This window comes from Erythrolamprus reginae, chromosome 1 (genome assembly GCF_031021105.1).
Source record: "Erythrolamprus reginae isolate rEryReg1 chromosome 1, rEryReg1.hap1, whole genome shotgun sequence".
In the NCBI taxonomy this organism is placed as follows: Eukaryota; Metazoa; Chordata; class Lepidosauria; order Squamata; family Dipsadidae; genus Erythrolamprus; species Erythrolamprus reginae.
In genome coordinates, this window is record NC_091950.1 from 236,658,417 (window position 1) to 236,730,505 (window position 72,089).

The 72,089-nt window shown below is 39.5% G+C and overlaps 3 protein-coding genes across 6 annotated transcripts; 1 reads left to right on the forward strand and 2 right to left on the reverse strand.

The window, feature by feature from the left end:
* Positions 1 to 7,409: 7,409 nt before the first annotated feature.
* On the reverse strand, positions 7,410 to 25,034 carry C1D (C1D nuclear receptor corepressor). Of its 4 annotated transcripts, none has more exons than XM_070732591.1 (5): positions 24,941 to 25,034; positions 17,984 to 18,132; positions 15,151 to 15,217; positions 13,962 to 14,017; positions 7,410 to 7,661 (listed from the first exon to the last, which is right to left on the reverse strand). In XM_070732591.1, exons 2-5 carry the CDS (start codon positions 18,113 to 18,115, stop codon positions 7,485 to 7,487), a joined length of 432 nt encoding a protein of 143 aa, XP_070588692.1. In that variant the 5' UTR covers positions 18,116 to 18,132; positions 24,941 to 25,034; the 3' UTR covers positions 7,410 to 7,484. The 4 variants fall into 4 exon arrangements, with proteins under 4 accessions (XP_070588692.1, XP_070588690.1, XP_070588693.1 ...); XM_070732589.1 differs by lacking the exon at positions 24,941 to 25,034 and adding an exon at positions 24,461 to 24,909; XM_070732592.1 differs by lacking the exon at positions 24,941 to 25,034 and adding an exon at positions 24,546 to 24,612.
* A 1,036-nt stretch (positions 25,035 to 26,070) lies between these two features.
* DNAAF10 (dynein axonemal assembly factor 10) lies at positions 26,071 to 44,442 on the reverse strand. The gene is made up of 8 exons (XM_070732584.1): positions 44,142 to 44,442; positions 40,029 to 40,129; positions 38,359 to 38,489; positions 32,305 to 32,406; positions 31,475 to 31,590; positions 30,654 to 30,788; positions 29,253 to 29,350; positions 26,071 to 26,791 (listed from the first exon to the last, which is right to left on the reverse strand). The coding sequence occupies exons 1-8, from the start codon at positions 44,331 to 44,333 to the stop codon at positions 26,584 to 26,586; spliced, it is 1,083 nt and encodes a 360-aa protein (XP_070588685.1). The 5' UTR covers positions 44,334 to 44,442; the 3' UTR covers positions 26,071 to 26,583.
* On the forward strand, positions 43,934 to 52,827 carry PNO1 (partner of NOB1 homolog). Its single transcript, XM_070732586.1, has 7 exons — positions 43,934 to 44,951; positions 46,290 to 46,439; positions 47,381 to 47,464; positions 48,931 to 48,991; positions 49,788 to 49,905; positions 51,521 to 51,591; positions 52,163 to 52,827. Exons 1-7 carry the CDS (start codon positions 44,766 to 44,768, stop codon positions 52,228 to 52,230), a joined length of 738 nt encoding a protein of 245 aa, XP_070588687.1. The 5' UTR covers positions 43,934 to 44,765; the 3' UTR covers positions 52,231 to 52,827.
* Positions 52,828 to 72,089: the final 19,262 nt, after the last annotated feature.

A 72,089-nucleotide genomic window follows, 5' to 3' on the forward strand; every position in this document is an offset into this window, starting at 1 on the left:
AGCCTAATCTGATTGGTCTGTGTTTGAAAACAAACTGCTACTAAAATTGTCTGTAACAGCCAGTTATAAATGCCCCTTCTCCTTGAATTCAAAAAATGCAAATGCAAAAAGTAAACAGCACTACCTTCTTCTCCTTCTCTGTGATCTGAAGTGCAAATTAAAATGGCTTTTTCCTGCCTTTTATACTTCCCAGTCTAATCCTGCCCCAGCCTAATCTGATTGGTCTGTGTTTGAAAACAAACTGCTACTAAAATTGTCTGTAACAGCCAGTTATAAATGCCCCTTCTCCTTGAATTCAAAAAATGCAAATGCAAAAAGTAAACAGCACTACCTTCTTCTCCTTCTCTGTGATCTGAAGTGCAAATTAAAATGGCTTTTTCCTGCCTTTTATACTTCCCAGTCTAATCCTGCCCCAGCCTAATCTGATTGGTCTGTGTTTGAAAACAAACTGCTACTAAAATTGTCTGTAACAGCCAGTTATAAATGCCCCTTCTCCTTGAATTCAAAAAATGCAAATGCAAAAAGTAAACAGCACTACCTTCTTCTCCTTCTCTGTGATCTGAAAACAGTGTGTGAAAAACATATCTTAAACAATTTATCTTTTTAAGCATATTTCCTCAAAAGGGTCACCTTCTTAAAATTATTATTGAGCCTGATTGTATTCATTCATTTACCATTTTTAGTTCTTCACCCATGGAGTTCATTATTTCCAGCCATTTCTTAAACAAAACTGGGAAGATTGATTGGGAGTGATTGTCGATTTCTCTGGCAACAATCCCAATCTTCCTTGTGATTCTCTTCCACCACACGTCCTGAAATCACACTGCTAAGCAAACAATTGTGACATTATATTGAAACCCTTTTTCATTTTGAGCAAAACACCATCCAAGCCCTATTATGCAACTGTGGGGATTAAGAAAGCCAGACAAATGCTCAAAAGCACATCTGTATTATTAAGGCCCAGGTATTTGGGGAAAGTCATTTTTCCTTCCTCGGGGGAAATTCAGAAGACTAGACTTGTCATTCCATATCAACTTTCCTAACCTGGCGCCTTCCAGGTATGCTGGTCTCTAATTGTCATCAACTCCAGCCAGCATGCCTTTGGGAAATGTACTGCACCATACCTGGAAGGCGACAGGCTAAGGAAGGCTGATTTACCTCCTGTCCCTCAGAGTCAAACCAGGACTGTTAAAAATATAAGAAGACTCACAAAACCCCAACATATTGGATTTAATAAACTTGGGTTTTTCCTTGTTCCAATCGTTTTCCTTCCTATCTATCAGCTGTTTCCTAGACTCTGAGTCCTGCCCAGTTCAAGATTAGATCCCATATTGCAGCTTGAAACATTTAAGAGTCCTACAATTTCTGCCTGCATCCCTTTCAGCAAGATTGATGCCCTGTCAATAATTCATCATCTTCGTTGTCAAAAGGAAGTGCTATTTCAAATGGCTAATTTTTCTTTGGGAACACACATGCTCTTTTTTAACTTCAGGAACCTGAAAGAAAGAACTGTTGGCAAATTATTGTGATGAGTCATTGGTGCTTTCTGAGTTTATTATTTTATTTTATTTATTTTATTTTTTTTATGCCGCCCTTCTCCTTAGACCCAGGGCAGCTTACAATATGTTAGCAATAGCATTTTTTAACAGAGCCAGCATATTGCCCCCACAATCCAGGTCATTTTACCTACCTTGAACGGATGGAAGGCTGAGTCTCTTGATTTCTTGCAGACGTTTCATTACCCAAACTAGGTAACATCATCAATGCTAGTAAATTATTATGCATGGAACATATAAAGGAAATAACAAAGAAAAAGTCCTCTGAGCCTTGAGGGGAAACACTGTACACAGTGGATAAAGCGTAGCACTGAGTATGAATGAAAAAATAATGCCACATCTGTTATCTTGGCATACACATGTGGCTGGCAGGAACATGTCCACAGGATGATTTATTGTTGCAAAATCCACCTACCTGGTATCTGCATCGAGCTTGGCAATTTGAAGTTAAAAATAACTTGTGTTGCTTCCTGTCCAAACATTGATCAGTCTGCTCATTGTATCTAACAGTGTTTTTGATTATATACCTCTAATCGTTTACAGAAAATCCAACATAGTGGCAAACTTTATAATGTTGTGTGTGTCCAGATTGTAGTGAATGACACTAAATTTGTTCAGATGTCATTTGTATCTACAGAGGGAGGATGTGGTATTGGACACACACACATACACACACACACACACCATAATCCTGGCCTTAACCTCCATGTTACATATTATGGCCCAACACTGCAAGCAATTGTCTACTGCATTTTGGTATAAAAACACATGTGTAGGTGCCAACAAGACATGGAAGATCATGGCAAAGATGTTTAAAGAAAAGTTGGCTAAATGCTGGAAGTGCCATCAGATACCTGGCTCTCTGTATCATCTGTAGTGGACATGTTCAAAGACAAAAAAATAGAAATTCCCTATTTTTAAATTTTAAAATAAGTCCAATCTATGTATTCTACATAATGTTTGCATTTACCTTAGATAGAGAACATTGAAAATATTTTTTTCTGAAAATAAATGATCACATCCTGCTATGCAGGACTAGATTGTAAATATCTAGTCCTAAACACCATTGTGCTGTATAATCCTTTGTGATGGCCTATATATCCTCTGTGGTTCTGGGTGTCATTCATATTAATCCAATTCACAATAACAGTATTTAGTGATCTCTATCACATTTATCAAATTTAAGTAATCCTCATTATATTGTTCAAACATATATAAGCAAGAAATGCCTAACTCATCTTTATCTTTATCTTCATCTATATATTTCTTGTTTAATCTAAACATTTCTCTATTATATATGAACAAATTTAACTAAATATCATTCAAACTGATCCAATTCAGTGACATTGTTAATTTATCAAATTTCTATAATCATCATTATATTATTTAAACATACATAAAAGGAGAATCCCTAACAACTGTAAACTTCTAATCTTTCTTATTCATTCTATAAACAGTTTTTGTTCTAATATTTATTAATAGTTCACGCAACTGCATTTTGGACGTTGCAGTCTCCAAGTGCTTTTTAAGGGTAGCCCCATGTAAAGCACATTGCAATAATCAAGCCACGAGGTGATAAGGGCATGAGTGACTGTGACGAGAGAATCCCAATCCAAATAGGGCTGCAACTGGTGCACCAGGCCGATCATTATTATTATTATTATTATTATTATTATTATTATTAGTAGTAGTAGTAGTAGTAGTAGTAGTATTGTTGTTGTTAATAATAATAATAATAATAATAATAATAATAATAATAATAATAATAATAATAATATTTGTATGCCGCCCCTCTCCGAAGACTCGGGGCAGCTCACAACAATAAAACAGTGTGACAATGTAAACAAATCTAATTTAAAAAGCATCTAAAAACTCATCATTTAAAAACCATGCAACACACGCATACCATACATAAAACTATAAAAGCCTGGGGGAGATGTCTCAATTCCCTCATGCCTGGCGATATAGGTGGGTCTTAAGTAGTTTGCGAAAGACAAGGAGGGTGTGGGCAGCTCTGATCTCTGGGGGGAGTTGATTCCAGAGGGCCGGGGCCGCCACAGAGAAGGCTCTTCCCCTGGGGCCCGCCAGACGACATTGTTTAGTCAACGGGACCCAGAGAAAGCCAACTCTGCTGGGATTCATGCAGCAGAAGACGGTTCTGGAGGTATTCTGGTCCAATCCCATTTAGGGCTCTGTGCAAAAGCCCCCCCCCCAGCCACAGCAGAGAGATGTTGATCTAGCCTCAGCTGTGGATCTAGGACAGACCTGGGTAAGATGCGGCTTGCGGACCAGATGCGGGCTGCCCGCTGTCTGTGACCAGCCAATGGAGGTTGGTCCAACCTGTCTGCGTGCACATGCGCGTGCAGGCAAAAACCAAAAGCCGTGCAACATTTCCAAAAGCCACATGGTGGAGTCGGACTGCCTCGCCACCTGCACACAGAAGCAAAAAGCGAAAAAGCAGCAGTCGCGTTGTGCCTATTGCTCGGCTGACAGCGCTGCCTACACCGGAGCTCTCGCCTCGCCCTCTCCACCTTTCCCATAAATTGACTTAACCTTCTTTGGGAATTCGCGGCGGAACCTCTCCCACCCCCAGTGAGGGGAAATCAGGTTGGGGAGCAGGGAGAGAATTGGAAGACTGAGAATGGAGGGAGGGAGGGAGGGAAGGAAGGAAGGAGAAATGGAGGAAGGAAGGAAGGAAGGAAGGAAGGAAGGAAGGAAGGAAGGAAGGAAGGAAGGAAGGAAGGAAGGAAGGAAGGAAGGAGAAATGGTATTACTCTGGAAATATAAAACTATTAAATATGAAACTCTCCCCTTTTATGGAAAGCAAATAAGTTCCTTGATAGATAAAAATAGAAGTAGAAAGAAACTAGACAACTTTAGGATTTTTTTAAAAAAATGAAATAATCAGGTAGCATTATATGAATTGGATGAATTATTAACTTAAAATTGAATAAAGGAACTTTCCAGGATTATAATGTTTCATAATTTGGAATTATAGGGAAGTGATAATGATCAAATGATTTCATCTTTTTTCATTTAGCATCTGTTACCAGCATATGTATACTATATACCAGGGATAGGCAATTAATTTATAATTGTAATATATAATATAATATAATATAATATATAACTTTTCTAGATAAGAACCAGCTGTTCAAGATATATAATTATATATAATATATATAATATAATATATAATTATAATTTATAATTATAATATAATTAACTCAGTTCTGCCCAATAGTATACAGTATTGGGTATAACTAAGTTTATTATATTAGTCCGGCCCTCTAAAATCATCCCAATTTCTCATGCGGCCTTATGGTAAAATTAATTGCCACCCCTGATCTTGGAGGATCCCTAAATTGTGAACCTACTCCAAGGGGGTTAATGTCGCGCCCCCCTCCAGAGTCAAGGATGGACAGATGGAACAGTCCTTGGGAGGCAATACCCACAGCCACTCAGTCTTGTCAGGGTTGAGTTTGACCCTGTTCACTCTCATCCAGATCCTCACAGCCTCCAGGCACCGGCACATTACATCCACTGCTTCACTGAATTGGCAGAGTGGATATGTAAAGCTGAGTGTCATCATCATACTGTTGGAACCTCACCCCATGCCTTTGGATGATTTCACTCAGCGATTTCATGTAAATGTTAAATAGGAGGGGGAGAGGACCGACCCGAGGCACCCCACAAATAAGGGGCCTAGGGGAGGACTTCTGTCCCCCCCACCATCAACTGTGAACAACCAGAGAGGTAGGAGAACCACCAAAGAATGGTGCATCCCATTCCCAACCCCTCCAGTCGCCGCAGGATACCATCATCAATGGTATCGAAAACTGCTGAGAGGCCAAGGAGCAGCAAGATAGAGGAATATCCCCTATCTTGGGCTCGAGATCATCCATCAGCGTGGCCAAAGCAATTTAAGTACTATAGCTGAGGCTGAAACCAGGCTGGTAAGGATCCAGATAATCGGCTTCATCCAATGACCATAGGAGTTGGAGCACCACCACCTTCTCAACAACCTTCCCAATATAGAGAAGGTTGGACACCGAACATAAGTTTTTTAGATTAGCTGAATCCAGAGATGGCTTCTGGAGGAGGGGTTGCACAACTGCTTCTTTAACGGTTGCAGAAAGGACCCCTCATTCAAGGAGGCGTTGACCAACACCTGAATTCAACTTCATGTTACCTCCTTGTTGGCAGAAACCAGCCAGAGGGGCACCGGTCCAACAAACAGGTGGAGGAGCTCATTGCTCCAATGGTCTTGTCCAGTTCATCAGGAGTAACATGCTCAAACTCATCCCACACAACAGGACTAAGACTTGCCCCTGTCACCTCAGTCAATATTGCCCAATTGGAGTCTAGATCTGTCTGAATTTGAGCAAATTTATCCGCAAGAAAATGTACAAATTCCTCAGCTCTGCCCTGCAAGAGCTGAGGCATATTGATAGAGATAATAAGTAGCAGATATTGTTTACATGTTTTAATCAGGGAGGGATGAAAGCTTGACAATTAGCTCTATTTGGAGATGATTTAATTGACATTTAAATTAATCCAGTAACAGTAACAGAACAGCCATCCAATTCATCTAAGAACAGCAGGAAAACTGAATGGCTAAAACCTTCCTCCCATTAGATTATTTGAATGAACTTGATAAATACAGCTGTTTACACATTGCAATGTTAGTTTCTCCTCCAGAAGGCTCTTCCAACACCTCCTGCCAAGTAAGTGATGTGTTTAAACACTGACAAGCAGCCTGCATGCACTAATGAATTTTCTCTTAACGTACCTCTTTAGTTCATCAGATTTATATCTTGACCTTCCTTCAAGCAAGACAGCATACATATCACTCACTCACTCGTCTAATTTTCCACCACCACTACCCTATGAATTAGAGTTGCTCTGAAGCCAGGCAGCCTTAAATCTAACAAATGAATGAATGAATCAGTTGACATCATGATCAACTCAAAGCTGCTCGGTGAGTTCCATGACTGAAGGTGGACTTTTAACTCTTCCCTGTGCTCACCTAATACTTGAAGAATTACACGGCACTATGTAGATATTCTTTTCAGATCCAAGATGGAAAAAGATAGCTATGTGAAATATTTCTAAAAATGCCCGAAACACAAATATGGGTATCTATGCAGAATCTCAGTCAGCCAGATTGCTAGGATTCTGTCCATAACGGTTGGGTTAGCAAAGTATAAGCCAACAATGTGTTATAACTGAGCTATGTCTATATTTGCTGAGGTGCTGCAGACTGCCACAAGAGGGAGCTAGAGTTTATAGCTTATTTCTCTGAGTCACCTTCTCTGTTTCTCTTTGTCTAAACTACTCACTGTTAATGGCTACTCATTGTTAGGTTAGCTCTGCAATCTCTGTATTGTAGTTATATATATCAGCTAAAATGTGTTTAGGTTTGATATTTTTGTTTACTGATTAAAAAGAACTGGTAAGAAAGATTATGTACTTGGTAATGTTTACATTATTATTTTGACTTATTATGTGTATGACTTTAGACTGTCTATCTGAATACGTTATTTCTCCAAGTAAACTTTAATTCAAGTTAGTATATCTGTGCGTGGCTGAATAGTGATTGCAAAACGTCTTCAAAGAAAAACCAGAAAGTCCAGTTGCCTATTAGAAAAAAAGCACCCTTGGGACAAATATGGGTAGTTTGAAACATGGTACTTAGTGACATAACTGTCTATGAAATAACAAAGATTTTAAATTTAAAAATGCTATTTTACCAGTCATATTGTGAACCACCTTTTCTAGATCTCCATAATTTCTACTGGAAATAAAAAATAAAGATCAGATTTAAAAAAAAAAAAGTATAGCAGGAAAAAATAGAAATATCAAAACCATTTTATTACATATAAAACTTTAGTAAAATAATCCTAATAGATATCAAACAGGGAGATTCTAATGAGTTTTTTTCTTTTTGGATGGAATGGGACTTTTCTTTGCGGGTTTATTTTGAGTTTTTGGTTCGTACAGTGCATGTCGTAAAAATCTTGATGCCGCCTCTTTATCCAGTTTGGCAGCTTTTTTCTTTTCTTCAATCTCTCTTACTTTGTTCATGTATGTTCTTATTCTCTCCTGAAACACATGAAAATATAAAAAGCACATTCCCTATCATATCGAACAGCAAAAATATTTTCAAACTTAAGTCAGCAGAAGGGGCGAGGAGAACAACCGTAAAGTTATTGAGACGTTTGAGCAATATTTCAAAATACAGTGCAGACTTTCGAATGTTGAGCAAGTTTTATCAGGGATATATACAAAATCCAAGTAAAATGCCCTTTTCCTGGAGGAAGTTGCATGAGTGAACAATTCTCTGGATGAGCCCATATCCACAGCAAGCTCTTAAGCTTAGAGTGTCAAACTCACACCATCATGACTTTTCCCCCCATGGGAAACATGTGATACAGTGGTACCTCCACTTACAAACGCCTCTACTTACAAACTTCTAGATAAGAACCGGGTGTTCAAGATTTTTTTGCCTCTTCTCAAGAACCATTTTCCACTTACAAACTCTGAAACTGTAACTGGAAAAGGCAAGGAGAAGCCTCCGTGGGGACCTCTCTGGAAATCTCCTGAGAGGAAACAGGGCCAGAAAAGACAGGGAGAAGCCTCTGGGGGGCCTCTCTGGAAATCTCCTGGAAGGTAACAGGGCCGGAAAAGGTGGGGAGAAGCCTCTGGGGGGGCCTCTCTAGGAATCTCCTGGGAGGAAACAGGGCCGGAAAAGGCAGGGAGAAACCTCTGGGGGGCCTCTCTAGGAATCCCCTGGGAGGAAACAGGTGGGGTGGGGAAGGGAGCACCCGCCGTGGAGGAGGAAGTGCGAAACACCGCTTTGCTAGTCCTGGCAAAGACCTAGTGGTGGTGGTGGCGGCGGGTGGGAGGGCCCTCCACCACCCTCCTCTCTACATAGCCTTTGAAAAGTGTGTGCCAGGCTTAATTTGTTAGTGCACTCCAGTGCATGGTGCACCTTAGAGGGAACACTGCACCAGAGTATAAGACGCACCTTAGTTTTGGGGGACAAAAATAGGGGGGGGGGGGAAATCTGCCTAGCAGGTATTTATCTGGCTAGTGTCCTTCGTCTGGTCAGCTTCAGCACATTGTTTTATCCCCTGGTCAGGGCTTTAAAAAAACCTTATTCAGAGAGAGTAACAATGAAAGAGCCTGCAAACCGGTAAGAGCTAGGAACATGTTAGCAGCTCGTTAGGGCTGGAAAGAAACATATTCGGAGCAAGTAGAGCAATGAAAAAAAAGCCTGCAAAGACTTAGGGGTGGAAAAACATTCTTCAGAGAGAGTAACAAGAAAAAAGCCTACAAGGTAGGAGCTGGAGAAATCATTAGCACCTAGTTAGGGTTGGAAAAAAAGCTTAGCAAAAAGCTACATTCAGAGCATAGGACACAGCAAATTTTCAGCCTCTTTTAGGGAGGAAAAAGGTTTGTTTTATACTCTGAAAAATACAGTAATCAATGGCTCCTTGCTACAGTAATAACTAGTCTGGATAGCATGAGTAAGAATCTTTAGCATCTGAATAGCCATTCCAGAATCAGAATATGCCTTTGGTTACCCACAATGGTTCTTCTTATGATATGCTAGAATGGCTAGAATGTTGCTAAGGATCTTACGATGTAAGTAACAGAAGAAGCAGCCACTTAGGTAAGCTGCTATGTACAGTATGAAGCATTGGGGCACAGACAAAACCTTAGTAAATCCAAGAGAACTCTGCTTCTTTTGACAATTGTATGTCTAGACTAAGCAATCATGTACAAAATAGGAAAACAACTTTGACCTTCATTTTGGTCTCTGTTAATTTCCCCATGCTCTCATCCATCGCTTTTGCCCTAAGGCCAGAGTTCTGAGGTGGCCCTCGGCATCTCTGATAAGGATTGTTTTTGGAATGGGGAAATAAATGGAAGCTTTTTCTTCCACTAGAACAGTAGGGCTAACATCTTATTTGATTCTTACTGTATACTTCTGCTCTACTTTATCTCAATCATTCTGCCAGGATATAAGAAAGAGGATAATAAGAAGTAGAACTGAATCACTAGCTCAACTTTTTTTAAAAACTGATTTTGGGTGGCTCCTTTTCTTCCTTTCCAGCTAACTGTGAAAAGATGACCAAGAACTTCCAGTTGTATAATACTTAGTTATTATAAAATAGATATAAAGTTAGAAACTGCTTCCTGAATGATCTTGCTCTGTGTTCCCTTCCCTTTCAATTCTTCCTTTCGTTTCATTCCTTTTTAGATTTAGGGGAGGGATTCCTGAATTATTAGTAACCTAGTTTGGGAGCCATTCTAACAAAGGAGTGATGTATAAATTATAATTTTAACCCTTTGTTCCAAGTCACCCGCTGTCATCCCCTTAACAGAGGAATTCCTTATTTCTGTAAATCTTTTTAAATATTTTAATAGCAATTAAGAGCGAAGGGTTTTCTTATTTTGAATGTTCCGGGCGGGTGGGCCGGCAGGGAGATTTGGGGAGCGTGCGCCGGCCCGCTCGACCGACATTGTAAATCACTTTCGCCAGCCTCCGGAGAACGAGAGTGAGAGCGACAGAGCAAGATAGAGAGAAAGGGAGAAAGAGAGTGAGAGAGAAAGAGGGGGGGAGAAAGAGATAGCAAGAGAGAGAGAACGAGAGAGAGAAAGAGTGAGAGAGAAAAAACAAGAGAGGGAAAGTGAGAAAAAGAGAGAGAGAGCAAGAGGGGGAGAGATAGAGAAAGAGAGAGAAGGAAAGAAAGAAAGAAAGAGAGAAATGAGAGGAAGGAAGAGAGTGAGAGAGAGGAAGAAAGCAAGAGAGAGAAAGAGAGAGAAAGAGAAAGAAAGATGAGAAAGAAAGGAAGAGAGTGAGAGAGGAAGAAAGCAAGATAGAGAAAGAGAGAGAGAAAGAATGAAAGAGATGAGAGAGGAAGGAAGAGAGTGAGAGAGAGGAAGAAAGCAAGAGAGAGAAAGAAAGAAAGATGAGAAAGGAAGGAAGAGAGTGAGAGAGAGGAAGAAAGAGAGAGAAGAGTGGAAGGAAGAGAGAGAGAGAAATGATAGAAAAAAGGGGAGAAAAAAGAGAAATGAGAAAATGATTGAGGCAGAGAATGACAGGAAAGAGATAGAAACAGAGAGATAAGTGACTCTTGATTTAAAGCATATGGTAAAAGCACTTAAATAATAACAGAGAAAAAAACCCAGCCCTCACCTGTTATTATTAATAGTTTTGCTGGTTGTTTTAGTTTTAATAGTAATGGATTTTGGTTTTTTTAAATTATTAATTTCTTTTAATAAAAAAGAAAATATTTATTTATTTATTTATTTATTTATTTATTTATACATACATACATACATACATACATACATACATACATACATACATACATACTTCTATGCCGCCCAGTCCCAAAGGGACTGTTGCTCAGACACTATACTTTTCCGCCCACACCGAAAAAAAATTAGAGGGAACATTGGTGGTAATTCACAATTAAGATGGTGGTTAAAGTGCCATTTTGCTTAGCAACCACTTCATTTAACAACCACATTCCTTGTCCCAATTGTAAGTCACTAGATGAGGAATACCTGTAGCACTTTTAAAGAATGGATTCTGATTCGGAAGGGACCAGTAAGAAAAGCAATTCACACATTATTCTGGGCACCAAAAGAACAGTGTTTTTTTTCAATTAAGTTGCCCCAAATTAGGAATATACATAGGCACTATATTTCATTGATGGTCTAATCTATCAGTCTTCAGGAAAAAGGTTGGATATCTACATTCTACAATGCCTTCCAAGGTTATGGAAGCCACTGATCAGAAGAGAACACAAGTCTAAGGTGGGTTTCATTCTTCACATTAAGACATGATTTATTTTAGATTAGGTTGTGTGGATCCAGTCCTTGTATCAACAAAGTGTGGTCTAGTACAAACTGCAAACTTAACCAATACATTAGTGACTATATTCATACTTAATACTAAATCACAATTTATTATTATGTGGATAAGCCTCTATAAGCCAGGCCAGATAGTCGGGCCTTGAATTTCTGTATTGACATTATAACCCCAACTCAGCCACTATCCTGTTTCCCCAAAAATAAGACATTCCCTGATAATAAGCCTGATTGGGTTTTTGAGTGCATGGCAATAAGGCCAAACGCTTATTTCCGGGTTCAAAAAATATATAAGGCAGGGTTCCCCAAATATTTTGGGGAAATATTTGGTTTAACTCATTAACTGAATAAATCAGACTCTGATTTATAGCATGGTTCTTATAACCATGCTATAAATAACAAACTAAGATAAGTCTTCTTTCTTGTTGCAAGGGGGAGTACAAATCAAGGCAAGCACAGACTTGTACACATGGTTGTAAATCATGTCTTAGCATAGCAACTAGGTCAAAAAGAGCTAGTAAGAAATAATATGCAAAATGAATTATCAGGCAACATAAAATAACTATTTCACTTAAAATATAGTTTTCTCTCCAGGCAGATGAGAAGTCAGGTCTCACTATCAAGCTAATTTTTTTTAAAGCACAGCTGGTGGGTCTTTTAGATACACAATATGACATGGACATGTTGTGTGCTTTAGAAAGAAATAATAGCCATTTCACACTGCATATGTTATCAAGCCTGCAAGAAATTAGAGAAGGTGAAGAATAACTGCTTTCCACTTGAGAAATTCAAGATAGCAGCAAATATAACAGTGACTGAGCTTTTTGACATTCAGTATATTTATTGTACTGGATATTTACTAGCATGACATACTTTTCATATGGATGTGACCTGGGAAGGAGTTAAAAAAATTGAGTGGCAATTTGGTCAATCTTGAGCAAATGCAGTTTTGCTTAAAAAAATGTACTGCCACAAGCCAATATGTATACAGTATTTGTATATATCTACATTTCCCTATGAATTATGTTTCATACTTGGTTTTATTTTTTACTTGTATTTGTAGTTACCTTTTTATTGTATTAACAGTGCTGCATATTGGGATAGGTGTAATATATAGAACATAACAATTCTGGTAGCCAACTGTAGATTTGATCTGTAGTAGTTTTTCTATCTGCCAAGCTAAATCATTTGATCTGTTTCTTCAAGTCAGCAGAATTTCTAATATATCCAGCCTTATACACTCTGCTCATGCTTCTAAATGGATTATAAGACAAACCTCAAAGATTTATTGTAGGCAGTAAATATGTCACTAACGCAGAATTACTGGACAGAACACATATAACTGGTGCCAAAAAAGCTTTTAGCTTTGTTGCTGCACTGGATTCTTTACTGCTGAGAAAATGAATTAATGGAGGGACTGGAGTAAGGGAGGAGGAAATCTTTCCCGTCTTTGCTAGTAAATCAAACACATGATACTTTTAAAGGCAGGCAGGAGTAAGAAAAGGTAGCCTTAGAGATTAACACAAGTCCAAGTATTTATAGGAAAACATACTGTACTGGAAGTTATAAATAATTATTAGACACGTAACATTTTTCCACTCCGCAAGGAGAGAATCGGTTGGCACAAAATTCAAACTATTTAAAAAAAATGAAAAAGAAGGAAAGGATCATCTTATTTGAGAACTGAACTGAGATCAAAACATCTACTTTGAAAATGACAATATCATCTTGAGTAAAAACTATGCCTTGGTTATTATTCCTCAAGGCTTCGCAAGGTAAGCAAATGAGATGAAGAACAGATTAGCTCCAATGGCAGCTTTACCTCAGGGCCACCATATCTGTTCTGAAAAACTGTGGATAACCGGCTAAAGGGCAACAAAGAAATACTGAACTTCCCGGAACTTACATAATTGGTTACAAGAGGTAGTAGGGTTAACAGTAGAATTTGCCCCAGGACTCATTTTATTAGGAATATTTAAAAGACAATATGACAAAAATATTAAGTATTTGATTTTACATATTATAATGGCTGCTAGGATTGAATATGCATAATGTTGGAGAAATCAAACTACACCCACTGAGAGTCTGATAAATAAAAAAATATTTGAATGTATAGAGATGGACAAATTAACAATAGATTTTAAAGCAAAAAAATATTCAGATGATTATGCAATACGAGAAAACTGGTATGATTGGATTGATAATAGGTTTGTTGTTCTTCAAAGCTGCTCTATTACTTTCACAATTTTTCCAGTCAAAATAATGATTGGCAGTTAAACCAAACAGACTGTTTACAATAATCACTCCCTTTAGGGGGTGATTAACAATATGAGAACTGTATTGCAATGCTTCCTTACAGTGACAATTACAGTCTGGAAAAAGCAGGCTGAAACTGCATTGGTAATATGCAATCAATATTTAACTCAATTATACTTTTTTTGGAATTAACAAAATTTCTGCAAACCATCCTCTCAACATGAGAAGAATTCTGCATGTTAGTGAACGTAAGAAACTTACCAATTCCTGTTTTACTGGATGTTCCTTTGGATTTATTCCTTGTGTAGCAAGATACACTGCAAAGTGAATTTATTGTTATCAGAATTAATTAGAAAGATGTAGCAATATATTCATCACTATGTTTTAAAATAGAAAAATACATTATCACTTGCATGACTGGAAAAGTTCTTTGCCAAATCCTTAACAATCAAAATGTGAAATGTTTAAGACTTGGGGGAAAAGTATGTTTCAGTATTATAAAATTACTCTATTTTTGGGACTATAAGATGCACCGGAGTATAAGACGCAGCTTAGGTTTTGGGGAGGAAAATAAGAAAAAAGATGATTGGCAGGCAGATTAGCCTCCCGGAATACCCCCAATAAGCTGTTCCCAAGGTAAATTTTAGCAACAGGTTCATTGGTTATGAGCTCTGTGTCTTGCTTTTTTTTCTGCCTTTGAAACCTCCATCTTAAAGACTTTTCTTCTGAAGCTTCATTTCAGTTAAAGCCTCTGAAACCTGTTTGAGAGGCTGGGCAGGGCTACATTTGGAGTATAAAATGCACCCCTATTTTTATCCTCTTTTTTTGGGGGGGGGGGAGTTAAATCTTATACTCCGAAAAATACAGTAAGTGCAGGTGTAAGTGCAAGGAGCTACACAAGAAATACTTTGCTTGTTTGTTTATTTGGTAACCTCTCATGCAAAAAGCCACATAAAATAGTTTAACATTTATTTAATTGCTAATCACTCAGATTCAGTCAGCTGACATTCCAAAATGAATAACACAATACCAATGAGCCAGGGTGGAGCAGCAGGTAGAGTGCTGTACTGCAGGCCACTGAAGCTGACTATAGATCTGAAGATCAGCAGTTCAAATCTCATCACCCGCTCAAGGTTGACTCAGCCTTCCATCCTTCCGAGGTAGGTAAAATGAGGACCCAGATTGTGGGGGCAATATGCTGGCTCTGTTAAAAAGTGCTATTGCTAACATGTTGTAAGCCACTCTGAGTCTAAGGAGAAGGGCGGCATAAAAATTGAATGAATGAATGAATGAATGAATGAATGAATGAATGAATGAATAAATAAATAAATATAATGAAAAGGGGAAATTAAAGCTCATCTGAGTACTAAAGATCATTAATATTTAAGTATGGCATTAGATGCTGATTCACCCATTACGTTCTTATACATTTCTTTCTCTGTATACTTACCCCAAAACATTGAATTCAATGTATAAGCAGAGACCAAATCTATTTTGGCTTGTTCAAGAGGATCTAGCTAAAATGAGAAAGATAAAATTATCTTCATAACATTCTATTATGCACTAATCCTCAGATTAGATGACAGGCATGATAAAAATCACACTGTATTCCATTCCTTCCATAACCTGAAGCTACATGGACAATAGCACTTTGGAAGGGAAATCAAACATAACATTTTTAATTTAACAGAATAAAAGAGTTGGAAGGGACCTTGGAGGTCTTGTAATGCAACCCGCTGCACAAGCAGGAAACCCTATTTCTTTGCAGATAAATCATTGTCCAGGCCCTTCTAAAAAACCTCCAGTGATTCTGGAAGCAAGTCGTTCCACTGATTAATTGTTCTCATGGTCAGGAAATTTCTCCTTAATTCTAGGCTGAAAATTTTACCTTCTTATTTCTGGCATCATACTCTCAAATACTGTTGTTTAAGAAAATTGGATATGAACAGAATTTAACATCTAGCTAGGTGACCAAGTTTTGACTTTGAGATGTCTATTGAAATATTCTGTATCTTGTATTCTATAAACATAAACATAGCTATTCAAAATTCAAAGTATATGAGTAAGATTAAGAAACAGAAGTTCTAAAATTAAACAGAAATAAGTTTGGTCACTAGGGGCCTCTTGGATTCCGCACAGTAGTTCTGAAAGCATGCAATGTGACAAAATTGTAATGTTTATAACACATGGCTACAGTAGGCCTCTATACCGCAGGAACAAGACACTGTTTCATCTAGGCCAGTGGTTCTCAACCTGGGGGTCGGAACCCCCTTGGGGGTCAAACGCCCGTTTAACAGAGGTTGCTTAAGACTATGGGAAAAGACAAATTTCCCATGGTGTTAGGAAGTAAAGCTTCTATTCTGGCGTCTTGAAACTTATTTTTACAATCCGACCGATCAGACGTGACAGTGGGGGCGTCCCTCTGACCTTCCTGCCAATCAGCTTAAAGCTCTGTTGGGAGAATTGGCGCTCGACTTTGTTGTGGTTAGCTCTGGCTCAGCTCCTGCCCCAAGGACTGTGGATGTGGGGGAGACATCCACATGCTGCAGGCCTGTTTTGCCCCCGGTAGAATCTGCTGATGAAGGCTCCTCTGACCAAGAAGACATGAGTGACAGGGAGGAGGAGAGTCTGGCAGACAGCTCAGAAGGAGATCAATTATCTAGCTCCTCCTTGGATTCAGAACAGGAGTTAATGATACAGCCACGCATGGGGAGAGCGATGCATAGGCAACAACTGAGAGATTATTAGCAAAGAAAATGAGTCCACCTGTGGTTGGGTGGGGCTGTGGTGATTAGTGAGGCTGCTATAAATAGCAGCCTGTGGGTTTGGCCATTGTGGAGGATTATCTGATCGTTGTTTCTTGACTGCTTTACTGACTTTGACCTTTTGTGTACTGCTTTTTCCCGCTTTGAAACTAAACCAGAGCGAAGTGTGTTTCTCTTTGTGAAAGAAGGAGGACTGTGAATTGCCTCACAGCTTCAAGCTAAGTATCACAAAACTGATAAGGGACTTGTACAAATTACCAGTTTGTTTGGAGACAAGTGCTCTTTGCTATACCAAAAGAGGGCTTAGGTTAAGTGAATTTTTCTTATAAAGAACATTGTTTTGAATTTTCAAACGTGTGTGTATCTGAAATTTGTACCTGTGAATTTTTGGGAGGAGTCTACCAGAGAGCCCGACAAAACAGACTTATGGTTGGGGGTCTCCACAACATGAGGAACTGTATTAAAGGGGTAGCGACATTAGAAAGGTTGAGAACCACTGATCTAGGCTGAATAAATAAGTGTACAAATCCCTACCTGTAGTTTAGTCTTTTATCCATTATTCTGCCCTTGTTCTCATCTAAAACAGAGCATGTGTTCTTTCTTGAAAAATGAGAGAACCATTGTCTGTTTGAGTAGTTTCTCTCCTCCAATGCCTTCTAGTTGTGCTGAACATGACCTCACAAAGCCATCAGCCAGCTAAGGAATTATGGGAATAAAGTCAAGAACCTCTGGTGGGCACTGGTTAAGGGACCCTGCTCTAGACTCCTGCTACTTGTCATTTTTTGCCCAATTCATGACTCTAAAATATCATGACCGCACATTAAAAGGCAAAAACAGTTTTGGCTGCCAATGCCAATCTATCATTTTGTTCCTCTAGGACTTCTAAAAACACAGCCAACAAGTTTGAACAGGGAACCTGTCAAAGGGCTGTACTGTAAAGCTGTTGTGCTCATAATTTATTTTTGACTGAAAGGCTGAAGACTTCAGGGGTGAAATTTCCTGATATATGAGCTCTCATTTTGCCCCAAAGAAACTACAAATTGGATGTACATAGGTACTTGTACAAAGAACTCAGGCAGCATCTTGTGCTGTTGCTGCAGGTTAAAAGGGGGAACAAAGGATGCCTTATATATTCTTTACTTTAAAAAAAAACAACTTTCCTTAATATGTAGCACAAATCCATCTAAATTAAACATTTTTGGACTTTCCATACCAGAACTCCCTTCTAAAGGCAAGGAATCCACTCAAGTGTTAAGAAAGCGCCGAGCCCTGTCATTTTTATTTATTCTTCTAAATCTATGTAACTTTAACTCTGTAATTGGCAGCAACCAGATACATTGTTCTACAGCTCCAGTCCATCCATCAGCCTGGATCACAAAGAATTATAAGAACCATAATCAAACAAATACGCCTCTGTGCAGAAGGTCAAACTGGGATGTCTCCCCAAGCAAGTTCATCAAGCGAGCAAGCAAAAATTAAACAGCAGCGAACTGTTCCGTGCTCTCATTCTCTTCTCACCTTCTGGAGGAGCTCACTTCTGGATATGGACATCATTGTCTTCAACACTGCATCTACTGAGCCAACAGCTGTTTCAAAGGCTGAAAGGTAATCATGAATCTCTGTGGGGTAGTCTTCTTCGGAAGGATCCATTATCAAGATGATGCTCACTACATGAAAAAGTACCAAGAAATAAATAAGAAAACAAAGACTGTTCACAAATAGTAACAAACCATACTGAACAGATCACAAGTACAGTGTTCCGTCGATTTCCGCGTGGGATGTGTTCCGAGACCGCCCGCGAAAGTCTAATTTCCGCGAAGTAGAGATGAGGAAGTAAATACACCATTTTTGGCTATGGACAGTATCACAAGCCATCTCTTAACACTTTAAACCCCTAAATTACCATTTCCCATTCCTTTAACAACCGTTTACTCACCATTATTACTGGTACTCACCATTGAATAAGGCACTTAGTGATCATGATATTTATAAACATAATTATTTATTAACAATAATTATTTTTTTTATCTATTTGCAAAAATTAGTAGTTTGACGATGATGTATGACATCATCGGATGGGAAAAACCATGGTATAGGAAAAAAACCATGAAGTATTTTTTAATTAATATTTTTTTAAAAAACATGATATAGGCTATTCGCGAAGTTCGAACCCGCGAAAATCAAGAGAACACTGTATCTGGATTCACACATGCTATAGAAACCATATAAACCACAAGCTATACTGTTCGTGAAGTCGCAAAACAGTAGGACATTAAGGCTACCACTGCCCTGTAGGATGTAAATCAAAGATACATAAGAGAAGTTTTGGACCCATCAACAAAGGGTAGTAGAGGTAAGTCCTCAACTTATAACAGTTCATTTAATGACCGTTCAGTTACAATGGCCCTGAAAAAGGTGAGTTATGTGCATTTTCACACTACAACCATTCCCATGGTTACATAATCAAAGTTCACATGCTTGGCAACTGACTCATACTTATCACCAATGCTATGCCCCAAGGTCACATTTTGCAACCTTCTGACAAACAAAATCATTGGTGGAAGACAGATTCACTTAACTGTGGCAAGATAGGTCGTAAAATGGACCAAAGATAATTTAACAACTCTCTTGCTTAGCAACAGAAAATTGGAGCTTAGTTGTTGTTGTTGTATGTCGAGCACTGACTGTAGTATTATCAACTGCCATAACATAAACTTGTTCTATTGCCAGGTTTAAGTGCAATACTGTATAGGCAGTGTGATCATGCCTCTTAAATGTAGAAGGTCTGGTAACATTTGAGATGAACATAAAAATGAGGACTCACTTACTTGGTCAAACACCATTCTAGGCACAACTGATTACATAGCAGAACACCTATTATGGAATAGGAAGTACCGTATTTTTCGGACTATAACACCCACCGATGTATAAGATGCACCGAGATTTCAAAGAGGTAAGTATGAAAAAAATGTTTTGGTCCTCCCCGGCCCCCAGGACCACTCTGCAAGCCTCCCAAACTCTGTGTGCGCCCTTTTTTTTTTTTTAATTGGCCCATTTTTCACCTGTTTTTGCAAAAGCAGGGGACACAGACAGTTTGGGAAGCTTGCAGAGTATTCCTGGGGGCTTGAGGAAGGCAAAAACACTTGGGTTTCTTTTTCAAAAAACAGCCAATTTTTTTTGCAAAGAACAGGGGTGGTTTTGCCTTCTCCCAGCTCCCAGGAGCATTCTGCAGGCCTCCCAAACCCTCTGCCCACCCAATTTTTGCAAAAAAACCAGGTCCATTTTCACAAAAATGGGACATAGAGCTAGGCTTCAGGAGGCCAAAAATGGCTATGTATGGAGCGTAAGAAGCACCGACACTTCCACCCTCTTTTAGGGGGAAAAAGGTGTGTCTTATTCTCCAAAAAATATGATACTTTTTTAATGTATAATTTGATAGTACTAATATGTGGCAGAAATAGCAAATACTGAAATTACCATCATAAAAGACAATACTCAGGACCAGACAGGACCAAGTTTAGATCCTAATTAAAAATACTTTTTTAAAATAAAGATTATCTGCTCTGCATCATCTCCATCTGTTTAACAATCATCATTCACAATGGTAGCCTGAGTGATTAGACAGTAATTAGAAACCCCAAAAATATTTAGAGGTTTCTAAATACTCCCAGTCATAAAGTGAAAGACAAACAGATAATTAAGCAGTCACTAGGGAAACAATATCAAATGGAGAAACCAGGTGAATAAATTACTGTTTGAATTTCATACTATTTACTAATTGACACATTTTGCTAAACGAGGAAATATAATTTGGTAATATTTGATTACAAAAAAGACAATATCTACATTTATTGGAAACTTCTTATGGACTTTTTGTGCAGAAATGAATTTGTGATTCACGATTTTATTTATTTTTATTTATTTTATTTATTGGATTTGTATGCCGCCCCTCTCTGTAGACTCGGGTCGGCTAACAACAGTAATAAAAACAGCATGTAACAATCCAATACTAAAACAACTTAAAAAAAAACCCTTATTATAAAACCAAACATACATACATACAAACATACCCTGCATAAAATTGTAAGGGCTAGGGGGAAAGAATATCTCAGTTCCCCCATGCCTGGCGGCAGAGGTGGGTTTTAAGAAGCTTACGAAAGGCAAGGAGAGTAGTGGCAATTCTAATCTCTGGAGGGAGTTGGTTCCAGAGGGCCGGGGCCGCCACAGAGAAGGCTCTTCCCCTGGGTCCCGCCAAATGACATTGTTTAGTTGACAGGACCTGGAGAAGGCCCACTCTGTGGGACCTAACTGGTCGCTGGGATTCATGCAGCAGAAGGCGGTCCTTGAGATAATGATGATTTCATAGATTATAGAATTTTGATGATATAGATTATGTTATAATCTATATCATCAAAATCATAGTTTTGATGATTTCATAGATTATAGAAAGAAGAGAGTCATGATGTAGGTTAGACAAAGAGGAAAATTTATAAAGTACTTATAACTGATGAAAAAAAATAGGAAGCTACTTCTATATTCTTTCTTTGCTATTTTTCAACTTTTTTCTTTTCTTGTCCTTTTTGCCATTTTGTTTCTGTATCTTCCTCACTTTATATTAGTTTGAGTTAGATTTTATTTTTTGTTTATATTTTTTAAAATAAGTTACAGTATATACAATTGTATATGCAACCTATACAATTATATGCAACTAAGGGTGCTATGCTTCCAAATCCCAATTGGAAGGGAGCATTGGAGGAAGTTTCCCTCTGCAGCTTGCAAAAGAGAAACTATGAAAAACCAGTACCCAACCAAAATGGAAGCTGCATTTGAGAAGGCAATTACTTTATTACTGCAACAGGAGCTTTACCATCTAAATATCAGTAGTCATATCTGTGACACCTTGAAAACAATTGAATGAATGTCAATAAGAGAAAGTGCCATCAATGTGGTGCATATCATAAAAATGGTGCACATCAGAGAAATACTACTACTGCTATTTCATAAAATGTGTTGAATGAACTATGAAAGGAACATGAACTTCTACAACCAACAAGCATAATTCAAAATCATGAAACTGCACATAATTACACTAATTTGGATGCACATGAAGACCAAAGAGGTATCTTGGTTTTTAAGACATATAGGAAACATTTTAAAATACATCTTTTTGTTTTCTGAATTCACTGATTCCTTAAAATATTGGGTTTAGAAATATGAATAATGGGTTTTCCTTTGCAAATTGCTATTTACCAAACATCAACTCCTGATAGTTAATATATGGAATATATACTTCGTAGACTTTATGGTATTGTTTCAAATATTCTATATATTTAAATATTAAACCATGGTATTTAACCACCGTATGAATAAGCCACAAACTGAATGTGCATATACCATAAATCATGGTTTACAAACTACAAACGTTAAATTGCATAACTAGTCATGAAACATTCGGAGCCCAATTACAGAAAAATACAACATTGAAATAAGGGAAAGTCATGTTCTATTAGAACTCCTGAATCATGAAGCATAAAAATGTAAACTGCCACTTAATCAACTGGCAATTGACGGGCTCTGTACAATTATGAAGCAGGACAAAAAGTATTTAAAAATGGCTTTTCAAGAAACAAGTCTGTAAATGACATCTGGTAACTTTCACTTGTTGAAATACAGACACACACACACACACACACACACACACACAAACCTTTAACAAACTAGATTTATATATTACACTAAATGATTATTTAAGCTAGGACTACTAGATGTGAGCTGCAAAGTCTACGGAGAGGGGTGGCATACAAATCCAATAAATAATAATAATAATAATAATAATAATAATAATAATAATAATAATAATAATAATAATAATTATTATTATTATTATTATTATTATTATTATTATTATTATTATTAGCAGTAGATAAGAGCAAAAAGCTGCAAACTCTTACCATTTTGTTGCCATTTCGTGGCCATCCAAATTTATATACCTCAAATGTGGTAGCCTCAACTAAGCATGATTTATTCAATGAACCCAACCGATTAGCCTCCCACATTCTGCCATGCCAAAACCAGGTAAACAACACTATGGTATGTAATACCTATGAACCTAGCCAGTTTTATTTTGGAAAATAGTAAGACTGGCCCAATTTCTCCACGTTGAATAATACTGAAAGACCACATTCTGCTTTGGCATCTATTTTCAGCTATACTGTACAGAATAAAGCATCATGTTGGAGACTGGATTTCCTCTAGTGCAGTGATTTTCAACCTTTTTTGAGCGGCGGCACATTTTTTACATTTACGAAACCCTGGGGCACATTGAGCGGGGGGGGGGGGGCGGCTAAAAAAAGTTTGGACAAAAAAATTCTCTCTCTCTTCCTCCCCTTCACACTATTTTTTCTCCCTCCCTTTCTCTCCCTTCCTTACTTTCTCTTCCTTCCTTCCTCTTTTTTGCTCTATTTCTCTCTCCCTCCCTCCCTCTATGTCTTTCTCTCTCTCTTGTTTTCGTTCTCTCTTTCTCTCTCTCTTTCTTTCTCTTGTTCTCTCTCTCTTTCTTTCTTTCTCTCTCTCTTATTCTCTTTCTCTCTCTCTCTTTCTTGCTTTCTCTCTCTCTTGCTTTCTTTCTCTCTGAGCTTCGCGGCACACCTGACCATGTCTCGCGGCACACTAATGTGCCACGGCACACTGGTTGAAAAACACTGCTCTAGTGGACCAATAGGTGCATCAGTTCCACTGATATATGAGGGGTGCTTCTATTTTGCCCATCAGTCTCTCAGAGAGATGTTACAACATGGCCCTTAATACTGGCATAGGCCAAATTGTTCCAAGATAACCTCAAGTCCATAGCAGCATCTTTTCAAAATGATACAGGGTATAAGAAAGGAGGCTAGAAAGTGATTAAAATCAGGCATCCAGTCATTTGCCACAACCAGAGCAGCTAAGTAGAACTTCGAGCTAAAACCCAGCCTTAGCAAGCCATGGTCTTTCTTCTAGCTCAGACAGAGATGATGGCACTAACCCCGCAAGGTGTAATGTCTCCCTCAAAAGTCCCAAAGGTGCTTCCCCCCCCCCCTCCCGACAAGGCAATGGGACTTTGGTTTTCCTTGAAGACATTTCGCTTGTCATTCAAGGAGCTTCTTCCATTCTTTCTGCCAGAACTCATCCAAGGAGCTTCTTCAGTTCTGGCTTCTTGGATGGGAAGCGAAATGTCTTCAAGGAAAAACCAAAGAAGTCCAATTGCCTTTTGAAACAAAGCACCTTTGGGACAGCCAAGACCTGGATCTGCAGTCTCCGACCTTGGCAACTTTATTTATTGATTGATTGATTTTGTCCAATACACAAGGGTATATTGTGTATTAGTGGGTTAGAGGGTTTTAGTGGGTATACACATAGTAAAATACATAATGAAGGTTATAGAGGATATACTCATAGTAAAATATATCTAAGAAAGAAGAGAAGATATAGTAATGGAACATATCAATGAAAGAATAGAAGAAGATATATAGGAATAGAAGAAAGGTATAGGAGATATAGGAGAGCAATAGGACAGGGGACTGAAGGCACTCTAGTGCACTTGTACTCGCCCCTTACTGACCTCTTAGGAATCTGGATAGGTCAACCGTGGATAATCTAAGGGTTAAGATTTGTGGACTTCAACTCCCAGAATTCTTCAGCCCGTTTTGCTGGGTGAGGAATTCTGGGAGTTGAAGTCCACAAGTCTTGAAGTTGCCAAGGTTGGAGACCCCTGATTTGGATGACTGAGAAGCTCCATAGACATTCTCTCTCAAAGGCCTACTCAGCTGGCCCGTCCTTTGCGCAGCTGCAAAAGAATGGCAGGCCAAGGCTGCTCCCAAATCCTTCAGGGCCGCGCACCCCGTTTTTTTGACGACAAGATCGGCGTGGCCAAAGGAAGCACCCACGCCAAGCGCCATCTTCCCTCCACCTACCCAAGCCTCTGCAACGCTTCCGCGCGAAAAGAAGGGCGCAACCTACCCCGCACCGGCCTCGCCTCCCCTTGCCACTCCACGTGACGGAGGCGAAGGCGTGCGAAAGACGGGACGTCAGCAGGCGGAGTTACCGTATTTGTTCCGGACCGTCTAGTGCCGCAATAGCAATGGAAGATTCTTCCCAACGTAAAAAGGTGGTCCTAGCCGATCCCTTTCCTCCCCGCTCCGCCCTTCACCAGCGACGATCCAAAAATTGGGATCGAGTTGCCCTGAGTAATGCGGCGCGCAACCCTCCGGGTTTGGCGCAGTAAGGAACAAGCCCGGCAAAGGAAATAGCCTTGCTTTGAATGGTGATTATTTAGAGCCAAGGTGATTCTGGTTTTCCCGCTGTGGTTCTATGTGGGAGGCGTTTCGGCAGGCGATGCATTGTCAGTGGAGGAGAAGGGAACAAAAAAGGTCGACGGAAGCATATCGGATCATTGCTATTAAAAGAGCTTTCTCGGATTAGCGCCCGCCCTAAAAATACCTTCGGAAGAGGTCGGCGGTGGGTCAGAGGCGGCGGCAACGCTCCTGATTTATTGGGTCTGGTAGGGTGTTTTCCCCACGGATTAAAGGTTTCCCCTCCTCCAAGTGTCCTGGTCTATTTCAAGGTTTGTTTGGTGGTGCGAAAGCGTGTGCAATGACATAATTCAATCCTAACTTATTTCTCAGATGCTAGTGGCACTTTAACTCCAAACCCTAGTAGGGTAGTTAGTTGTGTCTGGAGGATCACCCAGGATTCTTGGGGGCTCAGACTAGAATTGGAAATTGAAAAATACCTCATGGAAGAAGGTAGGGATACAGTGCTTCCATATTAGTGCCTAGAAAACTGCATCTGAGTGTCCCATTACCCATAACCTCATTGGTACTGTTACCAATAAAGGGATTATTAGTAACCATTAGTGACCAATGCCAATTTTATTTTACCACAAGCGTTGTTGTTAACTTGAGACAGAAGTGTGAAAGGTAAAATGTTTCAGAGAAGGAAACTGCACTCCATATAGTGCGCTTTGTCCTGGGAAGGCCTAAAACCAGTCAATTGGTTAAACTACTTAGCCCAGGGACAGAAAAGAACTAGAGAAATTGAGCAGTTGAAAAACAACCCTTACAGGACTACATGTTGAATTTAAGCAGCACATAGAAAGCCTTTTAGATCTCCCTTGGTTCCAGGAATTATTTATCTCTTGGAAGTATTTTCACTGCTCCAAATTATCAGTGGAGTTTCATCAAACTACAATTAGGTAAGCTTCTTTCACTTACAATATTTGTGGAATAGACAATGGCCATGATCAGGAAACTTTTGTGCATCTTCATTTTGTATGCCAATTTCACCCTTTCCTGGGGAGAACAAGCTATACTGGATGAACTACTACAATGGTATTCTACATTAATCTTGAAGAACATAGGGAAGCCGAAGTTTCTACAAAATAATATAATATAATAAACCCTTGGGAATCCTTAGAAATCCTATAGGTAGCTTCTCTGACATACTTGTTTCAACGCTTGTCATACAAACCCTGTTTTATCTTGTTTGATTTTTCTGTAATATGCCCAATCTCCCACTAGAGGACAGGGTGACTATACTCATGGCTATTTCACACAATCTAAAATCTTAAATAATCCAAAAAATACATTTTTTTATTTGACCGTATTTTAACAATTATATAAATACAGTATATCAGGTAAATTACATCCATATATTTAAATGGCATCAATCAATCACACATTTTAAGGACATTTGTTTTTAAAGGCAGAATATTTACTGATCTAAACACATGTTAATGTTTAAACTGCTAGTCAATAACAAAAGAACAAATCTAATCTATTAAAACAGCTGTTCAAATTTTAGTCTGTGTAATCTAAAACATAAGGTACTTAAAGTACTTACAAATTCAAAATAATTAAAATAATTCATTTAAAGAAAATTAATTATACTGCAATAATTCTATTATCAGGTAGACTGTATTTAAAAGCATCTATAACAGTGAACAGGTTTTAATATGTTAAACTATAAGTGCATTTTCTAGAAATATAAAACCCAGTTGATGAAAACTTTTTCACATCTTGTGTCTTCTCAATTTCCCAGTTTGTTCAAGGACACATGGAAGTTATTTACTGTTAGAAATCCAGTCAAATTTTGTTCAATTTTGTGACAATGAGTACTCTCACAGTTTGGTCAAATGAGCTGCAGACACAGAGACCACGTTTGTCAGGACTCCAGTCGAGACTTGAAATTGGCTGGGTTGATAATGTCACATTCTGTAAAAGGCTAACTGAACCCGCTACTCCCATTTCTGTTCCTTCCGAATCCTTCTTAGAGCGCTGTGCAGGATACTCACTAAAGTAGGGAAAATAAAATAAGTAAAACCACTTTATCAATACGTACAATGAAAATTGTTTTATTCTAGCTTCTTACATTCTCTCCCAAAGCCTCATGTGACATTGCATTTTATATTCTGAATAACTTTCTGACCATGTGTTAGATCAAAAGAAAGAGATGTGCCTGGAGTAAATCTTTCACTGGTAACTTACCATATTTTTCAGAGTATAAGGCACACTGGAGTATAAGGTGCACCCTAGTTTTGGGAGAGGAAAACAAGGAAAAAAGGCCTCTGCCTCCCGGTAATTTGCCTCCTTACAGTAAACAGCACAGAGGATATAAACTGTTTGCTGTGTATTTCAGTGCATGTGTGCCTGACTCATATAAATAGCAAAGAATTGGAGAAATGTACATTATGGCACATACTAATGCCAGAAAGTTTTCTTAAATGTAATCTCACTAACTCCTCCCAATTATTTAAATAGATATAGTCAGTGAAGGGCTACCAAAATTTTTACTACCACACTGTGGGCGTGGCTTATGCAGGATGCCCTACATTTTCTTTCAATATCTTTCAGTGCAAATTGGGTGCTCTGGGGTGGAGCTCCATTTTGGCTATCCCACTGCGTTCCACCCTGTCCGTGCAGCAGCCCACCCCTGGATATAATCCAAACATGACAAAGTCAGGGCTTAACTTCAGCTACTTTATATTAATACTAAACAGGACACTGTTACATGTTAAACTATACTTGTACAGACAATGTTAAAACTGATGTGGCTTTCTGGAAGTATAGTTATTCTCTGCTATTTAAAAGAAGATACAATAGCACTGAGCCTCTTCAGATCAAGCATTTATTTTAAAAAGTTTCTTCATTTTGTTAAGTTGTCTAGAACAATAATAAAATAGCTTTAAAAATAAGTCTAATAATTTGAACATTCTACACACATTTATAGTTATTGACTTACCTCCTTGCATCCAATTTCAGCAACTGATTAAGCACAAGAAAATAAAATTCTGCCTTTCCCTCTCAGCAATTTGCCTCCTTGCAGCTTTAGTTTCACTTTCATTTTAGCACATGGGCCTGCCTGCAGCTTCAATCAGCTGAGGATCGGGAAGTTTGGCTTAATATACTCTGTGCTATCTGCAAGGAGGTAAATTGCTAGAAGGCAGAGGCCAAAGGGTGGGAGTGGCTGGGTGGGTGGGGTAACATTCAGTGTATAAGAAATTTTCACCTTCTTTGGGGGGGGGGTATCCCAAAATTAATGTCTACCTGCTTTTTCCTGTTCTTATTTTTTTTAGAGGTAGGGGAGGGATTGGCACTATACTACTTTGTACAATTTTTATTTTCTGTGGAGTTTATATAATTTTAATCAATGTTTTGATTTATAACTTGTTGCTGTAGGAAATACTTCATCCAAACTTACTTTTTTTGTCTTTTAATTACTGAATTGCGTTCTTCTACAATTTTGTTCTATCATAAGTCTGTAAATATATAGTACAGTGGTATTTCTACTTGAGAACGCCTCTATCTACGAACTTTTTGAGATACAAACAGTGTATTCAAGAATTTTTTGCCTCTACTCATGAACCATTTTCTACTTACAAACCCTCGCTTCTCTCTCGGCTGCTGCTGCTCCTCTAGGCAGCATCCAAAACGGCACATCCAAGGAGCTCCCCACAGCCGCCCCATTTCGCTGCCACTTTCCCCTCTCGCCCTCTGCAGCCATCCCATCCTGCTGCCAAAATCCCCACTCACCTACTGCTTCCTTTGCCCTATCTCGCTGCCAAAATCACCCCTCCAGACGCTTCCTACGTCGTCCCAAATCACTCCCCAAATCACCCCTCCAAACGTTTCCTTCGCTGCCCCAAATCACTTCAAAATTCACTCTTCCAGATGCTTACTTCGCTGCCCCAAATCGCTTCAAAATTCACCCCTCCAAATGCTTCAATTTTGAAGCGATTTGGGGCAATAAAGGAAGCGTCTGGAGAGGTGAATTTTGAAGCAATTTGGGGCAGCGAAGGAAGCATTTGGAGGGGTGAATTTTGAACCAATTTGGGGCAGCAAAGGAAGCGTCTGGAGGGGTGATTTTGGAAGCAATTTGGGGCAGACACTTCCTTTGCTGCCCGTCTCCACTCTTTTGCCTTTGTTAGGACCTCCATTCCTCGCTTCATCTCGCTGCCTGTTTCCACTCCGTTTGCCTTCACTTGTCTGCCTGCCGGTGTTTTTTTTAAGCCTTAAAGTTTTGGATTTTCCTAATGGGTTTGCACGCATTATTCGCTTTTACATTGATTCCTATGGGAAAAATTGCTTCTTCTTACGAACGTTTCTACTTAAGAACCTGGTCACGGAACGAATTAAGTTCACAGATAGAGGTATCACTGTACTTGCAATGTAATATTGTAAGTCTGTACTTCTGCAATAAGTACAACATTTGCATCACTCAAAAACAAAACATTGATGGAAAGTAAAATACTTACTATTTCCAGAGATGAAGGTTTCCAGCTCCTCCACTTGTCACAAAGACATCTCTGTTCTGTGGTAAGTGCCGAACTTGCCACACAGTGGACTTATGAGCCTGACAATAAAATTATGTAATAAAAAGAAAGAGAAAATAAAGAGATTTCTTTTGTAATTTTCTACAACAGACTGAAATCAAGATTCAAGAAAATCAGTGAGTGATTAGAAATACCTAAAAAGTTGTGTTCATGCCCCAGATTTAATATGGAATAAAGAATGAGCACATGTTTATCTAATCACTAAGTAGTATGAGCCCTTGAGTTTAAAAGTTGTTGTAATTCTGACAGTCACATGCCTGTACCTAATTCTGTAAAATGTACGAGACTTTCTCTTATGTTTTTCTGCTTTCTTGTTACAGAGAAGATAGAAGTTGGGGGAGTTTCATTTCATGCTTGGTGAAGGAGACAGATTTTAATACTTGTTCAGTTCTTTAATACAAAAAGGAATGAAACAGTTATGGAGAGGCAGCCGGAGCATGCAAACAAGGAGTTGATTTCTTGTCTGGGCAAGCTGCGAAAAAAATGGAAGCATCAAGTCTCTCTTCCAATGCATAAAAACCAGGGTGAATAATAGAACATTTTTCTCTCTACAGTTCTTCCAAAAATATAGGACAGGATTCATCACAGCCACAATTAATTGCTTAATAGCAAGAGTTATCTAGCTCAATATGTAAATTTGGCTCTTCTAGGTGGCTAGTTCAGTTGTAGCACTCCATCTGGGAGATATTCAGTGTACATTTTCCAGAGAAGACTAGGTACAAATGCAAACATAACCTCCATTTTCTAGATTAAATGTGCATCTTGAAATAAAGTGTTCTCCACATCTCAAAGGGCTTCTAACCAGTGGTTGGTTTCAATTTCTTTTTACTACTGCCTTGGTGGGCATGGCAGGGGAAGGCTACTGAAAAATCTCCATGTCCATTCCAGGGGAAGGTTACTGCAAAATCCACATTGCCTTCCAATCAGCTGGGACTCGGGAGACAAGAGAATAGATGGGGACAGGGGCAGTCAGAGGTAGTATTTACCAGTTCTCTGAACTACTCAGAGTTTCCGCTACCAATTCTCTGAACTACTCAAAATTTTCCTTGCTGGTTCTCCAAACTACTTGAAATTTATGCTACCAGATATCCAGAACTGGTCACAACCTGCTGAAACCCACCTCTGCTTCTAACCTTCTTTGCTAAAAGAATAATATTCTAATCCATTCTGAATTTAGCTTTGCATGAGACAACTATTTTTGGGTTTAGGGAATGAGTGCTTTTGAACAACCTCCTCTACCTTCACTTCCTTCTTCAATGACATGTGGCAACAGCACACCTCCCATTATAAATTAGCAACCTGTTTTTACACAAAATAATTTACCTTTTCTGAAACAGAGGCAAAACCTTTGGTTGGATGCTGGGTTCTCATATCAAAAACATGAAATTTTCCTTCAAGTGATGTAGCTACCAATTTGTTCATATTTATATCTTTCCTGTCAAATTCAACACTGCAGACCTAGAAATTTAAAGCATGCAACCAATAAATTACAACTGAATAATACATTACAAGGAAGAACTGTAATGCAGTTTATTTAGAAGTACATTCTATCAAGGATGCAAAATTTAAACCAGGGTGTCAAATTCAATTTCATTGAGGGCCACATCAGGGTTGTGTTTTATCTCAGAGGGCTAGGGTGGCAATGGTGGGCATTTGACACAGGCCCAAGATTCATTTTTTACCCCTTTGCATTCAAAACAGCTATTTCAGACAAACGTTTTGGCACAAATAGTCTCAATTCCATAATGTAGAGATTAAAGATATGTAGAGTCCCCAGCTGCTATGGGGTTTGACTCTTGTATAGAAGCAGATCTGAATATGTGCATAATTTTGTCAGAACAGAGATATTCAAAAGCCAAATGTGCACTGGAGGAGAAGGAGGCCGTGGGGGCCAAAAGCAGCCTGCAACCAGGCCACCATGGCCCATTTTGGCCAACAGAGATACAGCAGGATGATCCTTTGTTACTTTCAGGCTGGCATATTTATTTTAAAGAATATTTGGTCTGGCATAATGTTCCATTACAGATTGATCACATTGCTTGCCTAATACTCAGATAAAACAAACTGATTAACTAATAAAAACTCTAAAATGTTACCCATCCCCAAAGAACTATTAAGATTTGTGAAGAAAAAAAAAGTCTAACCCCATTCTTAATGTTGGTCTCCCATCGTAATGTCATATTCCTAAGGTCAAACAATTTGATGTCCCCGTTGTCATAACCAGCACATACAACCCGTTCTTCTTGATTATATGCATTGCCTAATTAAAATAAGATGACAGTATTCAGATAAAGAATCTAAAGTAACCAAACATTATTTTAACAATCTGTATTTGTCCATTAAGGACATATATTTCTAGAAAAACAGTTTTGTAATGAGACAGACAAATCATTTCATTTCATAAAAGCATTAAAGCAAAAGTAGCAGCAATTGCAGAATTTATATGTTGTTTTAAACAAGACACGAATGCATATATTTTTTGCCTCTGAATAACAGGATTTGGAGTATTTAAACTGTCCATTTGATTCAAACTGTCTGTTTGATATTGGAGAGGATTAAAGGTAATAGCTTGAAAATTGATTTCTAGAGGAATAATTTTATAATTTGTATCTGCTTTTTGTGTTAGAGCATCTGAAAAAAGGAATACTGTGATATTCAGTAATACTGTGGATGGTTTGAAAATTATTCTGAAGAAATTCTTTGGACCATGCACAGTTTATTATTTCAATAAAGCACAAATTCTGCATACAATTGTATGCATCTCAACACAGCTCAACAGTATTCTCAGGCTTTGAAGCCTGAAAACAGGCTGTTTTAATGAATATTAGAGAAATATTACATTTGTGTAAGAACCTAAATACTTTTTTCATTTTTTTAAAAAGTGCAAACAGCCATTAAGAGAACAAAGTAATGTGAAGCAAGATAAATTCCATTATCAATTTCTATATGAAATTAATGGGTAACTCAGACCTACCAAATGCAACTGTCCAGCAATCTCTTGTACTCTCTCCTTGTGCTGGTTCCATATTGGCAACCGGAAAATCTTTTTGTCTTGGGTCCCAGACTTTCACTGTCCCTGCAATCATCAAATGAATTTGTATTTATTCTTCTATATCACACTTTTATTTTGCTTTTGAGAAAAACTTATGCATATGCATTCAGAGTTATCTGTCTGTGTATAAAAATGTCTGAGTTTAGTCTTGTCCAGTAATGGCTAACCTTTTTTTCCTCGGGTGCCAAAAGCACGTGCAAATATGCTATTGCACACGTGAGTGCCCACACCCATAATTCAGTGCCCCCCCCATCCCCTGTGCATTCCCCTGCGATTGCCCATGCTGCCCCGCACCCGTGCATATATGCATGATCCCCTTTGGTTCTAGACTTTGGGTGGACCCAGTAGGCCTGTTTTTCACCCTCCCCATGATCCAGAGATTTTGTTGAAACCCGTGGAGGGCAAAAGCGGCTTCCACTGCCCTGGAGGTCAAAACGCCCTCCCTGAACCTCCACACAAACTGAAAATCAACTGGGCAGTGCATATGGCTTGTGTGCCAATAGATATGGCTTCGTGTGCTACATGTGCCACACATGCCATAAGTTCCCCATCACTGGTCCGGCCTCTGATGACTTCACAAATAAATCCATGTAGTTTTCTTGGTAACAGTATAAAAGCAAATTACTATTTTGCTTTCTATAACCTCTTCTGTATGCCTCTTCAATTCCAAATGTCTTTTTTGGCGAGCCATGTTTCTATAATTTCTTCTGATTAAAGAGAGGTCAGAGGTCCTCTCTTCTTCCTGCAGAGGTTTATGCCACCATGGAAACCAGAGTGTGATCTGACTATCACAAAGAACTAATGCAATGTTCTGTCTTCTGATTACATTTTAGCTGGTTAAAGGCACAAATTAAATCTATTGTGAGGCTGCCTACATGAATTGGGTTTATGTTCACCTAGAACAAGTTCATAGTTATTCTGGTGGCTCTGAACCCTATCTTCCCACCCCAGGAAGGGTATGTTGGTGCCCCAAGGCAAAAGCTTTTACTTGGGGATCATATATGAAATTGAACTGGGCACATCTCTGAGTAAATATTTTCCTGCCTCACCCATTTGGTTTTGATAATATATGTCATAACCTACTTTTTCAGCTTCACAGGCTAATCTATAGCTCTTGTATTTTCCAGAGTTTCCCATTCAAGGATTAAACAGATATGAATGCTTCTATTCCCAGACAAAGTCAGCCAAATACTACCAGCTTACACACATAAATAAATCAGACTTTCATAACTGTCTTATTTTGTGTTCCTCTTTTTTTCATGTCATACATGTAGCTATCAGTTTGTTCCAGCTCTCTAATGACTTATGCGAAAATCCTGTTCAATGTAGACTCAAAATAGAACATACAGCATATGTAGATCTTATTGCAGAATCTTGTAACCATATCATATGGCAACTGAGGACTCTCACATGGAAAAAGGCTGGCCTATAATGCTGTTACCAATTTTATGCGAGTGAAAAATGTCTATGGAATGCCAGGCATAAACTGCAATGATCAGCAAATTTAATCTGCTTAGCTGGAGTTGTAACATTGTTTTCTTTCAATCCTTCAGAATCTGCTGGATTAAAAATAGGTTTGTAGCTTGTTATCATTGATATTCCCAAAAAATATTTGCTTGTTTAATAAATGTGATAATAGTGATAACACAATTTCACAGGGGGGAAAAACTTTATAAGGTAATGTCATACTTTTAAAATTCTCTAAATACAGGTATTCCTTGATTTACAACCATTTGTTTAATGAGTGAAGTTACAACAGTGATGAAAAAGTGACATGACCAGTCCTCAAACTTACAACTATTGCAATATTCCCACAGTTCCTTGATCAAAATTTGGGTGCTTGGCAATCAGCCATAGTTCCCTCTAAGCTGAGCAGTGAGCAATCGCTCACTTAAAAATCATCATCAACTCAGAGTTTTCCAAACCTGCCCAGAAGCCGAGAGGGAAAGAGTGAGGGGGAAGGAGAGAGAGAGGAAGAGAGAGAAACAGATAGAAAAAAGAGAGGAAGGAAAAGAGAAAAAAAAAGAATGGGAGTAAGGAAGAGAGAAAGAAAATCAAAATCTAGTTTGAAACTAGCTCAACTATTTAAGTGGCATTTTGATATTGATAGAGTTGCCCTATTATGAGCTCACTGTTATAGACACACAGTACAGTATTTTATTTTGAAATTCTCTGAGGCAAAACAGGGTGGGTTTGTTTGTTTGTTTGTTTGTTTATTATTTCTGTGCTGCCCATGCCGCTCAGACACTATACTTTTCCGCCCACCCCCCCAAAAAATTAGAGGGAACACTGCAATCAGCATATATTTACAACAGTTGCAGAATCCCAGGGTAATGTGATCATCAATTACAACTTTCTCAAGTGTTTCCAACAAGCAAAGTCAATGATGGAAGCTGGATTCATTTAACAATCCTGTGTGATATAATCACCACAACCATAAAAAAGTTGTAAAATTGGACACAACTCATTTAACCCTGCTGTTCTGCTCAAAAACACACCCTAAAGTTCTGTTCCCGGGTCTTTGACCTGGACCGCAAATTGTTCATTTTAGGTACTTATATTTGGTCTTTTTGAAAGCTTTTTTCACTTGGAAACAAGTTTGAACATTTTTGCACGCAATGAAATGAAAATTGAAATGAAAAAATTAATGCTTATTGGTTTATTTTGATCATAAAATGACACCCCTCCCCCCGTTTTTGTAAATTTTGTTTCAATTTATAGATAGTTTTGCCTGAAAAATGTGTTCTATTTTACTAAGGTTGATGTGGGATTGGTAGCTTGAACATTTCTGAACATAATGATATGAAAATTGAACTGAAAAAAATGATGCTTATTGGTTTAGTTTGCTCATAAAAGGGCCCCCATGCTTATACTCAAATAGGCTTATACTCAAGTAGGCTTATACTCGAGTATAAGACCATATGATCTTATATTCGAAAATAAACTGATAAGCATCAATTTTTACAGTTCATTTATATTTTTCTTATGATCAGGAATGTTCAATTTTGTATATCAAACCTTTTGGGGGAAAGTCCCTTGGAGAGTTGTAGCTAAACAAATATATAAACTGACACGAAATGCAAAAAGAATTTGGGGGGCTTTTTGATCAAAATAAACCAACAAGCATCAATTTTTTAGTTCAATTTTCATATCATTTTGTTCAGAAATGTTCAACTAGTTTCCCAGCAAAACAGTTTTCAAAAAGACCAAATTTAAGTACCTAAAAGAATTTTTTTGTTTCGGGTCAAATAGACCCGGGAACAGTACAAGTGTAGGTAAAATTTTGCCCAGAAATATATTAGCCCCCACCCTCAAAAAAATATTTTTATGATGATCAGCAATATTAAATTTAGTAAATCAATGTCTAAGATATTAAAAATATTTCTGATTTGGAGCCTAAAAACATTTAAAGTGAAAATGGTTGCAAGTATTTTTTTGGCGGGTGGGGGCGGGGTGAGGCCTTATTTCTGATTTTAAAAACCCAATAAGCATCATTTTTTTCAGTTCATTTATACTTTTCTTATGTTCAGAAATGTTCAAACTACCAATCCCACACCAACCTTAGTAAAATTGAACGCATTTGCAGGCTAAACTATCTATAAATTGAAAAAAAGTTCACAAAAAGGGGGGACTGCCTTTTATGATCAAAATAAACCAATAAGCATTATTTTTTTCAGTTCAATTTTCATATCATTGTGTGCAAAAATGTTCAGACTACTTTCCAAGTGAAAAAAAGTTTTCAAATAGACCAAACATAAGCACCTCAAATGAAGAATTTTCGGGCCAGGTCAGGGTGACTCGGGAACAGAACTTTAGGCCTATTTTTTTTTCAGCAAGAAAGAAGCCCCCCACCCCACAAAAATTATCATAGAGAGAACCCCTGAAATGATGCAGAGTCATGAAATTTCAAGTTTCAGATATGCAGGAAATTTTTTTTACAGGGTCTCAAACTTTGATTTCGGATCTCACAGACCTGAACAGAACACCCAGGTTAACAACCACATTGCTTAGCAATGGAAATTCTGCTCCCAATTGTGATCATACATCAAATATTGCCAGTTTAATGGCTTCCAAACAAGCAGCACTATCATTCCCAAGAATCCCGGCTAACTTGCCTGTGGCTGGGAATAGTGGGAAATTAGTCCATTACATTTGGAGGTTGCAGAATTGGAGAAAGCTGACCAAACTAACTTGCTTGCTCTAATACTTGGATGCAATCCAGATTTATTATGTCATAATTTCAATGAAGAGTGAAATGTTCAGAAAAAAATTGTCTTTTCTTTAAACTATATGCAACTGATTTCTTCATTGGCTGACATATGAACATCTGTATTAATATCTTACGGAAGGCATGAACATTGAACCTCAGTGATCTTCTGCTTATAGCATTACCGAGCCCAGCCCTGTGACATTCGCTTTCCTGCTGCCTGCAGCCGAGTGATCCTGGGCTCCTTCGCAACCTCGGAGAGCTTCCTGGGCATGAAAGCTCACGAAAACCAGGAAGCTCTCTGAGGTTGCGAAGGAGCCCACGATCACTCGGCTGCAGGCGGGAGGAAGGCGAATGCCACGGGGCTGGACTCGGTTCCGTCCTCGGCTCCCCTCCTACCAGCCCCGCCGCGGAAGGCTCCATTCTGTTCCCTGAATGGAGACCGCCGGCCGCTCAATCGGGCCGGCAGGGAACAGAATGGAGCGTTCCGCGGCGGGGCTGGGGGAGCCGAGCCCAGCCCCGTGACATTCGCTTTCCTGCCACCCGCAGCCGAGTGATCCTGGGCTCCTTCGCAACCTCGGAGAGCTTCCTGGGCATGAAAGCTCACGAAAACCAGGAAGCTCTCTGAGGTTGCGAAGGAGCCCACGATCACTCGGCTGCAGGCGGGAGGAAGGCGAATGCCACGGGGCTGGGCTCGGTTATCCCCTCGGCTCCCCTCCTACCAGCCCCGCCGCGGAAGGCTCCATTCTGTTCCCTGAATCACTTTGAATCCAGCAGCTTCTGCTGGATACGGGCGGTGGGTGGGACGAGCGGTGAGGAAGCCAGGGGCTGTGGCAGCTCGCCCCCCCCATCGCCCATATCCAACAGAAGCGGCGGGATTCAAAGTGCTGGGGGGTGTGTGTCCCGACAGCCCCCCACCCCAGCACTTTGAATCCAGCAGCTTCTGCTGGATACGGGCGGTGGGTGGGACGAGCGGTGCGGAAGCCAGGGGTGTGGCAGCTCGCCCCCCCATCGCCCGTATCCAGCAGAAGCGGCGGGATTCAAAGGGATTCAAGGCTAACTTCTGCGCTTGGCTTGAGGACTCAGCTGGGAAGCGGCACAGGTGTTTTAAAAGGTCTCCGCCGGCATGGGGGGCTTCCTACCACCCCCCCGAACCCCCAACCCGGGTGTGGCCGGGCGAGCAGCGAGCAAATGGCGGGTGGCCGGGCGAACGGCGGGCGAACGGCGGGCGAACGGCGGCGCGAACGGCGGGCGAGCGGGTGCTTGGGGGGGGCTTCTCGCCCTCCCACCAGCAAGAGGGGGAAGACCCAGGGAAGCCGCCCAGCAGCTGATCTGCCCAGCGGGGAACACCATCTACGCATGCGTAGCCATAGGAAAAGGGCGTGCATGCGCAGATGGTGTTTTTACTTCCGGGTTGAAAAATCGCGATGTAGCCCGTTCGCAATGGCCGGGGACGCAATAACCGGGGGATCACTGTAATCATCTCTTAAATGGGCAGTGAATTCCATACAGTACATGTTATCTTAAAAACAAATATTTAATATTGAATGCAAACCAAATATATTATTCATTGAAACTACCTATTTATAGCATGCGAATGCAGATTTCAAGAACAATCTGTAATCAATATGTATTTTCCATTCATTTAAAACTAAGAAAATCTTAAATTTAAAATCAAAGTTAATTCATAACATTGCTGATTTTTACAGAATTAAATTATCTTCCCTTGTTCTCCCCTTTGAGGGCATTGCAAAAGGACTGTAACTTACCATCACGACTTCCTGTCACAATTTCTGGGGCTCCTTCTCCAATTCCCAGACCACCAACTCCATCAATGCTATTTATGATTTCTTTATGCCCTTTCACAGAATATATTGGTATTTCTGGAGCTTCCAAATTCCTAAACAGCAGAAATGGAACTTTTACTTTGTGTTTGCTCATAAACATCTCATTCATCTAGAGTTCATCTCTTGACGACTACATGGATACTACAATTTTCTTGATGCCAATATGGAAGGTGTTTGTCATTCTCATTTTTAAAAAATATTTTACAATTTCCTAATTTGACTTATTGCTCACGACACTTCCTGGTAATCCATAAAATCTACTTAATACCCAACACAAGATCAGAAACTTGTATTTATATTTCTCAGTAAATCTTCAATACTCTAAATATAATTAGTATAGTATGCATTAGAAAATAATTCTGGAGAAATGTTTCTGTGTTCCTGAGGTCACAGCATCTATCTATTATTAATTAAAATAATCTGGAGGTTTTCCAGAATTTCACATAAGCTCAAAGAAAAGATGCAGCTCCTTTAAGGAATCAATTTATTAATTTATTTATGATTCTTGAAATAACCCAATTTTAAAGAATCATATAGAAACTTTCAAACAGACAAATTGCTTTTATTAAGTAGCAGAGATACATGTTTGCAAAAGATTCAAAGTACTTCTGAACTATTTTGATGTGTAAGTCTAAAAACTAGACATATCTGTTCATAAGTGGCACACCAGTCACCAAATTGATACTAAGTTCCAATTATAAATTTTCTGATGAGAGACCTAATGGCAAAACAGTATCAGTTGCAGAATACAGTATACTCATTTGTCCTTACTGCACAGTAAACTGAATACTAACATGAAGCTTTTTCTTCTTTACAACATGACACAAAAGAAAATATGTGTTAGTACCCTGACGTAAAATTGAAAGATACAAAATTATGATTTAATTACAGTAAAAAGTTTTATAAAATGTATTTATAAAATTTATTATACAGATAATATCTTATATATGACATAATGGAGCCTGCCCATTGCAATCATATGTTGCAAGTCATAAATCATAAATTGCCCATTACAATCACATGTTCCAACAGTGCAAACACAACAAACATAATAGGAACACTACAGGGTTAGTCTTCGGAAAGGGGCGGCATACAAATCTAATTATATATAATAATAATAATAATAATAATAATAATAATAATAATAATAATAATAATAATAATAATTAAAAAAAATATAATGAACACTGTGTTCATTAAGCAAAGTCATTATTTGCTATGGCAGAGTTTTGCTAGAAACTGGTTTTTAGCAAAACCATTGTAAAATGCATGTATGTGACCCCAAGTAATAGGCAAATGGGTGTAAATGCAGCCATGCTGTGAAGTCCTCATAGTGTGGACATATAATGGGGAAGAGCAAGAGGCAGCTGTCAGAATTTCAGAACACAGTCATAGCCCCCTTTTGCAGGTAGGTTGCAATTCTGAATGATCACTAAGTGATCAACCATAAATCAGAACTACCTGTAATCGGTCTCAAAATTAACCTGGACCTTAAAATATATTTTATAACTGAAGCAGTTAACAATGCTGATTTTACAGTGACCTTAACTTGTCCAATAAAAGATAAAAATTGAAAAAAGAACATTTCTTACCATATATTTAAATTTCCACCAAAATCTCCAGTAGCTAAGTATCTTTGTTGCAAAGACGCAGCCCCAAAGGTTGCACATTTAATAGGTCGTGATTTCTCAATCTGGAAGTAGAGATAAATGTTTACATTGAATGATTATTATTTTCAATTTGTCTTGTTCTACCTGTTAGATTATATTAGAGTCAAACACTGACTGAACACATTTTTTTAGTTCCATTAAGTTCAAATGAATGAACAAATGAATTAGAAGCTGCATCCAAGTTCCCATAGTTGAAAAAATAATCAGGATACACTTCAAATTTAATTTCTTGAGAAATAAAGTATACTGTTTGCTTTTACAGATTAAACCTCTTTAATTTGTAAATTTGTAAAAAAAAAAAAAAAGGGTAAATCACACCTTTTAGTGTCAAGCCATTTCTTAATTGCAATTCCTATCTCAAGCTTCTAAATATAGGTAAGTCTTCAACTTACAACAATTCATTTAGTGATGGTTCGAAGTTATGTCACTGACAAAAATGACTTCGGATGAGTTTTCACTTATGACCATTGATGGTCATGATCAAAATTGGGATACTGTACTTGGCAACTGGCATGTATTTATAATGGATTGCAATGTACCAGAGTCATGTGATCACATTTTGCAACTTTGAAAACAACCAATGGGAAAACCTGATTCATTTAACAACCATGTTACTAATAACGGCAACAGGTCATTTAACAACTGGGGCAAGGAGTTATAAAATGGAGCAAATCTCACTTAACTGTCTTGCTTAGCAATAGAAATTTTGGGTTTGTACTTGTAAGTCGAGAACTACCTGTATATCCCTTACAAATCATACATGTGTTTAACAGGTCTAATCTATGTAAATTTATACATAGAAAAATACCATAAAATTCTTAATGAAAAACATTCAAGTTTGCCAGATCTATACAACCCAATTTTTTAACAGAAAATCAAGTTAAGATGCAACTCTTTTCTATAATTTTTGAAACAAGACGATCTGCTTCTGTTAAAACATGCAATTATATTCTCAGTTGCCTGTCTTTACAATTCTACTTCATATGGGCAACTTCATCTATTTCTTTTTTCTCCACTCTTACATTTATTACATTTTTATAAATGATTTTTTTCAAAAAATGTCCACAAAAACTAGATAATAGATCCCTGTCCCCATGTTTCCTATAAGGTATATACTAATATACTGTGCTTTTACACATATCTTTCTTCACAGCCAGTATATTTTGCATACACTTCAGTTGCAAACAGAACTTTGCATTAAAATACTAATATACTGTATTTTTCAGAGTATAAGATGCTCCAGACTATAAGACGCACCTACCTCTTTTGGAGAGGAAAACAAGGGGGGGAATCTGCCTTTGCCTTTCAACATCCATGCAGTATTCATCTCACCCATTTGCCGTGGCCCATTCAGCGCTGCCGCGGCCCATTCACTTCCACCCATTCACCACCGCTATGGCCCATTTGCTGCTGTCATTGGCCCATTTGCCACCACTATGGCCATCTGCGCAGCCCATTCATCACTGATCTCCACTGACTGGAACCAGCCAAAAATGCAACATATGGAGGCAAAAAATGGAGTGTGTGGAGGCCGAAAATGCAATGAGCGGAGGCTGAAAATGGCTGAAGGGTGGGGGCCAGCAGGTGGGGGGGGGGGTTCCACAACATTCGGTGTATAAGACACACTATAATTTTCACCCAATTTTTTTTTTGGGGGGGGGGGAGTGTTTTATACTCCAAAAAGTACAGTACCTAATTGTTTTAGTCCATCCAACTAGTTTAGGAAAAGGATACAGTATGTTGTAGAAAGCTTCATTTCAAAGTAGATATAGCCCATTTCAATTCTCTGCGAACAGTTAATCAATGCCCTTCATGCTGAACCATTTATATTTTTTAAAAGCTCTTATAAATATGCTTCTCTTTGGAAAGTAATACTAAAACCTAATTTTATTTTCCTTAAAGTAGCGAAAAGTGATGTTTGCCACTTATGAGGATTTAATTATTGTATTTTGTACTCTGCAAGGTCAATCTGTGCTATAGAAAAGGATTTTATTTCTCCTTAACGCTTTTAAAGACCAATAGGTGTTGCACCTCTTGCACTGCTATGGCTACAGTAATTAACTGCACTGTGTTTGGTAAAGTGTTATGTATACAAGAACAGTTAATGCCTATTTCCATGGTGAGCACTGGCGGCATTCTTTATTACTCATTTCTTAACATGTATGATTCTTGAATATACTGCTTTGCCAAATACTGGGTGCTAACATAGCTAAAAGATACTAATGCCAATACAGATAATCCTTGTGGACTTATGACCACAAATGACCCCAACATTTTTGTTGCTAAATAAAATGCAGCAAAACTCACTTAAGTAAGACAGTTGTTGAGTGAGTTTGCTGCATTTTACCAGCTTTCCTGCCAGTTATTTAGTGAATCTGTTGTTCAATCTGCTGTTATTAAATTAGGAACACGGTTGTTAAATGAATCTGGATTCCCCTAGAATTTGTCCACCAGGTTGCAAAAGGGGATCATATGACATGACATCACATGCAACTGTCATAACTATGAATCGGTTGTCACACTTAGGAAGTTTGATCACATGACCATGGGGATGCTTCAATGGTCATAAGTCTGAAAAAAGGTCAGAAGTCACTTTTTCAATGCCATTATAACTTTGAACGATCACTAAATGAATGCTTTTAAGTTGAGAACTACCTATATAAATATTTTGGCTGTTGTATGTATTGTTAATTGGCATTGAGCCTTCCAGTATTAAAAGGTTAATGCTGAAATGATCAATAATCTTTAAGCCATTTTCTATTTCTCCTTGTGCATGCATTTGCATCCTACTTCTGACTCTGTACGAACACTATGTTACAATTAAATGCCAGTGGAGGCAAACTCTAGGCATCCTATTTGTAAGAAAATGAACGTGGGTGCAGCCAACATAGGACAATCTTTACTAAATATACAAAGGGTGATAGAGGCCAATTCCTGATGTTAGTACTGGATGGCCAGTGGTCCACGCTTCCAAACCAGTCCTTCGGATGCTGTGGCTTGCGCAAAAGTTTCTGGAAAGAGTCATTTCCACAAAACGCACACTTCAGTCGCGATGCAAGCAGGTAGGGAAGGTAAGTGGAACCCACTAGTGGTGGGTTCCAACTGATGCGGTCCGGTGCACTGCTTCAATTGCGGCCTGCACATTGTGCAATTATGGTGCAATATCTCCTTTCTGTCTTTACCAGTCTGTACGCGCCATTTAAAAATAATAATTTTCCATGATTTTCAGCTCTCAAAGCATGCGCAGAAGGAAAATTGTCCTTGCGCATGTGCACGAGCGTGGATGTGAAACATTGTGATGCACACACAGTGTAACGGTAGGAAAAGGTAAGCAAGCCGCCCCTGGAACCTGCCCTTGAAACATATATAATTCATACAAGATCTCAATCCCAAGATATTGTTTGGTAAATGTTAAAAAAACCCTCATTAAAGGACTCTCTATCAGACACATACAGAAAAATAGACAAAGATGCATTTAGATACCATTCAAGAGACAATTTAAAAAGGAAACAAAAATACCAGAATGCGTTTCCTCCAGTAACCCACATCTAGATATGCAGGGATTAAACACTAGATGGACAATAAAGAAAAAAAACCCTTCCAATCAAGGAACTACCAAAGACAAAACCACATCCCACCAACCCTAACAGGGCATGCTATTGTACATGAAGAGGGAGCAAACCCCACATACATTAGGACTGATAATGTTACCTAGTTTGCACCTACGTGCAATCAAGCCCAGAGGGCACAAGGACTTGGTAGTTGAACCCTGAGCTACGCATATCCTCTACTATTGGAATTAATATATCAGCTCTCGATCTCAGCCAGGGAGGGGAGGGGGGAAGCACATAAGGAAATCCATGGTTGAGCTTCCACTTCTAAGGCCAGGAAAGTATTCCGAGGCCAGGGCAAGGAAGCAAAAATAACACCGTGGTTGGCAAGTATGAACGAGAGGCTGGTATTCATGGGCTTCTTGCTGTTCCTGTGGGAGACCCGAGGCTGCAGCCCGGGGCTTTGTTCTCTCTCTTTCCTTACTTCGCGGAGGAGGATGAGGCGGCCGCCTTGCAGCTCGTAGAGCTGAATGACGCCGGTGCCACGCGGGAAATTGCCCAAGCAAAGGAGGCGAGCGCTGCAGGGCACCCATTTGCAATCGAAGACAGTATAATTCAAGCTGTGTTGTGTATGCGCGATGATCTGCGGCTTCTCCAGCAAGCCTCCCGTCGACATGACAGCAAGAATCCCGCCCCTGAGCCCAACGGCACTGGACGGGGCCGGAATCTTCGCCCCCACGCCGCTCCCGCCCCCACCGCCTCAGCGTCTCCGCGCATGCGTAGGCTACGGAAGGGCCCCACACATCCGGAATACAAAATCATAGAGATTCCGATAGTTGCTTTGCGTGCTCCTTTTTCTGCGCAGCAGCACCATCTTTTCATCTGAAATTCTCAGGCAAGGGCGCCAGAGGAGCAAGGTTAGGCCATCGTTTTTTTAAAAAATCTCTCTCTACAGTATAGGGCGGAAAAAGCACGGGGAAAGAGAGTGCGACCTCCAACCATAGAGTTGCGAACTAGAGGAAAAAGAAGGCTTCTATAAGCAGCTGTCTTGCGTGGTTCCGCCTCTTCCTGTCTATATCGTGCTAGAGAGGTCCGGCGAAGCGTGGCAATGGAAAACGCCGGCCAAGAGCGGATGACGGTCCCTCCGACGGAGATGGAAACGCAAACTCACCAAGAAGGCTTCACGGAGGTTCTCAAGCGGAAGAGGCGCCGGGAACCCCAGATGGACACGAACGAGAGCCCGGTGCCTCGGAAGCGGCCGGATTTCCCCCCTCTTAGCGGAGAAGCCCTCGCCGTAAGTGACTCCTGGTGTGGCTTGCTGGGCTGACCGAAGTAGGAAAGGGTCGCCGGGAATCTCTTCTCAATGCCTGGGAGCAAGTTACCTTGCCCCCTCCCGTTTCTCGAGGAAATGTGAATGGCAAGCATTTACAAATGGTTTAAGCTGCGGGCTTTTCAATACCACGCTAATACAGTACAGTATTACATTCCGGTAGTAACCCGAATGTGGCTTGCTATGGTTTGAAGCGCAGATTTAATCCTCAGTTTGATTTATTATGATTATATTGTGGGTGGACACGTGTGAATCTAAGCATCCCTACCTTCCCATTCCTCGCGTTGGTGTTCATTTCGGGGGGAAAGCTATTTTATTGGAAATTAAAAGCAGATTTCGGGCAAGGATTTAGTACTGAGATAAGTCTCGGTCTCTCCCTTGTCAATGACCTGTGGCAGAGCCAAGGATGACAGTGGTGCATCCATCCTTGTGGTCCTGTAGAGCAGTGTTTCCCAACCTTGGCAACTTGAAGATATTTGGACTTCAACTCCCAGAATTCCCCAGCCAGCGAATGCTGGCTGGGGAATTCTGGGAGTTGAAGTCGAAATATCTTCAAGTTGCCAAGGTTGGGAAACACTGCTGAAGAGTTCTCCCTTGGATCAGGGTGAGATGGATGTTCAGATGATCATTCATGTTCTGGGCACCTTGCTTTAGGTACTGCAATGCACCCATGTTCTAGACACAGTTGCTTTAGGTACTTGCAATGCACTCTACCTCTGGCTGCCCTTGAAAACTTCTTGGAAGCTTTCAACTCATCCAAAATGCAATGGCACAACCAGTGATGGGCCTGCTCAGTATGCCCAGGTAACACCTCAGCTTTGTGAGTTGCACTGGTTGTTAATTTGTTTCCTGGTGCAAGATAATATGCTGGTTGTTGCCTACAACCCCGTTATTGAAAGCGAAGGAGTTTTATTATTTTACACTATAAATTTCTATTTCATCCTTAGTGTACCATTACAGGGTTGACTGAGTTCATCATGCATATTGTATATGGAAATCAGGGTTTTAATTAGATCTGTATAAGATGGACATCAGTTTTTAATAAAAATCAGAAGGAATCTCATGCAGTCAGAATAATAGGGACTAACACTAGCATAATCTAACACAGCTCTCTAATTTTGAATAGAGTAGAAATTTAAAGGCAAGAATCTCTGATATATGTAATATTAGGGGGGGAAAACCTATTATTTACATCTCTTATATTTTCTGTAGTTTATTATGTATAAACTGACATAAACTGAAAACATGGAATAATTTTATTTGCTGAACATTTTACTTTGTGATGGTTACTATATTTTCTAGTGTGGAAAAGATGAATTGAGAAAAATTCCTGTACCAGCAAACAGATATACTCCTTTGAAAGAGAACTGGATGAAAATTTTTACACCAATTGTAGAACATTTGCAGCTTCAAATTAGATTTAACTTAAAAACAAGGAATGTTGAGATAAAGGTAAGTTGTAAGTCTACTGTTTCTGAAAAGTTAATATTGTCTAATATTTGTGTCTGCTGTTGGATAAATTTCATTCCTGAATTACTTTTTGGCATTAGAAATAATATTTTCCTTAAACAAGTTATCAGCTTAATGTTTGGGCAGTAAACATTAATAAGATTACTTATTTTGATCAATAATTTTTTTTAATAATTCAATGCTACATTATCTGGGAAGGCATTCCAATGCAATAAATATTCCTTCAAATATAACTAGATAAGCAAATGTGCATTGCTTAAATAGCTTATAGGCCCTATACCTTTCTGCAGATCTTTCACAAAGAGAATTTTTATTTGGTTGCCACCCAGAACATTTTTCAGATTTGATAGTAGCAAATTATGGTATATTGCAATTATACTTGGATGCTACTGGCATGGGTAAACAGAAATGTCCCCCCTCTGGTTTTGTCCTTGGTAAATGAGGTAGAGTATATCAATAAGTTGACTCACAACTTTATTCACTAGATATTTTGGCCCAGTGATACTTGACAGCTATGTTTGAATCTGCAAAGAATGGTTCAATAATTAATTTGTTCCATTAATCTCAGAAAATGGACATAACTTGTTGGTTTGTTAAAATAGCATTTTAGATCTGAGTTATTAGAGTTGGAAAACTCAGTTCTAAATGGTTGGAAATTAATGTATTAATTCATTTTAGGCAAACAATAGAATATGTTTATAATAATTCTTCCCATACAGAGTTAGAGGTTTTATTTAATTAGTGTCAAAATAGTCTTACATAGTAGAAGCAATACAATATTGTGTTCATGGAAGTTTATAAATTAATATTTAGAATTAATTGAATTAAATATTTAGGAGGGTTGATTGTGGTGCTTCATGTAATATTTTACAAATCTCCCCAAGGATCACTTCTTAAATTTAAAAACTTATTTTATTTTCTAGACTTGTAAAGAAACAAAAGACATAGGTGCTTTGACAAAAGCAGCTGATTTTGTAAAAGCTTTTATACTAGGATTTCAAGTTGAGGTAAGTTCTCTTCTATTGTAGTTCATTTAATTGTATGAATATTGAAGAAATGAATATTGCTGGTACGTGAGTTGTGGGAAGAATTTTTTTGGGATGATTAGCTGAAGGCATAGTTCCCTCTAAGCTGAGCAGTGAGCAATCGCTCACTTAAAAATCATCATCAACTCAAGAGTTTTCCAAACCTGCCCAGAAGCCGAGAGGGAAAGAGTGAGAGGGAAGGAGAGAGAGAGGAAGAGAAACAGATAGAAAAAAGAGAGGAAGGAAAAGAGAAAGAAAAATAATGGGAGTAAGGAAGAGAGAAAGAAAATCAAAATCTAGTTTGAAACTAGCTCAACTATTTAAGTGGCATTTTGATATTGATAGAGTTGCCTTATTATGAGCTCACTGTTATAGACACACAGTACAGTATTTTATTTTGAAATTCTCTGAGGCCAAACAGGGTGGATTTTTTATTTGTTTGTTTATTTGTTTGTTTATTTATTTATTTATTATTTCTGTGCCGCCCAGTCCCAAAGGGACTGCTGCTCAGACACTATACTTTTCCGCCCACCCCCCAAAAAAATTAGAGGGAACACTGGCTGAAGGGTTTAATATTTTATGATCCAAGTTGCTGAAACTGTACAGATCATTTATTTGTACTTTGTGTTATTTTTTCTTGTTTTTATCCTTTTGTACATTACCTAAGTCAATGATGATGAACCTTTTCAGTACTACAACTCAGAAGAGAAGCTGCCCAGGGGGCATGCGCCCACCAAAAACGATCTTCCAGTTTCCGGTGCGCACATGTGCTGGGCAGCTAGTATTCCAGTTACTAGCACACACAATGATCAGCTGCCTTATGTGCATGCTCACACCAGAAAATGGACGACAATTTTCCGGCACTGCCGCACGCATGAAGTCCAGCTGATCATCATGTTCCATGCGTGCCAGAAACCCGAAAGAATAAACAATGCTGCGCATGCCAGGTCACTTGGGACATGCATGACATAGGTTAACCATCATGGCCTAAGTGATATTGTCAGTTATATAAATTATATATTATCTAAATAAATAAACGTTTCAATGGATGAAGTTTCATGTGCAATATAGATGAAGTGTCAAAACTTGCTTTTACATTGCCTGCATAAGTGTACCATAAGCATTTTCAAATAAATTGGGAATCAGTCTGGAAAGTATTTTGAGATGGTAAAAACATTTTAATTGGCAGGTAATTTCCTGCCAATTGATGACTTGCAGAGTGGCATATAATGATGGTAGTATGTAGTGGCATGTATTCATTAGAGTGTTTGTATAAGTGTGCATATTAGGAAACTCAGTACTATTGTCCATTATTTCATATTTCTAGCCTATTTTATTGTGTAAAGAGAATCCATATTCTATGATGACTTAAGTGATTGTTCTTGATCCTGTTCTTTAAAAGTCATAGTTATCATTGTTTTAAAAATGTTTGCTATGTTCTCTTTCAGGATGCACTTGCATTAATCAGATTAGATGAGCTTTTTTTAGAATCATTTGAAGTAACAGATGGTAAGTATGAAAATCAGTATATCAAAAGATCAGAACAATAATGGGCATTAGGGAATGTGAGTTGCATGTAGTTGAGAACTGTTCATTGATAGGAATACATCTGAAATCTCTGAAAATAATTTTGAAACAAGTTATTCACATTGTTTGGTCTGAAATATCATTTCCCATTGTTTTTTTCTCAGTTAAAACTGCCAACCTTAGTTTTAACTGTTAACTTGTCTTATGAATTTCAAAAGATACATTAAAATTTTAAATTTTAAGGATCAATAATTGTGTGTTGTCACTGTGAAGCCTTCTGCAGTTAGCATGAGAATCTTAAATACACATTGAACAGCAAAAGCATTGTTAGAGGTATAAAATAATGATTTGAGATTACAGTTGTAGAATTTATTCTAGTTTCAACAGTCTCTCAAAAATATACTTGTTGTTTCTCTATGTGTAAACATATATATTTCTAAATGTTATTTGTTAGACTTTTATCAACAAAGATTTGAGTTTCATTTCTGTAGATTACCTTCATTTTTGTACCTGAGACAAGTGTTAAGATAATGGTAGAATCCTGTCATCTTAATTCTTGTATTATTTATCAGCGTAGCCCATTAAAATGTGAGGGAAATAAGGGGTAGAACTTTGTGAATCTTTTTGAAAAACATGTTTTTTTAAAAACTGTCTCACGTGATAGTTAAGTGAACTAACTCACATTTACTCAGACTTAGAATTACAATTCATTGGATTCCAATAAGCAAGTGGCCCAGGGTAATGGCAAATAAATAATTAAAAAGTGTTTTCTCTTTAGTAAAACCTTTAAAAGGAGATCATCTTTCAAGAGCAATAGGAAGAATTGCTGGAAAAGGGGGAAAAACCAAATTTACTATTGAAAATGTAACAAGAACGAGAATAGTTCTTGCAGATTCGTAAGTGTTATACAGTTCCCAATTTTTTTAATTTTGAATCTTGGCTAATAAATTTCCAGGTTTTAGTGTAATGGCCCTCTATATTTTTTAAATAATTGCAGAACCTCATTTATAATCTTGCCATGCTTATTATACATGCTCAATATATTAAAACTAAATTCTCAGTTTATGGGGTCCTACTGATAAATTCCAGGGAATAAGATACTCCTAAAATGATCTTTTTAATACTGCCTTGAAAACGCAAAACATTTCTATTGTCTCCTTAAGGACTTTACACTGTATCTTCTGGCTGAATGTAGCATATATACAAATTGAAATGGTTTCATGCCTCACTTGTGGCAGATGAATCCTCTATGTATGCTGCATTGTTGTTATTCATATAATGATTAAGCCTGGATTTGATTGACTCAGAGATTCCTAAAATATTCCATCTTTCTAGCCTTCATCAGTCAGCATATTACAAAAAAATATGTAGCAATATAGAAAAGATTTATGAGCATTATTTCAAATTGTTTAATATCACAAAGGTGGGTGTGCCTTAGTGTCTATAGCAGCTATATATATACAATGGTATCTATATACAGTGGTACTTAATTCGTTCCGTGACCAGGTTCTTAAGTAGAAAAATTTGTAAGAAGTAATTTTTCCCTTAGGAATCAATGTAAAAGCAAAATGCATGCAAATGCATTAGGAAAAAAATAAAAGCTTGGAATTTGGGTGAGAGGAGGAGGACAGTCACTGCCCAGAGCAAAGGGAGTGTTTCTTTTCTCTGGGTGCTGACAGAGATTTATTCCCTCTCCAAGAGAAAGAAAAATGCTACGTTCGCTCTGGACTGCCAAAGCCTCCTTAAGCACCACCAAAAGGCTCTCTGGCAGCCCAGAAAAGCCAAAGATGGCCGGGATTAAAGGGGAAATGGCAGGAAACTGGCCGGGCCTTCATGCCACTCTCAAATTTTCGGGGAAATTTTTCCGGGTTCAAGTTCTTAAATAGAAAATGGCTCTTAAGAAGAGGCTAAAAAATCTTGAACATCCGGTTCTTATCTAGAAAAGTTCTTAAGTAGAGGCGTTCTTAAGTAAAGGTACCACTGTACTACTAAAGCTTTCTAACTGGATGAAACATCATAGGGCAATGATATTTGAGCCAAGGTACCTCAAATTAACTGAGTTTTACAGAATACATCCAAAATCCGGACCCATGACTCCCATGGAATTGAAATTTGGCAAATTTTATAAAACATGAGATAAAAATAATCCTAAAGCATTCTATAATACAAAATGTCATAAAATATTTCCCATGAGTAACCTTTGAGGTTTTTATGATACAGAGTTCAACATGAGTTGCTTTGAAGGCAGATGTATTTCTGAATATATTCTAAAAGTTCAGAAAAGTAGATCTGAAATGAAATAAATGATGATGGCATTATGTTATTAACATTTCTAAAGATTTTTAAAGGCAAAGCATATCTTGTTGCTGAAACTTGTCATGAAAATAAATTTATCTTGGAGGTGCTTTTATATAAAAATAAAGTGCTATATAAGATTGTGTAGTGAATAATTTTCGGATGTTCAGTATCTTAAACTTTATATGTGAAGAGATATTTTAATTTTAATTACAGGAAAGTTCATATTTTAGGATCTTTCCAGAACATTAAAATGGCACGGACAGCCATTTGCAATCTCATTCTAGGTAAAATTTCTACTTCTTTTGTTAACATTATATTTTGAATATGACCAAAGATTTGCAAATAGGAAATGTTTTTGGTTAGAGAAATGTAACTTGACATTTCTATGAGGGGAAAGGATAATGTAAAGGACTATAAAGAGTGATCAGTGGATCAGGAGCTATAACTTCATGTCACACATGAAGGCATTTTGGGAGCAAGAAATGAAAAGAATTTTTTTTCCATATCAGCTCATAACTGGCTTCATTGTTACCCTTGTTCTGCATCTGATGTCTAAATTCTAACCAAAATATATAGCATTTTGCATTTAATGTAAACAACATTTAGGAGTATTGTAGTTAGAAAAAGGCCTAAGGTGTAACACACACACACAGTTTTTAGAATGCCCATCTCCCTCATAATGACACAGCAGCCTTTTAAGAGCTTGCATTGAAAACTAAAATTCTATTTTTAAATCAATAGTTTATTAAGTTTTTATTATACTAATTATAACTGTAGCTCTTTGCTATATTTTTAGATATATATTTATAAATGTTATATTGTATCATTACATGCACTGTTTTTTTTTTCCTACAGGAAGTCCTCCATCTAAAGTTTATGGCAATATTAGAGCAGTAGCAAGCAGAGTAGCAGAAAGATTTTAAGACCATGCTTCTACACAAGATACTGGGAAACACTTGAAGGAAGCAATGTCCAAATACTGATTACAAAAAAGTGTGCTTTTCTTTAAAACCCAAAACAAACACATTGTGTTTCAGAAGCTCTGGTAAACCATTTCAAGTGGGTGGCATTTCAGTCACACCAAAATTTGGAATATTTTTTTTGGCCAGAATTTCGTCTGAAACAAAATTCAGAAGGATTTTACAGATGAGTTGGGCAAGGCCGACATGCTGAGCCTCTTTTTTTCTCCTGGCTTGTGGCACTAGCTACTGCCACATCTTTAGCTTCCAATGGAAATACCCACCTGAACTGCTCATTCCTGATATTTGCACTTCCTTTGTTTCCAGTTGCCACCAATATCCCTGGGTTTTGGATTTTCTCCCATGCCCCAAAATACTTCTTTCTGAATTAATTCATGCCTAGACCACTCAAAACTAGCAGTTCTGTGCATGGAATATTTTTCACATACCTGATAAATTTCAGCTCCAACATGACTGGTATATGATCGAACTGCCACAGCAATGTTCTCAAGTATATATGAAATTCTGTCCAATAAAAACTGGTATTTGAATTTCCTTCTAGCTAATATATATTGTCAGTTTTTGAATTGAACGGATTAAAGGTCTTTATGTGGAACCGTATCAAAGGCTTTGCTGAAGTCCATGTAGCCAATATCCACAGCACCACCTTCATCCAATACCTTTGTGACATAGTCAAAGAAATCAATGAGATTAGTCTGACATGATTTGCCTTCAGTAAAGCCATGCTGATTTGGGTCCAATAAGTTATTGTTTTTTAGGTGCTGATTTATCCTCTTTTTGAGTAGAGTCTCCATCATTTAAACTACAGCTGATGTCAAGCTAACTGGCCTGTAGTTACCAGCTTCTTCTCTACTGCCCTTCTTGTGGATAGGCACAACACTGGCCATTCTCCAATCCTCAGGAACTTCTCCTGTTAACAGGTATTGGTTAAACAAATCAGTCGGGGGGGTAGCAATGACAGATCTGAGTTCTTTAAGAACTCTGGGGTGGATGCCATCTGGACCCATTGCCTTATTTATCTTTAATCGTTCAAGTTCTTCTAAGACATCGGCTTCTAAGATTACTGGAGCTGAATCCATACAGCTGGCAGCAATGCTATATCCCTCTATAGTATTATTTTGTAAGGTGTCTTTTGAGAAAACTGAACAGAAGTAGCTATTGAAATGGTCAGCGATCTCCTTATTCCCATGAATGCATGTATTAGTCCCGGTACTAAGCTTCGTGATGCCGCAGTTTTTCTTCTTCCTATCACTAATATATCTGAAGAAGGTTTTATCCCCCTTCTTTACAGATTTTGCAATTTCTTCCTCTTTTGAGGCTTTCGCAGCATATATTATCTGTTTCGCCTCCTTCTGTCTCATTTTATACAACTCTCTATCAGCTATACTTCCAGACTCTTTATACCTCCTATAGGCAGCCTTTTTTTCATTGACTATAGCCCTTACATCATTGCTAAACCATAATGGTTTCTTTTTCCTTTTACCTTTAGTTATTTGTCTTACATACAGTCCAGTGGCTTTTAAGATGGCCTTTTTTAATACAGTCCACTGGTACTCACTCCTGCCATTTTATCCCTCCCCTTTAATTCATTATCTAAATATTCCCCCATTGCATTAAAATTTGTTTTTCTGAAATCCAATACAGTACTTTGGTTGCATTATAGGATTGCTCACAATGAGTTTTTACATCAAACCACAAACATAGATGGTCACTGCAACCTAAATTTTCTCCCACCTTCACCTCTGAAACCCAATGCCCATTCGTAGAAACTAAATCTAGAATATTCTCCCCTCTAGTTGGTGTCTTAACCAGCTGTGCCAGAGCTGCTCCTGTAAAGGCCTCTACTATATTCTTACTTTTGCATGTAAGGGCACTGGGGATATTCCAGTCAACATCAGGCATGTTGAAATCACCCATAAGCACAATATCTCCCTTTACTGCCATTTGGGTAATTTCATCCACTATCTTGTTGTCATATTCCTCAGATTGCCCTGGAGGCCTATAGATCACCCCAATTCTAATGACAGAACCTTCTTTATTTTGCACGCAAATCCAGAGAGTCTCCAGATCTTGACATGTATTTTGAATTAGTGTTGTTTTTAGACTTTCTTTAACATAAATGGCTACTCCACCTCCCCTTCTCTCTATTCTATCCTTCCTATATAGTGTATATCCTGGTATGGATATTTCCCATTCATTAGAATCCTTAAACCATGTCTCAGTTATGGCAACCAGATCCAAATTATCTCTAGATATTATGGCCATTAACTCACAGCTTGTTGCTCAAGCTTCGAGCATTTGTGCAAATTACCCGAAGAACATTATTTTCATTATTAGTTTGCCCCTTATCATCAACAACCACATCTATTTTATTTGCAGCTCCCTTTTCATAAGCTTCCAAAAACTGATTTATCCTCATTGGTCGGGGACAGAAATCACCCACATCAGTTACATCTCTGTCCCCTTTACCTAGTTTAAATGCCTGTCCAAAAGAGTTCTGAATTCCTCACCGAGCACCTGGGTACCTCTGTATGATGGATGCAAACCATCCCTCTTAAACAACTCCCTATTAGACAAACCGGTAACACCTCTGAGAAAGTCACTGAATCAGTTATTTTACCCAGCTCCACACTTAGACATCGAAAATCTCTTTTTACTACATTAACATTTCTCTGGGATAAATCATCTGTGCCAAGATGCACCACCACATCAACGTTATTACCTTTACTCACAGCCTTGACAATGTTTGTAATCCGCCTCCTGTCCCTGCTGGCAGTGGCCCCTGAGAGACACCTCATCACCTTCACCACATCCTTACTCTATCCCAAATCAACACCTCTAACAGTCGAATCACCCACAAGAAAATGTGTCCTCTTTTTATTTCTACTAACTGCACTTGAACCTCCCCCTGGAACCAATTAGGTTCGTAAGATTCTGGTCCAGACTGTGTATACAGTAGAACCCCGACTTACGAGACTAATTGGTTCCGGAAGGAGGCTCGTAAGTCAGAACGCTCGTATGACGAAACATTGTTTCCCATAGGAAACAATGTAAAGTCAATTAATCCGTGCAACAAAAAAAAAAAACGCGGAAGTTAGCGTTCAGAGACAGCTGCGAAGCGGCGCGCGTGTTTTAAAACGTCAGAGCCGGCCTGGGGGGGTCGGGGGCTTCCCCCCGAGCCCCCCAGGCTGGCTCTGACATTTTAAAACATGTCAGGGGAGAGGCAGGTATGGCGGAAGCCATGGAGCTAGCCGTTCCAGGGGAAGGAGGAATCGCTGCTTAGTAGCGATCCCTTCTTCAGGCTCCATGAGCTTAACTCAAAGCACTGGTGATGAGTGTAATTCTGGCCCTGGGCTCAAGTTGTTGCTACTCAATGCCAGGTCGGTGGTAAATAAAGCTCTCCTCATCCGGGATCTGATCCTGGATGAGGAGGCCGACCTGGCTTGTGTGACCGAAACCTGGCTGGGCCCGGAGGGAGGAGTCCCTCTCTCTGAAATTTGCCCAGCTGGGTTTCGGGTATGGCACCAACCTCGACCCCAGGGAAGGGGGGGAGGAGTGGCTATTATAGCCAGGGAGAGTCTTGGCCTGCGTAGGCTCATTGCTCCAGAGGTTGCGGGTTGCGAGTCCCTCCTGGTGAAGTTGGACTTAGGGGTTCAGGTGGGCTTGTTACTCACGTACCTGCCTCCCAGCTGCGTGTCAACAGCCCTGCCTGTGCTGCTCGAGGAGGTGGCCGGGCTGGCGGTGGAGTTCCCCGGACTTATCGTCCTGGGGGACTTCAATCTGCCGTCGCTCGGCGGTTCCTCTGGACTGGCACAGGAGTTCATGGCCACCATGACAGCCATGGACCTGACTCAAGTAGTTCAGGGTCCGACTCACGAGGGTGGGCACGCACCCGATATGATATTCCTCTCTGAGCAACTGAGTAATGATCTGAGATTAAGGGGCTTAGAAGTGCTGCCTTTGTCGTGGTCAGATCATTTCCTACTGCGGCTTAACTTCCTGGCTCCAATCCTTCCCCGCAGGGAGGCGGAACCAATTAGGAGGTTCCGCCCCAGACGCCTGATGGATCCAGAAGGCTTCCAGATGGCGCTTGGGGTTATTCCAGATACACTTGTCCACAGTTCGGCAGAGTCTCTTGCTGAGGCCTGGAACAAGGCTGCAGGGGAGGCTCTTGACCGGATTGCGCCGTTGCGACCTCTCCGCGGCACTAGACCCCGTAGAGCTCCATGGTTCAACGAGGAGCTCCGGGTGTTGAAGCGCCAGAAGAGACGTCTGGAGAAGCGATGGAGGAAGAGTAAGTCCGAATCCGATCGAACACTTGTAAGAGCTCATATTAAGACTTACAAAGTGGCGCTCAAGGCGGCAAGATGCGCGTATCATGCCGCCTTGATTGCATCAGCGGAATCCCGCCCGGCCGCTCTGTTTAGGGTAACCCGCTCCCTTCTTAATCAGAGGGGAGTTGGGGAGCCCTTGCAGAGTAGTGCCGAGGATTTTAACACGTTTTTCGCTGATAAAATCGCCCGGATCCGAGCAGACCTCGACTCCAATTGTGAAACAGAGTCGACTGACAATGAGTCAGTCGAGGTGACTGGGGCTAAACGTCTTTGTCCATCTGTCTGGGAGGAGTTTGACTTGGTGACACCTGATGAAGTGGACAAGGCCATTGGAGCTGTGAGTTCCGCCACCTGTTTACTGGATCCGTGTCCCTCTTGGCTGGTTTCGGCCAGTCGAGGGGTGACACGGAGCTGGGTCCAGGAGATTGTCAACGCCTCCTTGGGGAGGGGGTCCTTTCCGCCACTTTATAAGGAGGCGGTTGTGCGCCCCCTCCTCAAGAAGCCTTCCCTGGACCCAGCCGTGCTTAATAACTACCGTCCAGTCTCCAACCTTCCCTTCATGGGGAAGGTTGTCGAGAAGGTGGTGGCACTTCAACTCCAGCGGTCCTTGGATGAAGCCGATTATCTAGGTCCTCAGCAGTCTGGATTCAGGCCTGGCTACAGCACGGAAACTGCTTTGGTCGCGTTGATGGATGATCTCTGGCGGGCCCGGGACAGGGGCTTGTCCTCTGTCCTGGTGCTCCTTGACCTCTCAGCGGCTTTCGATACCATCGACCATGGTATCCTTCTGCGCCGGCTGGAGGGGTTGGGAGTGGGAGGCACTGTTCTTCAGTGGTTCTCCTCCTACCTCTCCGGTCGGTCGCAGTCGGTGTTAGTGGGGGGTCAGAGGTCGACCCCGAGGTTTCTCCCTTGTGGGGTGCCTCAGGGGTCGGTCCTCTCCCCCCTGCTATTTAATATCTACATGAAACCGCTGGGTGAGATCATCCAAGGGCATGGGGTGAGGTATCATCAATATGCCGATGATACCCAGTTGTACATCTCCACCCCATGTCCAGTCAACGAAGCAGTGGAAGTGATGTGCCGGTGCCTGGAGGCTGTTGGGGCCTGGATGGGTGTCAACAAACTCAAACTCAACCCAGACAAGACGGAGTGGCTGTGGGTCTTGCCTCCCAAGGACAATTCTATCTGTCCGTCCATTACCCTGGGGGGGGAATTATTGACCCCCTCAGAGAGGGTCCGCAACTTGGGCGTCCTCCTCGATCCACAGCTCACATTAGAAAAACACCTTTCAGCTGTGGCGAGGGGGGCGTTTGCCCAGGTTCGCCTGGTGCGCCAGTTGCGGCCCTATTTGGACCGGGAGTCATTGCTCACAGTCACTCATGCCCTCATCACCTCGAGGCTCGACTACTGTAACGCTCTCTACATGGGGCTACCTTTGAAAAGTGTTCGGAAACTTCAGATCGTGCAGAATGCAGCTGCGAGAGCAATTATGGGCTTCTCCAAGTATGCCCATATCACTCCAACACTCCGCAGTCTGCATTGGCTGCCGATCAGTTTCCGGTCACAATTCAAAGTGTTGGTTATGACCTATAAAGCCCTTCATGGCACCGGACCAGAATATCTTCGGGACCGCCTCCTGCCGCACGAATCCCAGCGACCGGTTAGGTCCCACAGAGTTGGCCTTCTCCGGGTCCCGTCGACTAAACAATGTCGTCTGGCGGGACCCAGGGGAAGAGCCTTCTCTGTGGGGGCCCCGACCCTCTGGAACCAGCTCCCCCCTGAGATTAGGATTGCCCCCACCCTCCCTGCCTTTCGTAAACTCCTTAAGACCCACCTTTGCCGTCAGGCATGGGGGAACTAAAACACCTCCCCCTTGCCCATGTTGTTTGTTGATTGATTGACTGTGTGCCTGTTTTTTATATATACTGTTTTTTTATGAGATTATTAATTTCAATTGGAACTGGATGGGTGGGCATTGGATTTGGTATTGTGTACTGTACTGTTTTTTTATTATTGTTGTGAGCCGCCCCGAGTTTGCGGAGAGGGGCGGCATATAAATCCAATAAACCTAAACCTAAACCTAAACCTTCTGAAGCCGGAACGCTAACTTCCGCGTTCGGTTTCAGAAGACAGCTGCAAAGCGGCGCGCGTGTTTTAAAACGTCAGAGCCGGCCTGGGGGGGTCGGGGGCTTCCCCCCGAGCCCCCCAGGCTGGCTCTGATGTTTTAAAACACGCGCGCCGCTTCGCAGCTGTCTTCTGAAGCCGGAACGCTAACTTCCGCGTTCGGTTTCAGAAGACAGCTGCAAAGCGGCGCGCGTGTTTTAAAACGTCAGAGCCGGCCTGGGGGGGTCGGGGGCTTCCCCCCGAGCCCCCTAGGCCGGCTCTGACGTTTTAAAACACGCGCGCCACTTCGCAGCTGTCTTCTGAAGCCGGAACGCTAACTTCCGCGTTCGGTTTCAGAAGACAGCTGCAAAGCGGCGCGCGTTTTTTAAAACGTCAGAGCCGGCCTGGGGGGGTCGGGGGCTTCCCCCCGAGCCCCCTAGGCCGGCTCTGACATTTTAAAACACGCGCGCCACTTCGCAGCTGTCTTCTGAAGCCAGAACGCTAACTTCCGCGTTCGGTTTCAGAAGACAGCTGCAAAGCGGCGCGCGTGTTTTAAAACGTCAGAGCCAGCCTGGGGGGGTCGGGGGCTTCCCCCCGAGCCCCCTAGGCCGGCTCTGACGTTTTAAAACACGCGCGCCACTTCGCAGCTGTCTTCTGAAGCCAGAACGCGGAAGTTAGCGTTCCGGCTTCAGGAGACAGCTGCGAAGTGGCGCGCGTGTTTTAAAAGGTTGCAGCCGGCCTGGGGGGCTTGCCAGCATCCCCCCACAGCACCCCAGGCCGGCTGCAACCTTTTAAAACACGCGGGATACGAGCGCCAAGGAGCTGTCTCCTGAAGCCGAGACAGCTCCTTGGCGCTCGTATCCCGAATGTGAGCTCGGGAGGCGAACAAAAATGTCGCTCCCCTCCCAGCTCTTATCTCGAGTAGCTCGTAAGTAGAGCTGCTCGTATGTCGAGGTTCCACTGTATTGAGTTCCTGATTACATGTTGCCTAAAATATTTTTGTATTTTTTATTATCCCATATCTGGACTGAAGATCCTGCATGTTCGAATATCCCGCAGGGGTATTTGTAAAGCTCTCTTCATAGCCTTCACAGTCCTTCACAAATTTTCTTTCTGTAACATCCGAAGGATAAAGGTCCTGGCTGTGGACTGTACGGGTGTCAAAAGCAGCGCTTTTCTGGACGCCATGTCTTCACTGGCATTTTCTCCATTTAAGGATTGTAGGCTCATTCTCGCTCGCCTTTGTTAAGCGTCCGTGCAGCGCAGAAACTCACTCTAGAAGAGGCCGGTGGGTCCTCTGCCTAATGTTTTTAACCACTACACCAAACTGGCTCTCAGGACATGAATATCTATCCCTTATTGTGACCTCTTCACGTTAATGTGTAATTTTTCGTCTTACGAACCTCCCCCTGGAACCAATTCGGTTCGTAAGACGAGGTATGACTGCATTTATAAATTTTTGAGATCATCTTCTTATCTTGACTTACAATTATTTTATCCAATTCTGTTTCTTTTATTTGCATCTCATTTCTTTTCCCTTCTTGGTATTTTGATTTTATGAAATTATACGTCCACCAATCCATTTTTGTTCCAGTTTTTTCTAATTGTTCTCTTGTTTTCAACTCCCCATTTCTCTCTAATATTTGGTAGTAATTAACCATTTTATTTAACTCTCTCTAATTAGGATATATTATCGCCTCCATGCTGGAGTACCACTTCGGGATTTGTGGATAGTACATTTTTTTGATTCTGGTCCAGACTGTGTACATTGAGTTCCTGATTACATGTTGCCTAAAATATTTTTGTATTTTTTATTATCCCATATCTGGACTGAAGATCCTGCAAGTTCGAATATCCCGCAGGGGTATTTGTAAAGCACTCTTCATAGCCTTCACAGTCCTTCACAAATTTTCTTTCTGTAACATCCGAAGGATAAAGGTCCTGGCTGTGGACTGTACGGGTGTCAAAAGCAGCGCTCTTCACTGGCATTTTCTCCATTTAAGGATTGTAGGCTTATTCTCGCTCGCCTTTGCGCCGGGGCTAAGCGTCCGTGCGGCGCAGAAACTCACTCTAGGAGAAGAGGCCGGTGGGTCCTCTGCCTAATGTTTTTAACCACTACACCAAACTGGCTCTCAGGACATGAATATCATAGAAACATAGAAGTCTGACGGCAGAAAAAGACCTCATGGTCCATCTAGTCTGCCCTTATACTATATCCTGTATTTTATCTTACAATGGATATATGTTTATCCCAAGCATGTTTAAATTCAGTTACTGTGGATTTACCAACCACGTCTGCTGGAATTTTGTTCCAAGGATCTACTACTCTTTCAGTAAAATAATATTTTCTCATGTTGCCTCTGATCTTTCCCCCAACTAACTTCAGATTGTGTTCCCTTGTTCTTGTGTTCACTTTCCTATTAAAAACACTTCTGAACCCTATTTAACCCTTTAACATATTTAAATGTTTCGATCATGTCCCCCCTTTTCCTTCTGTCTTCCAGACTATACAGATTGAGTTCATTAAGTCTTTCCTGATACGTTTTATACTTAAGACCTTCCACCATTCTTGTAGCCCGTCTTTGGCCCCGTTCAATTTTGTCAATGTCTTTTTGTAGGTGAGGTCTCCAGAACTGAACACAGTACTCCAAATGTGGTCTCACCAGCGCTCTATATAAGGGGATCACAATCTCCCTCTTCCTGCTTGTTATACCTCTAGCTATGCAGCCAAGCATCCTACTTGCTTTTCCTTCCGCCCGACCACACTGCTCACCCATTTTGAGACTGTCAGAAATCACTACCCCTAAATCCTTCTCTTCTGAAGTTTTTGCTAACACAGAACTGCCAATACAATACTCAGATTGAGGATTCCTTTTCCCCAAGTGCATTATTTTACATTTGGAAACATTAAACTGCAGTTTCCATTGCTTTGACCATTTATCTAGTAAAGCTAAATCATTTACCATATTACAGACCCCTCCAAGAATATCAACCCTATTGCACACTTTAGAGTCATCGGCAAACAGGCAAACCTTCCCTACCTTCCCCTATGTCACTCACAAACATATTAAAAAGAATAGGACCCAGAACAGACCCTTGTGGCACACCGCTTGTAACCTGTCTCTGCTCAGAATACTTGCCATTAACAATAACTCTCTGATGTCTATGATTCAGCCAGCTTGAAATCCACTGAACTATCCAGGGATTAAGTCCAATCTTCACTAATTTATCTATCAGCTCTTTATGTGGAACTGTATCAAAGGCTTTGCTGAAGTCCAGATAGGCAATATCCACGGCACCACCTTGATCCAACACCTTTGTGACATAGTCAAAGAAATCATTGAGATTAGTCTGAAATGATTTGCCTTCAGTAAAGCCATGCTGATTTGGGTCCAATAAGTTATTGTTTTTTAGGTGCTGGTTTATCCTCTTTTTGAGTAGAGTCTCCATCATTTTAACTACAACTGATGTCAAGCTAACTGGCCTGTAGTTACCAGCTTCTTCTCTACTGCCCTTCTTGTGGATAGGCACAACACTGGCCATTTTCCAATCCTCAGGAACATCTGTTAACAGGGATTGGCGCCAGCTCAGGAAGCTCAAACTGCCCAAGGAGCTGCTGATTCAGTTCTACAGAGGAATCATTGAGTCTCTCATCTGCACCTCTATAACTGTGTGGTTTGGTGCTGCAACCCAACAGGATCGACACAGACTTCAGAGGATAATCAGAACTGCAGAAAAAACAATTGCTGCCAACCTGCCTTCCATTGAGGACCTGTATAGACCTGCAGTTCTGTGATAGCAAAAACTTCAGAAGAGAAGGATTTAGGGGTAGTGATTTCTTGACAGTCTCAAAATGGGTGAGCAGTGTGGTCGGGCGGTAGGAAAGGCAAGCAGGATGCTTGGCTGCATAGCTAGAGGTATAACAAGCAGGAAGAGGGAGATTGTGATCCCCTTATATAGAGCGCTGGTGAGACCACATTTGGAGTACTGTGTTCAGTTCTGGAGACCTCACCTACAAAAAGATATAGACAAAATTGAACAGGTCCAAAGACGGGCTACAAGAATGGTGGAAGGTCTTAAGTATAAAACGTATTAGGAAAGACTTAATGAACTCAATCTGTATAGTCTGGAAGACAGAAGGAAAAGGGGGGACATGATCGAAACATTTAAATATGTTAAAGGGTTAAATAGGGTTCAGAAGTGTTTTTAATAGGAAAGTGAACACAAGAACAAGGGAACACAATCTGAAGTTAGTTGGGGGAAAGATCAGAGGCAACATGAGAAAATATTATTTTACTGAAAGAGTAGTAGATCCTTGGAACAAACTTCCAGCAGACGTGGTTGGTAAATCCACAGTAACCGAATTTAAACATGCCTGGGATAAACATATATCCATTGTAAGATAAAATACAGGAAATAGTAAAAGGGCAGACTAGATGGACCATGGGGTCTTTTTCTGCCGTCAGTCTTCTATGTTTCTATGTATACTGCACGAGTCAAAAAGAGGGCGGGGAAAATATTTACTGACCCCTCACATCCTGGACACAAATTGTTTCAACTCCTACCCTCAAAACGTCGCTACAGAGCACTGCACACCAAGACAACTAGACACAAGAACAGTTTTTTTCTGAACACCATCACACAAATTGTTTCAACACTGTCAGACATTCTACTAAATCTGCACTTCCATTCTACTAGTTTTTCTCATAATTCCTTTCACCCATTTCCTCCCATGTTGACTGTATAACTGTAACTTGTTGCTTATATCCTAAGATTTTTATTAATATTGCTTCTTCATTGCTTATTTGACCCCTATGATAATCATTAAGTGTTGTACCATATGATTCTTGACAAATGTATATTTTATTTTATGTACGCTGAGAGCATATGCACCAAGACAAATTCGTTGTGTGTCCAATCACACTTGGCCAATAAAAATTCTATTCTATTCTATTCTAAAGCATTTCTAGATTACAGCCCATTTCGTATTATTTCATGGCCCAAATCTGTAGACAATTTACAGTAGCTTTTGGAATAATTGATTTTATTTATTGATTTTATTTATTTAATTGGATTTGTATGCCGCCCCTCTCCTTGGGGAGGGGGGGGCTGAAAGATACTGTAAAAAGCTAACAAGATGTCCTCCCCATGAGTGGAGATGCTAATAGCAAACTAAAGATCCTTTTGCAGTAAAATTTATGATTAGTACCACAAATCAGCCCTTAAACTACACTGTAAATTCCCAGTAACATAAATTCAAGATTAATGCCAATTTGAAAATCAGATTATTGAGTATCTGACTTACATATTGTATGTATGGTGTCAGTTCTTAGTCACAGTCCCTCATGTTTTTGTAATAAGGTTCAGAAATAGAACAGGAAAAACGCAATTTTTAGATTTTTAAAATTATACAGAGGGCTCTTTTGATCTAAGATACTATTGTTTTTAAAAAATTATAAGATTCTGTGTTGAAGTAGGCATGGATAAGTACATGTACTCAATCCTGAAATCATCATTCCGATGTTTACAGTAGATATCTTTCATATGGAACTTTCCCTTACAATGGGGGGGAAAGTATTTAGTCAGACACCAACTGTACAGGTTCTCCCATTTAAAAAGATGAAGAGGCCTGTAATTGATATCATAGGTAGACTGAGAAAACACATCCAGAAAACCAATTGTCTGATTTTTAGCGAATTTATTTCCAAATTATGGTGGAAAACAGGTATTTGGCCAATAATAAAAGTTCATCTCAATACTTTGTGATATATCCTTTGTTGGCAATGATAGAGGTCAAACGTTTTCTGTAAGTACTCACAAGGTTGGCAGTGTTTTGGAACTGTCGATGAGCAACAGGGACTTTCAACTCCTTCCAAAGGTTTTCTACAGGGTTGAGATCTGAAAACTGGCTAGGCCACTCCAGGACCTTGAAATGCTTCTTACAAAGCCACTCATTTGTCGCCCTGGCAATGTGCTTGGGATCATTGTCATGCTGAAAGACCCAGCCCTTGCTGATGGAAGGAGCTTATCTCAAGATAAATGGCCCCATTCATTCTTTCATGTACACGGATCAGTTGTCCCTTTGCATAGAAACAGCCCCAAAGCATGATGTTGCCACCCCTATGCTTTTCAGTAGGTATGGCATTCTTTCTCCTCCAATCAGTTGTGTTTCTACCAGTTCTACTTTGGTTTCATCTGACCATATGACATTCTCCCAATACTCTTCTGGATCATCCAAATGCTCTCTAGCAAACCTCAGACAAGCCTGGACATGTATTGACTTAAGCATGTATGTATGGCACTGCTGGATCCGAGTCCCTGGCAGCAGTGTGTTACTGATGGTAGCCTTTGTTACATTGGTCCCAGCTCTGCAGGTCATTCACTAGGTCCCCCCGTGTGGTTCTGGGATTTTTGTTCTTGTGATCATTTTGACCCCACGGGGTGAGATCTTGCATGGAGCCCCAGATTGAAGGAGATTATCAGTGGTCGTCTATGTCTTCCATTATCTAATTATTGTTCCCACAAGTTGATTTCTTCACACCAAGCTGCTTGCCCATAGCAGATTCAGTCTTCCCAATCTGATGCAGGGCTACAGTTTTGTTTCCGGTGTCCTTTGATAGCTCTTTGATTTTCACCATAGTGGAGTTTGGAGTGTGACTGTTTGAGGTTGTGGAGGTGTCTTTTTACGGATAACAAGTTCAAACAGGTGTCATTACTACACGTAATGAGTGGAGGACAGAAGTCAAAGAAGTTACAGGTGTGTGAGACCCAGAAATCATGCTTGTTTGTAGGTGACCAAATACTTATTTTCCACCATAGTTTGCAAATAAATTCATTAAAAGTCAGACAACGTAATTTTCTGGATGTGTTTTCTCATGTTGTCTCTCATAGTTGAGGTCTACCTACGATGTCAATTACAGGCCTCTCATCTTTTTAAGTGGGAGTACTTGCATTTGGTGTCTGACTAAATACTTTTTCCCTCCACTGTATATGTGCAACGAGTCAAGACTGCAAATTTAGAAAAAATGCAATGCTTAAAATAAAATTGATGTTACTATGGAACTAAGAATAAAACTGCCCAAATAAAGTTGTCCCCACAAATGTGCCAAAAACTTCCATAAAATTACAGTTTAATGTGTCTTAATCCTTCTGTTCCTATTCAATAATAGAGGGTAGTTAACATATCTACAAAAGAAGTTAATTTGGTAACTGGTTATCCCTATAAACATTGACTGATGTCACCTGATGTTAAATGAACTGTTACTGAGAAAAATGGGCAAATATTGTTATATGTATTTAATTATACATAAAAGCATCAAATAATTTTAGTACAATCAGATCTGAAATTCAGAATATTCTCTTTTTTTTAACTGAAGCTTTAACACCATGCAGTAAAGTTCAAATAGTTTATTTTTATTCATACATTATGAAGGTTCCTATAGTTCCAACAATGTATGGTAGAGCATGCAGAGGAAAAATCTAAACATTCAACATAAACCCTTTTTGTTTTGCACACAACCTAAAAAAGCTCATTCCCCCAGTACGAAAGTAACATCAGCACTATTTTCTATTATGCCAGGAAGGATATGCACAAGCAATTAAGAAATAGAAAGCAATTGCTAAAATATTTGTAACAAATATTTATGTACAAAAAAATTCACAAAAGACTAGTTCCCCCTGAAGCAGAGCACATGGCAGTTGACAATGGAACAAATACAACCACTGGCTGGGATTATAATCCACATACTGATCCAGAGGAAGAAAGATACATGTAGTGGAGTTTTTCTGTTTTAACATTTACCAAAATTTTGGCAACATCTTTTTTAAATTATGCAAATCATGTAAACAAGAGGAACATTTCAAATCGATCTACATGCAAAACTTCATGTCATGCAAGGACACCAAGCACCTGGATTTCTCTCTCACAGACAGAGCCCATGATGTGCAGCACTCAATTGAAGGAACAGCTATGGCTGGCTGGGAGGCAATTGATTTAAGTTTGAACAACTTGCCTTTCCACTGCGGATTATAAAACATTTCAAATAGAAAAACTGCTAGAGGAAAGGGCGTACTATCCTAAAAATCTAACAATTTTCTTCTAGCCAATAGTACCATTGCAGAAAAAGAATGATATAAAGTTATATAACATGCCTTGCTACTTTTATATCACACATATAAAGTTACTGACAATTACAAGTCATGATAAAAACAAATTTAGAAAAAAGAATTATCCAACTGAAGATCAGGAGGTTTAAAAAAAAGAATGTGAACCTTACCTCTTCCCCTAGGGCAGAGGTTAATGTTTCTCCTGTAATAAACCTATATACACATATATAAAATATGACCAGGTTTTATGCAACTTAAATTAGTATATTAAATGGTTTAGAGAAACTATATAGTTGGAAGCTATTTTAATGGCATGAGAGGTTTTGTAATCTCACTGCAGAAGATATCCTAGGAAATGAATCCTAAATTATTTTGTATTAGTATTAGTACTAAAAAAACAAGTGTGTTTACAACTGTTTTATCTAAATGGAAAGAGCCAATGTTTACTAGGTTTATTTTATGCAATTGTGTTAAGTGAAAAAATGAAATGATCATAAGCATTTTTTGCACATATAACCTAGTTCTAGGCAATTAATTTTTTATAACATGCCTCGCTATTATAATACCAATAAATAGTATGTGTACGTAGATATACATGCACATACTATTAAATAGTGTACATATATACACAAACTAATCTACATTCCTGTCATACAAAATGTAATTAAGATAAATTAACAGGAAATGATGCTATTTCAGTCAGTCAATATATAAACATCTGAAACAGTCACAGGAAAAGGTTGACCTAACATCCATTAAAACATTACATTCTTCTAAAGTATATCTGCCTGCATGTGTGTATCTGTGTGACATAAAAGTAAAGATGTATATCTATATGTATTGTACTATATAATAATCTGCTTGGCACATTTGTACTCTAGTTTTATGCCTAAATCAAGTATATTAAATTAAAGCTTGCCTAACTACTAAATAGAAAGCACAACATATATATATCTATATATAAATACACGCACACATATATATATAGATAGATATTTTCTTGTTATAAAAGTTGAGAAAAATAAATTAAAAAGCCAACCCCCTTCCCTTTCTCCACCACACTGATATGCTCTTTCCATTTTGCTGTCCTTCAGATTTTTAAAGTGCTACACTTGCGTTATTGAGAGAATGAAAGTTCAACAACACTTAGTTGGCTTCATGAGGCTCATGTTGGAAAATGTGGTTTCACAGAGAAAAATACTTCCATTTAAATACACAGAGAGCATTGCTGGACGTCTTGAGCAGATCTTCAGAGATGGAGAAGAAAGCAAAAGTGTTGGGTAGTATCATAAAAGGTCACACATCTACCACCATCTTTTTGTGAATATCTAGGCCTCCTACAACCTGAAATATTGATAAAGAATACTATAAGAATTAAAAAGAAAAATGAAACAACAATAGGTAGAACAGAAATAATCAGATTTAAAATATTAATAATAAATGATGAGTAGCATAAGTTAATACATTAGATAAAATTGATGTAATTGGCCTAGAATCCAATTATATAACAGGGAGAAAGGAACTATAGTTCTGGGTTTTAAAATGACTGTTAAGAAACACACCACCTTATAATGACACATGTAAGTGAAGAAAACTGCCAAACGAAGGTAAAATAGCAGAAATTGAATAAATTTTTGGATATCTGAAAATACTAACTGCAATGATAGGGAAAAATACACTTACAGCACAGAACTCTTCAAACGATATTCTTCCATCACCATCTTTATCTGCATTTATTATGGTTTTGTCTACAATTTGCTGCAACTGGGTATCTTTGAGATTGTTCCCAACCATCATTTTCAAAACCTGGAAAAGCTCCCCATTGGAAATATAACCATCTTTGTCCATGTCATAGATGCGAAAGGCAACTACCAAGAGAAAAAAATGTTCTGAGTAAGACTATCTGAGAGACTGGGAAACCTAAGGATGAGGCTTTTGAATGTTTATTTTAACAGAAACAGTTCAATACAGCTGTTAAGAGAACTTGGAAAAAGAGATTTTGCCTTAGTGAACCAGTGTAACTCAGGCTTGGAAATTCTTACAATATTCAAAATTCCATATTTATCATAACATGAAAGAAATCTTACTGAAATCTGGGTCATTTTTTGGTTTCTTGGTCCTATTTGCTATTTGTGACGAACTTGGTGGTGAAGGTTTTTCTATTTATAACACCTCCTTGTCTAGCCAGTTTTCTCATTCATTCATGCTCAACTCTTCATCCATTTTAATACCAGTGATAGAACTACTGGCTCAAGGTTGACTCAGCCTTCCATCCTTCAGAGGTGAGTAAAATGAGAACCCAAATTGTTGGGGCAATATGCTGCCTGTAAACTGCTTAGAAAGGCCTGTAAAGCACTGTAAAGTGGTATATATAAGCCTAAGTACTATTCTATTACTACTGTGATAGAACTGCCTGCACACATAGAATGTCATGTGTGGTCATGCTACGTGATTCAGGAGCTCTTCAAAAGGTATGTGAGGAGGGTATGGGGTCTGGTTGGGTGGGAATCAAACCTAAGGTCTGTGGGGACCCAATAGAGCAGGAAAAGGCCTAAAAAGATCCAGTGTGGGAGGGGAGAACTGGGACCTGGTGAGGGATGAAAGGCCTGTGAGGATATAGAGGTAGAAATACCTGCAGGGACCTGGTAGGGAAAGGAAAGGCCTGTGGGGGCTAGGGTAGGGAAAATAGCAGGGAGGCTTCTAGTAAAGATGAACTGCAGTAGCCATAACTTTGGGACTGGGTTGTAAATAGCATTTGAGAGGCTGGCTGTGACACTGAACAGCCGTTAAACATCAATTTTAAGTCGAGGATTCCTGCTTTTTTCTACCAACTTAAAAGCAACTTAAATATTCCTAGGTATTTCTTATCTTAGTAGTCAAAGTCAGCAAATGAGGCCATTAACTGAATAATTTGTATGTTCCAAAGCTGAAGTATGATTTTGATTTTATCAAACATTTCAGCCAGAATAACAGTTGGAAGGGATCTTAGAGATTTAGTCCAACTTCTTACACAAGCAAAAGACCCTATACCAGTAATTGCAAACCTATGGCACAGGTGCCAAAGGTGGCATGCGGAGCTTTATCTGCTGGCACACGAGTCGTTGCCCTAGCTTAGTTCCAACATGCACATGTGTGCTGGCCAGCTGATTTTTGGCTCGCACAGAGGCTCTGGGAGGACGTTTTTGGCTTTCACAAAGTGTTTTTACCCGCCTCAGGCTCCAGGGAAGCCTTTGGAGCCTGGGAAGGGTGAAACATGAACATACTGGGGCCATCAGAAGTTGGGAAACAGGCCATTTCCGGCCTCCAGGGGGTGGGGGAAGCTGTTTTCGTCCTCCCCAGGCATTGAATCATGGATGTGGGCACTCACGCATGGGTGATAGCACGTGTACATGCTCTTTCAGCACCTGAGGGAAAAAAGGTTCACCATCACTGCCCTATACTTGGACAAATGGCTATCCAATATCTCCAGTCATCGAGCACCCCCAACTCTGAAGGCAACCTGCTCCACTAGTTATTTCTTCTCACTGTCAAGAAATTTCTCTTAGTTCTAGTTTACTAAAACAAAGTCAGTAATAGTAATCTCATTTAACCTTCTAAGGACTTGTTATGAAAAGTCTGATATCACTATGCAAATAACCAATAGCTACTTTTATTTTATATTTTATTTTATATAAATCCCTACTTCCATGAGATTTGTATAAACTATGATGTAATTTGCACAATCTAAAACATACTTTATATATCTTGTCAAATTCTCATTGCTAAAACTCAGCAAGAATAGTTACATCTATGGAACTGTATAATTTCCTCCTATATGTTATTGCTAAGGAAGAGTTAAAAACAATTATATGGCCTATTTCTTAGCAAATACCCCACTGTTTGAATCAAAAGGAAAAAAGAGATAGAGAAGTACTAGCATAGCTATTTTTATGTAAAAGCTGTTTGCTTCACCTCAGAGGAAAACCATGTTGATGAATCTTCCAATTGTTATATAGTACAAGGTATATTAAAATTTACAATGGCTTACAAAGTAAATTAAATGAGTGAAGAACAGGAAAAAACAACTTTCTAATAAAGCATGGTAGCTTGTAGTAAACAAAATATAATATACTTACACCTCAACTTCTGCTCCTTGTCACCTTTGACACTGAACTGGGAGACTCCTTCTATAAATTCTACAGGTATATAAAGAATTTAGAAAAAAATTATACTTCCCAAACTTTGGAAAATATCCTCAACTTTTCTTCCATAGCAATCTTAAAAGCAATTAAGTTTTATTTATTGTTTTTATGAATCTGAGTTAGGTATTATGTACTTACATTTTCATATTTTACAAGATCTTAAGACTCTCAGAAGACACTTGAAAATGTAGCTTTTAAAGATAATTGTTGACTTATAACCATTCTTTCAGCAACTGTTTGAAACTATAATGGTGGTAAACCAAGAGACTTAATGACCCATGTGCAAAGTTACAATCATTGCAGCCCCATCAATTGTTATCATATGGTAAAAATTCAGATCCTTGGCAGCTGCCTCCAAATTAAATTATTTAACTATACTCCTAAACTATTAATTTAAAAAAATATAACCTGGAGACTTTCGTTTTTTACTTTTTCATACTTTTTAACTTTTCAAATTCTGAAGTATTATAACTATCTTCCACATCATTTCTTTTCACACTAACCCAATTAAGCATGAAGACATTTCATGGCTTTTTTTGCAATTTCTGTGCCATTTGAAATATCAGGGTAGGGTTTTCATCTGTAGCACAACTGTCCAAGAAACTAATTCCTAATCCATGGTGATTAGAACTTTTAAAAACTAAATCAAATGAAGTGTTTCCAACTGAGGGAATTGTACTCACGTATAAGACAAACCATTTTTCCTTGCTCCAGATATATAATTACCAAACTGTTAAATGCTTTCCAACATTTCAGAGAAACTATTTATTAAGCATTATGAATTCTTTCTAACTAATACAGTGGAACCCCGACATAAGAGCTGCTCTACTTAAGAGCAACTCGAGATAAGAGCTGGGAGGGGAGAGATATTTTTGTTCTACTTACAAGCCCAAATTCGAGATACAAGCGCCAAGGAGCTGTCTCCTGAAGCCAAACGCTAACTTCCGCGTTCGGCTTCAGGAGACAGCTGCGAAGCGGCGCTCGTGTTTTAAAAGGTTGCAGCCGGCCTGGGGGGCTCGGGGGGGTGCTTGCAGCTTTCTTTCTTGCTCTTTTTCTTTCTCTCTTTTACCTTCCCTTC

Excerpts from the sequence above, each read along its gene's own strand:
- C1D (XM_070732591.1), bottom strand. The coding sequence starts at position 18,115 with ATGGATCCTTCCGAAGAAGACTACCCCACAGAGATTCATGATTACCTT. Across the intron at positions 14,018-15,150 it reads ATTGAATTCAATGTTTTGGG|TGTATCTTGCTACACAAGGA; the intron begins GTAAGTATACAG and ends TTCACTTTGCAG. Across the intron at positions 7,662-13,961 it reads ATCCAGTAAAACAGGAATTG|GAGAGAATAAGAACATACAT; the intron begins GTAAGTTTCTTA and ends CATGTGTTTCAG.
- PNO1 (XM_070732586.1), top strand. The coding sequence starts at position 44,766 with ATGGAAAACGCCGGCCAAGAGCGGATGACGGTCCCTCCGACGGAGATG. Across the intron at positions 44,952-46,289 it reads TTAGCGGAGAAGCCCTCGCC|TGTGGAAAAGATGAATTGAG; the intron begins GTAAGTGACTCC and ends TATATTTTCTAG. Across the intron at positions 48,992-49,787 it reads ATCATTTGAAGTAACAGATG|TAAAACCTTTAAAAGGAGAT; the intron begins GTAAGTATGAAA and ends TTTTCTCTTTAG.
- DNAAF10 (XM_070732584.1), bottom strand. The coding sequence starts at position 44,333 with ATGTCGACGGGAGGCTTGCTGGAGAAGCCGCAGATCATCGCGCATACA. Across the intron at positions 32,407-38,358 it reads TGTGACAGGAAGTCGTGATG|GGACAGTGAAAGTCTGGGAC; the intron begins GTAAGTTACAGT and ends TGATGATTGCAG. Across the intron at positions 31,591-32,304 it reads TTGCTGGACAGTTGCATTTG|GCAATGCATATAATCAAGAA; the intron begins GTAGGTCTGAGT and ends TATTTTAATTAG.